This window comes from Oryctolagus cuniculus, chromosome 6 (genome assembly GCF_964237555.1).
Source record: "Oryctolagus cuniculus chromosome 6, mOryCun1.1, whole genome shotgun sequence".
Taxonomy (NCBI): Eukaryota; Metazoa; Chordata; class Mammalia; order Lagomorpha; family Leporidae; genus Oryctolagus; species Oryctolagus cuniculus.
Window position 1 is genome coordinate 91,878,254 of NC_091437.1, and position 60,691 is coordinate 91,938,944.

At 44.6% G+C, this 60,691-nt stretch overlaps 1 long non-coding RNA gene across 1 annotated transcript; it reads left to right on the plus strand.

Annotated features, from left to right (window-relative positions):
* Window positions 1-3,162: 3,162 nt before the first annotated feature.
* LOC103348038 (uncharacterized) lies at window positions 3,163-29,018 on the plus strand. Its single transcript, XR_516492.4, has 5 exons — window positions 3,163-3,292; window positions 4,804-4,862; window positions 12,724-12,829; window positions 27,321-27,375; window positions 28,008-29,018. It is a non-coding gene; the product is annotated as an uncharacterized lncRNA (long non-coding RNA).
* Window positions 29,019-60,691: the final 31,673 nt, after the last annotated feature.

Genomic DNA, 60,691 nt, shown 5'->3' on the forward strand with positions numbered 1-60,691 from the left:
CATGGGAACAGGGGCCCAAGCACTTGGGTCATCTTCTACTGCTTCCCCAGACCCTAGCAGGGAGCTGGATCAGAAGTGGAACAGCCAGGACTTGAACTGGTGCCCATATGGGATGCCAGCACAACAGGTGGTGGCTTTACCCACCACGCCACAACATCGGCCCCAGTACATCTGATCTTATATGAAGGAATAAATTCTTGAAAGGAGTTGCTGAAAACCAATTTAGGGATCAGTTTTGTGGCATGGTGGGTTAAGCTGTTGTCTGCAATGCCAGCACTCTATATGGGCACTGCTTTGAGTCCTGGTTTCTCCATTTCTGATCCAGCTCCTTGTTAATGTGCCCGAGAAAGTAGCAGAAGATGGTCCGAGTACTTGGGCCTTTGTACACACATAGGAGACCTGGAAGAAGTTCCAGACTTCAGCCTGGCTCAGCCTTGGCTATTGTGGCCATTTGGGGAGTGAGTTTGTGGATGGAAGATCTCTCTCTGTCTTTGCTCCTCTCTGTCTTTGTAACTCTGCCTTCAAAATAAATAAAATCCTCTCTTTTAATTTTCTAAAAAATCTTTAAAAAGATTTTTAAAAATATTTTGTTTATTTATTTGAGAGACAGAAAGATCTTCTCTCTGCTGGTTCACTCCCTAAATGGCTGCAATGGCCAGAGCTGAGCCGATCCTAAGCCAGGAGCCTGTAGCTTCTTCCAAATCTCCATGAGGATTCAGGGGCCCAAGCACTTGGGCCATCTTCCACTGCTTTTCCAGGCCATAAGCAGAAAGCTGGATTAGAAGAGGCTCAACTGGGACATGAGTAAGTGCCCATATAGGATGCTGGTACCATAGGTGGAGGCTCAGCCTATTATACCACAGTGCTGGCCCCAATAAATAAAATCTTTTAAAAAATTAATTTAAATGCTTTAGAATCTAGAACACGATCAAAATACAAGGACACAAAAACCAGGAATTACTTCATGCTTTAAATCATACTTTCCAGTAGCACAAAATAAGACAAAAAAAAAAAAAATAAGGTTGGGGCCAGCGCTGTGGCATAGTGGGTAAAACCCCCGCCTGCTGGGTTGGCATCCCATATGGGTGCCAGTTTGAGTCCTGGCTGTTCCTTTTCCAATCCTGCTCTCTGCTATGGCCTGGGAAAACAGTAGAAGATGGCCCAAGTCCTTGGGCCGCTACGTCCACGTGGGAGACCCGGAAGATGCTCCTGGCTCCTGGCTTCGGATTGGCTCAGCTCCAGCCATTGTGGCCAATTGGGGAGTGAACCAGCAGATGGAAGACCTCTCTCTCTGCCTCTCCTTCTCTCTCTGTGTAACTCTGACTTTCAAATAAATAAATAAATCTTTTTTAAAAAAATAAGGTATAGTTAAGTTAGAATAGACATGACACAACAGTCTAACTTACAAAAAATATCAGAAATAATAGGAGGTGCTTGCTACATTTCTGCTACTTGAATCTTTTTGTGCAGGTGAAATGCTTCTATTTAGCAAAGCTCATAGCAAACAAGTGCTCCAATTTTATTAACTGAAAAAATTGTTGAAATGAATCTACCGTCTCCAATAGCAGCCTTCGAAACTGCCCAGATGGACAAGTGCATTGGTAGTTGCTGGTGACTGTGCTGTATACACATGAGTTAGTAACTACCTCTGCTTTCAGAGAAGGGCTGGGGAAAGGCTCTCAAGCCACACATTCGTCTAACTGCTTCCCCAGGAACAATAACTTTCATTAGTCTCCTCTGAATATCAAAACTCTACTCCCCCCACCAATAGAAAACTTGGAAAAACCAAACAAGTATAAGGAAGTATATAATTCCTCAGAATATGAAAATCTAGAGACAATCACATTGTATGCTTTGTTGTTCCTCTTAATTTTCCTGAGCTCATCTATTTTTACATAACTGAGTTAACACTGTGCTCTTAATTGTGAAATTCTGTCTTTAAAAAAAGTCCTCTTATTTTAAAACTTAAAAACAATTGACCTCTCCTAGGTCCTGTAGGTATGCTCCTTCCTCACTGCCTGCATCTTCCGTCATCAGCCTTTTCATCCCTCCCTGGCAGCTTACTGTTCTCCCTCCTCCTGCCCTCCTCCTGCTGCCTGCCTCGCTATGGACCATTTCCTGCTGCTTCCACATCTTGCATCCTCAGACACCATTTCATTTTGTCTGCTCTCCTTGTTTCAGAAGTTTGTTCAACTCTCTCACCTACTCGTGCTCCTTATCCTGTTCTCGTCATCATTTGGGATTTATACGTGGGAATTTCAAACAATTCATGGGGAAACTTAAAATCCTAGAGGTGGGGATTTGGTGCAACAGTTAAGATCCATATTCCATATCCATATTCCATGTCGGAGTGCCTAGGTTCAAGTCCAAGCTCCTCCCTCAATTACAGCTTTCTACTAATGTTTTCCTGGAAAGAAGCAGATAATGGCTCAAGTTCTTGGATCCTTGCCACCCATATGGGAGACCCAGACAATTCCAGGATACTAGCTTAAACTTGACCCATTCCCAGCTGATGGGCATTTAGGAAGTGAGCCAGCCAAGTGAAGAACTTTGTCTCTATCTCTCTGCCTTTCAAATAAAATAAAAATAAACAAACTTTTAAAAAAAGCTTGAAACTAACACGTAGTTATTTTACAATGTTTTTCATGAACTTTTTGAAGACCCCTCAAATGTATTTTGGGAAGATTCCTCTAAACTCGGTGTGGACAGCAGATAGGAGGAGCAAGGAGGTGGAAAAATGAGTATGGTCTTTGGGCTATTAGTGCTGGCCCCTGGTAGAGTGAGCGTCATACGCCCATGAATGACAGGAATGATGGAAGGTAATGACAGCGTCTAAGCACTCACAGTTCTACCTGGGGGCAGCCACACCACTGTCCAGGTTTGGGTGGGGAGAGGGCATCTGTTCAGTCCCCACCAGGCAGCAATCCTCTCAGCACCCGGAAGTTGTCACTCGGTGCTCTATCGCCTTTCTTCAGAAAACGGTAAGAACTTGGTTCCCTGCCCCTCTATTTTTTGCAGAAGTTAAGAAGTAACCAAGCCTGGGGAAATGACTCAGAGCATGGGGAGAGGGACAATGTTTCTGTTTCTCTAACAAGCCTTGGTCTTGACAGACATGACTGACCTTTCTATTTACATCACAATACATCGAATTTTCTGTTTTAGGCTCCAGATAATGGATGGAGAGCAGTGAGAGGATCTCTGTGAACTTTCTGTCATGAAGCGCAATTTGCAGGAACTAATGATCGTACAATGGTTGGTCTGAAGAAAGAAATCCATCAACCAAGCATCCCGAGTAGATATTTATATTCATGACCGTCGCTCAGCTCTGGAGAAGAGCTCTCCAAGAAGGCTGCTAGGCATGCGGCTGGCGTTACAAAGAGGGAAAAGAGGAGAGGGCAAGAAGAGTTAAACACGGATTTTAACTACAGAAGTGTTTTAAATTTTTTATTCTGTAGTGTAGATCCCCAAGGCTTCAGCATTTCTCAGATTTCTTTGACCACAGAACAAATCCAGGGACTAGTTGGGATATATAATCAGCCTGGAGGCATCTCCTGAGGAGTCCAGCAAGACTTTCTCTGCAATCCAGTATTTAAGTCCATGACTGCAGATGCTTGCAATTTTCTACCACTCCTAGGAGAAATTTTAAAAATAACACTCTTGGCCGGCGCCACGGCTCACTAGGCTAATCCTCCACCTTGTGGCACCAGCACACCGGGTTCTAGTCCCGGTCGGGGCGCTGGATTCTGTCCCGGTTGCCCCTCTTCCAGGCCAGCTCTCTGCTGTGGCCAGGGAGTGCAGTGGAGGATGGCCCAAGTCCTTGGGCCCTGCACCCCATGGGAGACCAGGAGAAGTACCTGGCTCCTGCCATCGGATCAGCGTGGTGCGCCGGACATGGCGGCCATTGGAGGGTGAACCAATGGAAAAGGAAGACCTTTCTCTCTGTCTCTCTCTCTCACTGTCCACTCTGCCTGTCAAAAAAATAATAATAATAACACTTTTTTTTGTCTTTAAAGAGAGGGTCTCCAGATATGGAGATCTATCTATTTTAAGCCCTTGGAGGATTACCTGCCCTAGATAGTGTCACTTTACAGCAAGCAGCTGCTGAGCCCTGGATCATCACCCATAGCATGATCAAGTTTGTTTGCACACTTCTAAGTCTGGGCAAGGAGTTGGTCTCCATAGTCTTTTACTGCAGTGGAACTATTTGGGCCTACTTAGCAGAGAAGGACCCTCTTCAAGTACGAAAGTCAGAAGCATCCTAGACAAGAGATTTGCAATGGCCAAATTTGAGCTTTTCGTAGAGGAAATTTGATTATTCAAGAGGCAGTCAGCATAGAGGGCTGCAGGGCAGACAGAGGCTATGGAAGATAATTTTCAGGAGCTGTAGGGTTCCTGGTTATGTATTCAGACCTTTTGTGCAGCCTAGAGCAAGATCTTTTCATCTCTGAGGCTTCTGTCATTCACCTGTGGGAAATGCGATGTTGGCTTCCATCACAGGAGCTGCTGTTACATCTCCCCCCGCCGTGTGTTTGCCTGTCACCCAGCTTGATTGTGAGCTTACCCCCTGGTTCCTTGTGGTCTGTGACTCCTAATAAATAGATCACACATGGTAAGCATAGGTTGTTGGAGAATACCTAAGTGTGATGTGTCCCACTTGGGAAATAGGCTACTTGATTTTGAGGTGGTCTCATAACTGTGAAAGCCAATGACTCCTTGAAGGGTGGCATTGGAAAACTTACATCTGGGAAAGAAAGGATCTATCTGATTTGGAAAATTGACTCTTCTTTTTTGCATAAATTTTAGGAGTGATCTGAGCAACAACGTTCCCAGGATAATAGAAGACTTAATGGCCTCAAGTAGCAGTTAAGTTTAATGTTCCTATTCATAAAGTTAAATATAGATATATATTTTTGAACTTCATTTCATTTTCCAACCTGTTTTCTTTGTGCTTTAATTCTTAGTAGCTGTAAAAATTCTGTCATGTGCTAATGTATTTCTATCTTACCAGAATCAACAACAGTTGCAACAATGGGATTTTAGTTGAATGGGTAATTACAATTATATAACCTGAGAAATTTTTTCTATAAAAAGTGTTTTTTAACTTTTTTGAATAGAACAGTGCTATGGACTGAATGTTGCACCCCCCTAAAATTCCTATGTTGAAGCTGAATTCTCAATCTGATAAGATTTGGAGGTGGGGGGCCTTTGGAAGGTAATTAGATCATTGGAGTGGTGATTCCATGAATGGAATTGGTGCCCTTTCTGTATGAGACAAGAGAGGAGCTTAATCGCTCTTTCATCCCTCTTCCCTCCCACTCCTTGCCATGCGAGGATGCAGTGTGAAGACACCCGTCTTCAAACCAGAAAGAGAATCCTCAGCAGACACTGGATCCACTGGTGCTTTGCTCTTGGAGCTCCAGTCTCCAGAACGGTGAGCAATAAATGTTTGTTGTTTAAGACATCCAGTCTGTGATGTTATAGCTGCCCAAACTGACTAAGATAAACGGCATTTCTGATTTTTCTTGGTTATTGTGACTTGTTCTAATACCTTTACTTGAGGATTTCACTAAGAACAAAACTTCAGAGCAGTTGTGCACACTTTTGGAGGGCACACACTAGACTTCTAAGTATGGCTGTTATTAGACTACTGCAACAGATTTCTGATTCTATGACTTCCTAGCTGGGTGACTTTGGACTAGTTAAATTTTCTACACTTATTTACTTATTTGTCAAACCAACATAAAATGTTTATATTCCTTTTGGGATTATGAGATTAAATGATATAGGGCATTCAGTGCCTAGGATACAATAAGCCTTCAATAAGCATTATTCATTGTTGCTGGGGTAATGATACAGTTGCTTCTAATTGTTCACCATAGCAGTTCTCTCTAATCCCAGGTACTCAAAGGCTGGCAGCCTACGCATGGTAGTTACTTGCCTTAATAAATGTTTATTAGTAAAATAGAAGAATAAAATAAAAGTGATTGATAAGTTTTTTCTCCTAATTCCCAGTCTTTGCAGTCACCCAGTTGATTTTATAAAAAATGTTTTTTAGTGAACAGACTCTACTTGCCAAGAGTAGTTGTAGGGCTGGTGCTGTGGCGTAGCAGGTAAAGCCACTGCAAGCCACCACCTGCAGTGCTGGCTTCCCGTATGGGTGCCAGTTGAGTTCTAGCTGCTCCACTTCTGATCCATTCTCTGCTATGGCCTGGGAAAGCAGTAGAAGATGGCCCAAATACTTGGGCCCCTGCACCTGTGTGTGAAACCCAGAAGAAGCTCCTGGCTCCTGGCTTCGGATCAGCTCAGTTCTGACCATTGCAGCCATCTGGGGAGTGAACAAGTAGACCTTTCTCTCTCTCTCTCTGGATCTACATCTCTCTGTGACTGTCTTTCAAATAAATAAAATAATTCTTAAAAAAAAAAAAAAGAGTAGTTGTAGGTTAGAGAAATTGAGCAGGAGGCACAGAGCTCCCACACCATCTTTTTTTGTCCACTCCACCACCTTGCTCCCCTGAGTTTTCCCCTATGCTTAACATCTCACAATGATGTGATACATGTGTCATAATTGGTGAACCAATATTGATGTATTATTATTAATTACAATCCATAGTTTACATTAGAGTTCACTCATGGTGTTGTGTATTCTGAGTTTTGACACAAACACAATGAAATATATCCATCATTACACTGTCATATAGAATAGTTTTACTGCCCTAAAAATTCCCTGTACTCCACCTATCTAACCTTTCCCCAATCCCCAGCAACCACTAAACCTTTCACCATCTCTATAGTTTCACCTTTTCCCAGGATGACACATAGTCGGAATCATAGAGTGTGTAGCCTTTTCTCTTTGGCTTCTCTCACTTGCACAATATCCATTTCAGGTTCCTTCATGTCCATTCAAACAAAAATTCAGTTTTACTGAGGAATACCTGATATTTTGTCTTGGGAATCGTTCATTTGGCTATGGTATCTCTGCTTGGTAAATATCTGCTCACTTAAGAATTATTTTTTTTCATGTTGAAACTTCCATCCTTAGGCTAGTTGTTTAATTGTTTAACTGAAAGGAGGTACTTTCAAAGGAGAATTTTCCATTGTAAGGAGGAGTTAAAAACAATACTGAAAAATGCTTGGTAGGAGCAGGCAGGTTGCTTAGTGGATAAGATATCTACTCGTTCCACATTGGAGTGCCAGGGTTCAATTCTCAGCTCTGGCTCCTGATTCCAACTTCTTGCTAATGCACACCCTGGGAGTCAGTGATGATGACTCAAGTGATTGGGTTCCTATGTCCCACATGGGAGACCTGGATTGCATTCCCAGCCCTGGCCCACTTCCAGCCCTGTCTTGGCCATTAAAAGCATTTGGGGAGTTAATCAAGCAGATGGGAACTCTGTCAGCTGTCTGAACCACCTTCCCCCTCTCTTCATTTCTGTCTCTCTCAAGTAAATAATTTAAAGGTGTTTTGATGCTTGGTAATTAAGTGCTAATTGGTAATGCATTGCTAATTAAAGATAAAAGAAATACACATACCTTTTCCATGCCAAGATTGAGAAGTCCATCACTTCCTGGTGGGAGCCTCCATTGTCCCCACAGCAGCAAGGGATGAGCCATTCTCCAAACTTGATAGAGATGACCACTCATGCCAAGCTGCCTGGCAATTCTGTTTCTTCATGGACAGCTTCATTGCTGCTGGACAACCTCACTATCATTCTATTCCCAGTCTTTGCTCTAAGACCAAAGTAATAGAAAATAAGCACTCTTCATAAATTTTAAAATTCCCCTTTTACTCATCAAATCTGTCTCCTTGCATCATTCCCCTGGAGAATCTGTTCTGTCTCCAGCCGGAGGCAGGAGGTGGAGATGGAACAGGTACAGCTGCCTTCGTGCCTTCCCAGGAGGCCAGCCCCAGACTCTCAGCTCTCCCAGACTTAATTTCCTTGATAATTTCATGTTCATCCTGTTCCACCAGACACTCTTCTGCAACCTTCAGCCTCCCCTCTACTTCTTAAGCTTTATACCTTTCAAGCATTTATGAATGGTATGTTACTTAACTGGTCTTAACTTAGAAAATGCACAAATATGTTTATTTGGTTTTCAATGCTATCTTAAAAGTCATCTTCCTGGGCCCTTGAACTTTTCATAGGCTTTTCTGTAGCAAGGAGGATGTAAAAGAAGGCTCTTGATCAAACCACCCAATGCCAAGTGACATGGATTTTTCTGAAAGAGCTGTCATCTCCTTCCTGCTCTCATTTCTGGGTCTAATCCTGGGGCAGCTCTTGATCATGGAACATCCATTCCCCCACACAGAGCTTAACTCCTGGTGCAGAGCAAAAGTGATAAGATTGATTGGAATGGAATTGGGAGTACCATGAAGGGCACGGCTCAAAACATCTACCCAAGCCTCACTGACGCCCCTGTGCTGTATCAGAGTTCCTGAAACCATATCAACAGTGAATAACTTCTTTGGGCAAGTACTAAGCTAAAAACCAAGAGTAAAATTAAGAAAAAAACAGAAATGGGCTGAAAATAGGTGTTTTGATGAAATACAAAAATGCCAACTATATTTGTATCTGCTGGGGCTGAATCAGAATGTTCTGGGGGATCTAAACGGGCTGAACAAGTGCTCAGTGCTCCAGAGCTAGCCACTGAGACTTTTCTTCTGGGAAATGTGGGACACTGCGGCTCCCTCCCTTTTGGTCAGAAACAGTACACTGCTGGCCTCCCTTGTTTACGCTCTCCTGGATGCTTATTTTCCTTGTCTCTAATCCTCTACCCTGGAGCCCTGCTAGAAGTAGCCCCATTCCATAGAAGAGGAAGTGGAAGCTCAGAATGCATGAGTGACTTGACTAATGTCTCCCAGCTGGTGTGTGGATGGGTGTTAGGATTCCTAATGAGAATCTTCCCTCCCCATCTACTTTTCATTCAGGTCTCCAGGGAGTTCCAGGGAGGGGTGAGGCAGCCTCCCCTGGTTTAGGAGGAACAGGCCCCCTGTGTATGCCAGGTTTCCAGGTTATCTCTTTCCTCAGCACTAACCACCAGGTGCGATGATGAGGCATACCACCCTGTTTAAGTTCATGTTGTTCTAGAGAGAACTCAAATTCCTGGGCTCTATGAGAGCATCTCTGGAAACATATCCAAGCACCAGCCCTAGTCCTTCCACTCTTCACTATTGGCTTCTCCTCTTTATTTTCAAATCATTAATTAATTAATTAATTTTATTTATTTGAAAGGCAGAGGGGCAGAGAAGAAAGACAGAGGACCATCAATGGTTCACTCTCAAATTGCCTGCAACAGCCAGGACTGGGCCAGGCCAAAAGTGGGATGCCCAAGTGCAATCCAGGTCTTCCACATGGGTAGCAAAGACCCAAGTACTCGAGTCATCATCTGCTGCCTCCCAGCGTGTGCATTAACAGGAAGCTGGGTCAGAAGTAGAGTTGGAACTCAAACCCAGGGACTCCTATAAGGGGTGTGAGTGTACCAAGAGGTTTCTTAACCACTGTGTCAAATGCCCATCCCTGCCCCTGTCCCTGTAATTTTAATTCTCACACCTCTTCATCTAAACCACACTGAACAATCCATTGCATTAATCCTTAGCAGCCATTCCCAATTGTTACTACCCACTAGCCAGCACGCTCAAGCAAATCCTCAGAATATGTCCCCACCTCCACACATCTCTAAGCCTTGAAAAGATTGGCACAGTTTCTTTTTTTTTAAAGATTTATTTATTCGAAAGTCAGAGTTACACAGAGAGAGGAGAGGCAGAGAGAGAGAGAGAGGTCTTCCATATGATGGTTCACTCCCCAATTGGCTGCAACTGCCAGAGCTGTGCCGATCCGAAGTCAGGAGCCAGGAGCTTCTTCCAGGTCTCCCACGTGGGTACAGGGGCCCAAGGACTTGGGCCATCTTCCACTGCTTTCCCAGGCCATAGCAGAGAGCTGGATTGGAAGTGGAGCAGCCGGGCTCGAACCGGCGCCCATATGGGATGTCGGCGCTTTCAGACCAGGATGTTAACCCACTGCGCCACAGCGCCGGCCCCTGCACAGTTTCTGTCTATATAATGGATATTATAAGTTGAGACCTATGCCTCACACCAGTTTGTGAATTAATGTTTGCTGTATGGAGGCCAGTTCAAATGCAATGGGAAGAAGGCAGAAAGTAACTTGCAAATTCTGTGTATAATGAAGTGAGGCAAAAGCTCACATAATGAAGACAAATAATTATACAACATTTGCATGATTTTTTTTAACAACACAAGACAAGACACAGGGAGCTGATTAGCATTCTGCCTTTGCTATGAGTCTTTCTTTTTATCTCCACCATTTGGTGGGATAAATCAAAGCCAAGTGCAGGTCATGTTGTTTTGCCAAAGTTGTCTTATATACCTGCATTTCCACCAGGCAGCCAAGATTGCTCTGACAAATTTAACTTGGCACAGGTGACTTCTGTGTCTATGACTTCTCTGGGGGTATGCCTCTCAGCTGACACCCCCGTGCCCAGAGAAAGACCTCAATTCAGGCTTTAACTACCAAACTCCAACCAGTCAGAGAGTACTAAAAACACGTGTTACTCATCCTGAAAATATTTGCTGAGTATTTCCTATGTCTCAATCCTGTGCTAGATGCTAGAGATAACAAGACAAGTAAAATCCCAGGCGCCTTGCAGGAAGGCATGTGGTGGTGAGCACTCCACGTGTGGATCCAGAGAAAGCAGTCTACCTCTGAAAGGAGGAAGGAGCAAGGGTTTGGCTCAAGAAGAACTCCACAGGGGAAGCCATATCTGAGATGAGATTGGAAGGAGTAGGCCAATAAGCATAGGCAGATGGCCATTTCAGACAGGATGGAAAGATGCAAAGTGTGAGGAAGCTCCAGGTGTTCCAGGAGCAGCGTGTGGCTTCCTACAGTGCAGGAAGGTGTGCAGAGAGGATGACGTTCAGAGATAAAGCTAGAGAGGCCAGTGAAGGTGAGCTCCGGAAGGACCCTGAACTTGAAACGTGATTCCAACAATCAGTGAGAGTGTTAAGCAGGGGAATGACATCAGAGGATGTACATCTGAGAAAACACAACTCAAGAAGAGGCAGGAGGTGGGGCAGAGAGAGACGTCCACAGGAACCTTGCCACTTTGTCTTGGGCAGTGAGGCAGATGGTGGGTGTAGGAGGAGAGCAGTTTGGGATGGGAAGATGATGAGATTTATTTGGGAAATAATGAGACTGAAGAGCCTGGGCGAAGTGGCAGGTAGAAATAGCCAAGCCGCAATTGCACATAGGAATGTGAGCTCTGGAGAGCTGTCCAGGAAGGGTTAGAGAGCTGGAGTTCTCAGCCAGAAATTAAGCCATTGCTCTGAACGACCCAGGACAAGTAAGGGGAGAGCAGAGGAGGACCATGAAGGGAAACTGGGGGAAGGTGGCAGGAGGAAGAAGGGATCAGGGGAAGACTGAGAAGGGGGAGATCAAAAGCAAGAAGGAAAGCCAAGAATGAACAGTATCCCGAGCCAGGGGAGAGTGCTCAGAAAAAGAAAATGCTACATAGAAGCAATGCGATACAAGGGTTGAGAGATGGGATTTATCAAATTTGGCAACATGGAAATTTTGGATAACTGTATCATTCAGGTCCAGTTAGCAAAATAGAAACCACATTAGCTATTTCCACAGAGAAAAAATTAATATTAAAAACTACATAGGGACTGATGCTGTGGCATAGCAGATAAAGCTGCCATCTGCAGTGCTGGCACCCCACACAGGTGCTGGTTCGAGTCCTGACTGCTCCACTGCTGATCTAGCTCTCTGCTATGGCCTGAGAAAGCAATAGAAGATAGCCCAAGTGCTTGGGCCCCTGCACTCACGTGGGAGACCCAGAAGAAACTCCAGGCTACTGGCTTCAGATCGGCTCAGCTGCAGCTGTTGTGGCCATTTGGGAACTGAGCCAGCAGATGGAAGATCCATCTCTCTCTACCTCTACCTCTCTATAACTCTGCCTTTCAAATAAGTACATAAATCCAAAATAACAACAACAAAAACCCTGTGTAAACGGGAGTTGGAGGACTGAAAAAGCAAACAGGAATATTGAGAAAGCACAGAAATTGTAACCACAAGAAGCAACTAGCAGGGGACAAGGGGAAGAGGTTGGAGTCACTCGAACGGGGTCCCGTGGAGAAGCCACCCTGGGGCTTAGCTGCAGCCTCTCAGAGAGAGGATGGTGCGTTCAAGGTTCTGCAACCTCTAAGGCTCAGGAAAGAGGCCTCATGGACCTGGGCCTCCGGGGCAAGGATCCTGTGCAGCTGGAGCCTGGTGCCCTGGAAATTGTATGGTTGGCCCAGTGGAGCAGCTGGAATGTTTGAGGATGGGACCATGGCAGTGGTCTTGGAGGTGCTGGAGTATGGCTGGTACTGGGCGGTGAGCACCCCCTTCTCTCCTTCTGCCTCCCATATCCCTGTAGTGTCACGTTCATCAGCAAAACCCAGTGTGGAAACCTGAAGTCAAAGGGGAAATACAGCCTGTAGAGTCCTGGCCCCAGGTTTCCAAAGCAAAGTCTAGAAAGGTGAGCCACTTGGCTTTCTAATCACACAGTGGCCCTCCCAACTGCAGTTTCCTGGCTTGGAGGAAGGCCACCTAGCAATGAGCTAAGAAGCAGGGGTGGGCACAGTAAACAGGAACTACCTTTTTCAAGATAGAGAATAAGGTAATAGGAGAAGGCATTTAATTGTTTTCCTGTTCGTTTGTTGAGAAGGGGGACCCTAAGGCAATAGCGTGTGAAGGAGATGGTGAACCTGGAATCCCACGCACAGGTAAAGAACTGGCTGAGACAGAAGCAAGAACGCGGATTCCTCTGACAGGTAAAGAAAAAAGTTTTGCAAAAACACCCACTTTGGAGGTGGTGATGTGTCGGTGTACCGAGTTGAATACAAAGTGACCCAAATGGAAAATACTTTTCCTCTCCAGCCCAGGAAATCTTTCAGGCCTTCACACAAATCTTTACTCTGGCTTTGCTGATCCACCTACCTAAAAATTTCAACCACCTTCTCCCACACTTGAAATCTCTCTCTCTATCTATCCTCCTTTTACTTCATTATCTGATTTATTCATCTCTCATCCCAGAATGGAAACCCCTACACAGGCAAGGATTTTTGTCAGTTTTTGCATACTGGTGTAACTCAGAATTAAACAATGCTTGCAGAGGGCTCTATGGTGCAGTGAGTCAAGCCGCCACTTGCCACTCGAGGTGCCTACCTCCCATATCGGAGTGCCGGTTCAAGTCCCAGCACCTCTGCTTCTGACCTGGCTTCCTGTTAATGCATCTGGGAGCGCAGCATACAATGACTCAAGTGCTAGGACCCCGGCCATCCATGTGGGAGAACCAGATGATAGTCTCTCCTCTTGCCTGCCTTCCAAGTAGCTGAAAGTAAACAAGCAAACAAACAAATAAATAAAGCTTGATCCAATGTAGGTCCTGAATAAATAATTGTTGAACACATGATGAACAAAGTTCCCATGTAAGTAGTATAGGAACAAAGACTAGCTACACACATCAGTTGGCTGGCAATCAGAAACTCTGCTGGGTCTCACGAGGGATATCGAAAAGGAAACAGAAAGATCCATCTATCACAGAATCTGTGATAGCTGAAGAAACTAAACGAATTCTCACAGAAGGTGAGAAGAGAATGATGGAACCCCGCCCTCCTTCTCCCCAGACTGTACGCTCTCCTGAATCCCTGGAGACCGCTTCCACAGTACTCTTTCTGCTCCCTAGCCCAGGATTCAGTTCCTTCAACACAGAGTTCTCAGTCCCTTCGGAAAGTGGGATGTGGGAGTCCAGTCCCACCTGTGCAACCCTCACACCAGTCTGACACGCAGGGGTGTGTCCAAAGCCCCCTCAGAGCTGCCTTTGATGGGCAGCAGGCCCCTGCCCCAGGCAGTGGCTACCAGTGCTGTCTGCCCAAATGAGGTGGGAGTGGTTGGGATCAAATACCCTTTTTCAAGAGTAGAAGGGATCTCAGAGTGCTCTGTGGATGCAAAGGATGCAATCAGCAAAATCAAATGAGCATATGCTTTTCTTAGAGGACTCACTAGGTAGACGGTGCAGTCTTTTGAAGAAAACCCAAATTTAGTGCACCCAATACACATGCACATGTATACACATCACAGGGAAAGGCACAGATGTCACACCCACCCATGGTACTCCTATACAGTGCACATACACACACACATATGTTTACAAGGCTCATCCTAAGGCTCATTTCCTTAGAGGAAATGGCTAAAAGAATAAACTGAATGAACAAACAAAATCACTCTTTTACTTGTCATCATTTTTAAAAAAGATTTATTTGAAAGAATCACAGGGACAAACGGAGAGTGAGAGAGAGAGAGAGAGAGAGTGAGTGAACCATCAGCTAGTTCACATCCCAAATGGCCACAATGGTGAGGGCTGGGCCAGGCCAAAGCCAGGAGTCAGGAGCCTCTTCCTGGTCTCCCAGGCAGGTGCAGGGTCCCAAGCACCTGGGCTACTGTCTGCTGCTTTCCCAGGCGCATTAGCAGAGAGCTGAATTGGAAGTGGAGCAGCTGAGACTGGAACAGGTACCCATATGTCAGTTGTCGGCACTGCAGACAGTGGCTTAACCCACTGTAATCAGGTAGTGGAGGATGGTGCATAGTAGCCAACCACTCTCAACCCTCCCAGTATTAAACAGACATTGACTATTGGAGTTGATTTTTTTTATATAAAAATTTTAGGTAAAGGGTTCCCCCTGCCAAAGCTCTTACTTTTTTTTTAAATGATTTACTTATTTATTTAAAAGTCAGAGTTACAGAGAGAGAGAGAGAGAGAGATCTTCCAATCTCTAGTTTATTCCCCAAGTGACCACAATGGCCAGGGCTGGACCTGGCTGAAGCCAGGAGCCTGGAGCTCCATCCAGGCCTTCCATATGGGTTCAGGGGCCCAAGGACTTGAGCCATCTTCCAATACTTTCCCAGGAGCATTTGTAGGGGCTGGATCGGAAGTGGAGCATCCAGGACTCAAATAGCACCCATATGGGATGCCAGCATTGCTGTGAAGTTAACCCACTGCACCACACTGCCTGCCTCCAAATTTTTTACTATTACTAAAGCTTATTATTCTTTAAAAAATTCAATAATGTTTTAGGGGCTTCTTTCTTTTAGTGAGAGGAAGTCTCTGAAAGGAATCACAATGAGCTTATCAATAAATCACGCAAAAGCAGGGGAGTTGAGTCAGCAGAAAGGACAATAGACTGGGAGTCACCTGAACTGGATTCCAACCCCACCTGCTTTTTTTTTTAACTATTAATACAATCAGGCAGATTACTTTTTCTTTCTGAGAGTGAATTTTCTCATAAATTAGGGACTGTGGCAGAAATCTTTGCTTAAATACAGTACACTGACCATCATTATCTATATTCCATCTGAAGGCTCCCTCTAAAATATTTTACACACACACACACACACACACACACACACATTGTAAATCTCTAACCATGAGAATTCCTTTGGGGATCAAGATATCAATAAATTTCAGGGGATAAAAGACATTGATTTGTGTGGTCACAGATCAGATAGGATAGAGGAGCCATAGGCTATAGTAACACAAGAAGAAATACAGCCATACACCTTATTAAACCTTGGAAAGATTTTATATTCTGGGACACCAATTGTTGTAAAGGGTTGGAAAAGGTCATAGGTTGATTCACACAGGGGACAATTTTGCCTCACGTTCAGGGGACATTTGTCTGCAGAGACATCTTTGATTGTCACAACCAGGGAAATGTTCCCAGTACCTACTGGTTAGAAGCCAGGGATGCTGCCCGACATCCTACAATGCACACGACAGCCCCCACAGCAAAGAATCATGCAGCCAAAAATGTCAAGAATACCAGAGAAATCCCACTCTAGACCTAACAGCTGAACGCCCACTTTTACACCCGCTCCCTATTTACAGACTCAAGGCTGTCCATCACCCCTCCATGATGTAATCAAAACTCATATGCTGCATATCTAATACAAGTGCCTCGCAATACAACTGTATTATGAGATAGAGTCCTTCGAGAGGGAATTAACTTAAAATGAGACCCTCAGAATAGGTTCTAATCCAACCTGATGGTATCCTGAGAAGAAAAGGAGATTGAGATTTACAGAGAGATGACTGGTTTGGGAATGTGCTGCAAGAACACAACAACAACAACAAAATGCAGCCATCAAGTCAAGAGGAGAGTCTTCAACGAAAGAAGTAACTGGCGTGAGCAGTTGGCCTAGCCAAGTCCCACATCTAAATGCCTGGGTTCAGTATCTAGCTCAGGTTCCTGCCCTCAGCTTCCAACTAGGCAGACTCTGGGAGGCAGCAGGTGATGGCTCAAGTAGCTGGGTTCCTGCCACCCGTGTGAGAGATCTGGATTGAGTTTCCAGGTCCCAGTTTATGCCCAGCCCATCCCCAGTCATGGTAGACATTTGGGAAGTTAACCAGCAAATGGGAGCTCTCTTCATCTGTCAGTCTCTCTGCCTCTCAAATTAAAAATATAAAACCCTAGTGGGGCCAGCGCTGTGATACAGCAGGTTAAAGCCCCATTCTACAGTACTGGCATCCCATATGGGCACCGGTTCTAGTCCTGGCTGCTCCAGTTCCAATCCAGCTCTCTGCCATGTATGGCCTGGGAAAGCCGTAGAGGATGGCCCAAGTCCTTGGGTCCCTGCAACCACGTAGGAGACCCTGAAGAAGCTCCTGGCTCCTGGCTTTGGATCAGTTCAGATCTGGCCATAACGGTCATTTGGGGAGTGAACCAGTGGATGGAAGACCTCTCTCTCTCTCTCTGTCTGGCTCTACCTCTCTCTGTAACTCTGTCTTCCAAATTAACAAAATAAGTCTGTAAAGAAAAAACCCTAGTGATACTTGAACTTACATTTTCATCCTCTAGAACAGTGAAATACCTATTTTTTAAGCCACACAGTTTGTGATCATTCATTATGATAGCTAACTAATATACCTACAATGTCTAAGTATTGAAAAGATTTGTCTCCAAAGAAATGGAATGACCACAAAGAAAAATTACAATATGGCTGTTATGGGTCCCCATAATTATTGTGTACTTCTCCCCATCACACAATGGGAACTGCCAGTCTGCAGGCAACATTGCCATCCCCGCACACAGAGCTCAAGATTAGCTTAGTTCCTGGTTCTCAAAAGTGATGGAACAGCCAAAAACTACCAGACTCCTGAGGGAACTCTACAACACAAAGAGAGAAGCCAAGACGAATAAGCAGCATATGTTACTCTGGAAGGAACAGAAATAGTTTAAAACACAATTTTAAAACTTGCTAATAACTATTCCTAGAACAGGTCATAACAAGTCATGCCATCAGCCAAGTACAAATAAATAACAAGTAAAAACTGTTGTAAAATAAAAACACTACTCTGACATTTAAATAGATACTAAGTAAAATCTAACAAAACCACCAGGTATCAGAGCAAGGGCAAAGAGATGTGAGAAAATAAGAGGAAAATAAGATTCATAGAAAATCACTCCAAGGGACCCTGTTCCTGATCAATAGGAGTGACAGAAAGAGAAAGCAAAGAGGAAGAACTCATCAAAGAAATGTCACGGTGGATTTTCCTGAAGCCAAAGAACATGAGTCTCCAAATGTTTTGTTTTTAAGATTTATTTTTTTATTTATTTGAAAGGTAGAGTTATGGAGTGAGCAGGAGAGACAGAGAGAGATCCCCATCTGCTGGTTCATTCCCCAAACATCTGCAACATCTAGGACTGGGCTGGGCCAAAGGTACAAGCCAGGAGCTTCTTCCAGGTCTCTCACATGGGCACAGGGGCCCAACCACTTGAGTCATCTTCCACTGCTTTTCCAGAAACATTAGCAGGGAGCTGGATCAGAAGTGGAGCCCCTGAGTCTCAAACCGGCACCCATAAATTATGCTGGCATCACGGGCAGAGGCTTAACCTGCTACTCCACAATGCCAGCCCTGAGCTTCCAAATTAAGAGGTTAACCAATTGCCCAAGGCAGTGAGTTGACACACATACTCAGTAATGCATCCTCATGCACACACATACGCATCTAGGCCCATCATACCATTTCAGTACATTAGCAGTTAAAATTGTCTTGTCAGTGCCAAGCTGGCAGCCCAATATCACGAGATTCTGTGAAAGAAATGTGATGCTGGGCAGCAGGAGCAGTCCACTTGTCAGGAAGGCCTCCTGGAACCAAGGCCTGGCCGAAGACCTCACCATACCCCATAGCATGAAGCGAAGAACGCCTGGGAACATCTGGGTGACCTCACGTGCAAGATAGGTCTTCTTGGACCCATCTTGATGAGAAGTCTAATACTGATTAATATCTTTGCTCTGATACCCCCTGCCTCCTTTGGTGTGTGTTTCCAGATCAGCTGAAGCCATTCCAGATGAGAGACAGGCATTCCTTGCACCAATGAGGCTGCTCTTCTCATTCTTCCTGTGCTTCTCCCCACTGGTGTCAGTGAATAAAAGGCAGGGGTGCCATTGACATTGAGATAATTGATTGCTCTTTACAAATGTGATACAGCATAAAGAGTTTCACAGAAGACAGATTTGGGAGGCACGCTGTTCTATGTTTAGGTTGTAAAATTACAAATAGTAAATTCAGCATAATCAGAAAACAAACAATTGTTCACATTTTCCTGTATACTCTAGATAAGAATTGCATTTTTGGCCGGCGCCACTGCTCAATAGGCTAATCTGCCTGTGGCGCCGCCACTCCGGATTCTAGTCCCGGTTGGGGCGCCAGATTCTGTCCCGGTTGCTCCTCTTCCAGTCCAGCTCTCTGCTGTGGCCCTGGAGGGCAGTGGAGGATTGTCCAGGTCCTTGGGCCCTGCACCTGCATGGGAGACCGGGAGGAAGCACCTGGCTCCTGGCTTTGGATCAGCGCAGCACACCAGCCACAATGCGCCAGCCATAGCAGCCACTTGGGGAGTGAACCAATGGAAAAAGAAAGACCTTTCTCTCTCTCTCTCTCTCTCACTGTCTAACTCTGCCTGTCAAAAATTAAATAACTAAAAATTAAAATTAAAAAAAGACTTGCATTTTTAATCATTCTCAAATGTATCCCAGCAACGACGTTTGAGGTCACCGGCAGCCAGTCTCAATGAGTGACATGATAGAGATTACACAGCTTAGGTAATAATATACCACAATTCAATAGGTGTATTGAAAGGAAAATATAGTTCTAGGTTATTTCAATGAAAGCAAGCTCACAAGAGCTCGGCATTGCAATAACTGTATTACTATACGTTTCTCAGTGGTGGCAAATATGAAAATAGCCAGGAATGGTGCATTTGATAAACACACACACACACACACACACACACACACAGATGGTACCTGGACAGTATGAAGAATCTTCACCTTCACTGACTGAATAATAAATATGCAAGTACCTCATCTCTATTCATTATTTTAAAATTTTCAAGAAAACACTATACCATCTTCGGGCCCATGAATTTTGCACCAATTTTTAGATCAAATTATTGGGGCTGGTGCTATGGTATAGTAGGTTAAGCTTCTGCCTGCTGTGTCAGCATCCCATAGGAACACCGGTTCAAGTCTTGGCTGCTCCATTTCTGTTCCAGCTCTCTGCTGATGGCCTGGGAGAGCAGTGGAAGATGGCCCAAGTGCTTGGGCCCCTATAACTGTGCAGGAGACCTGGAAGAAGCTCCTAGCTCCTGGCTTCAGACTGGCCCAGCTCTGGCTGTTGCAGCCATTTGGGGAGTAAACCAGTGGATGGAAGACCTCTCTCTCTCTCTCTCTCTCTCTCTCTCTCTTTCTCTCTCTTTCTCTCTCTCTGTGTAATTCTGCCTCTCAAGTAAATAAATAAATCTTTAAAAAAATAAGTAAATACAATTATTTATGTAGAAAGAGATCACAAAACAATAATTGTCTGAGGTCCCATACACCTAGGTGTAGCCCTGTTTTAGGAAAACTATTTGAGGATGTGATGCAGCCCATTAAGTAAATCAAGAAGACAGAAGTCTTAGGGTACAAGGAACATGAAATGCAACCTATAAAAGCAAAAAATATAATTCCCAGTGTGACAAATATGAACATACATCTGGAAACCAACCAGTATAGATCAAAAGAGGAGAATGTAGGCTTTCTGGGGGAAAAAGATTTTTTTAAAAAATATTTATTTATTTATTTATTTGAAAGGCAGAGTTGTTGAGAAAGAGGGAGAGAGAGAGGGGGACGAAGAGAGCAAGATCTTCCATTTGCTGGTTCACTCTCCAAATGTCTGTAACAGCCAGAATTGAGCCAATCTGAAGCTGGGAGCTAGGAGCCAGGAGCTTCTTCTGGGTCTCCCACATGGGTGCAGCGGCCCAAGAAATTGGGCCATCTTCCACCGCTTCCCCAGGTACAGTAGCTGGGAGCTATATCAGAAGCAGAGTATTCGGGACTGGAATTGGCACCCATGTGAAATGCAGGCACTGCAGGTTGCAGCTTTACCCACTGTGTCACATTGCTGGCCCCACAAAACAGAGATCTTGAAGAATAGCTAATATAATTTCAAAATTTTGATATGAGAAGCTTAAAGGAGGGAAGTTGCAATGAGAGGGGAAATAAGGCAATCAGAAACACTTGGGAAAACAAAATGCTGTACAAGAGAGGCAACATAATCATTATCTTCTATTTGACTCTATAGGAAATCACTCTTGGATGAACACTATTTATTGATTTTTAAGATTTATAAGCAATACATAAACAAGGCATTACAGAATTATCAAAAACATAATGTAAATATCAATTTTAACAACACAGAGTAAATATTCAAACTCTAAAACTTTGAAGCAGAAGTAGTGAGGAGAGATGAAAGAAAGAGATGGGGTATGCATGGCCTTGTCTTTTAAGGTGTGGAACCAAGAGTTACAATCCAATGATAACTTTAACAATGAAATTGTATATTTTTAAAGTTACAACATTATTACATGATGAATCTACAAATGGTGTTAAAACTATATTGGAAGGATGGGGAGGGAGATGTGACTATGATAAGCTAAATACTCAAATGCCAGAGTAGTAGATATTAGATAACAGAAAACCTCATCTAGGGAGTAAGATTTGAGATACAATGAGTAGGCAATTATTCTTTTCATTATAAAAACCTGATTCTAAAAACTATATAGTGACATTTGACAGGAATTAAATTCTAAAAACAAAATTACAGAATTAAAATGTGAGGATTGGACAAGATAATTTCTAAGGTCATTTTTATGTCTAAAATCTATGGGAAGTCCTCCCAAAGCTTAGTCCTCTCAGAGGAGAGCCTGGGATTTTCCCCTTAAAAAAGACTGAAACATGAGCTCATTTATCCAAGCTGACTATTGGATCAGAAGCAGCTCCTGCCACTGGGAATCTCATGAACAGTATTTTAATAAATGTCAGATTTTCACTCCTGACCTTATTTTGTCTTCTCAACATTTCTATGAAGCAATTACTGCAATCATCTGTATTTCAGAGACAAGATGCAATTAGACTAAATTAATTTTACTGAATGGCATGAGTTTTAAATTGCTAGAATGCCACTGAACACATGGCCTCATCACTCTCAGTCCTCTTCTATCTCGCCAATTATGCCTCTTGTGCAGGAGGAGGAAAGCAAGAAAAATTCTCTGCCTAGAATCCGCACCCCTAGCAAGATGTCTATGTGAATGCACTGCCCAGAGGTTAGAGGTTAACTCATTTGAGAATATGATGGAGGAAGATGGCAAATTATAGCCTCCTTCTCCACTTGGGCTCATGAACATCACCCATGTGACAGCACACTTTCCAGGGATCCTCAAAGCACCTGGAAGATTCACCCTAAGTAACCGGCACCAAAACAGTGGCCTTGGGTGTGATCATGTGGATCCCTAGGTGCAGCACTTTTATTTGCATTCAGATCACCTATTTCTTGGCATTGTTTGCAAGTCCCAAATCATAAGGAGTTACTCGTGCCTTTCTCTCTGGTGCCACAATGAGAATGCTTCAGGCACAAGTGGCAGTCAAGAGTATGGAACTCAGAGAACACTAAGCATGCCTGCCAGAGACAACTTACCAATAACCTGCATGGAGCTCTGTCCCATGCAAACTACCTACGTCAAGCTTACACTTAGTGCCATGAGGCTTCATAGTTCCTAAACAAATTGTTCCCTGCTACTTAAAGACAAGCCCTTTACTTGAAGAAATTCCATGAGAGACTAGAGAGAGTTTATATCAATTTCCACTAAAGATATGAAAATTGTAGCCTCATAGCAACCATGGTCAGGTCCACTGGTACCCACCTGATTCTTCTTGGTTCCATTTCTTTATTTTTTTAAGATTTATTTATTTATTTGAAAAATAGAAAGACAGAGGGAGGGATAGGATAGACAGAGAGAAAGGTCTTCCAACTGCAGGGCTGATCTGGAGCCAGGAACCAGAAGCCAGGAGCCAGGAGCTTCTTCCAGGTCTCCCTCGTGGGTGCAGGGGCCCAAGCACTTGGAACACCTTCCACTGCTTTCCCAGACCATTAGCAGAGAGCTGGATCAGAAGTGGAGCTGCCGGACTTGAACGGGCACCCATATGGGATGGGCACAGAGGCTTAGCCCAGTACATTACAGCTCTATCCCCTTGGTTCCACTTCCAAGTGTCCTCTTTCCTCTCCTCAAAAGCAGGCTTCCCAGAAACAGGATTCATGGCTGTTCCCCAAGTTTGACCAGAACAATGTTGCCTCTGCACATCTCCTATTCCTTCCTCTCCGAGACACACTTAGGAGATAACTTGATAAGTAACTGCGCTGATGTATTCCCTCCCAATGAGACAATCCCCACATCCAAGAACTTGACAGGTTGAAGAACATGGGGTCCCTGTGGCAGGTAGACTGATGTGGTGGCCATTTGGAAGCAAATCACTGAGAAATCCTCACATCTCCCCAGGAATACAATACCTGAGGCCACTCATCCATGGTGCCAAACCTGCCTGGCATGCCAGGAGTGACATAGGCTGCTGCTTGGAAGACTTTCAATTATCTGTGCTTTGTTGTAGAAATATGGACACCTGTCTTTAAGCACCTGCCTGTTTCTCATATTAACATTTTAATATTATTTCAGTTTCATAGTCAGCTCTCATTGGTTACAATAAAGTGCATTTTTTAAAATTCAGTAAAATCCAATCATAGTATTGATAGAAATCAATGAAATAAGCATACAAAATTTTCAGTATGTGTGAGCTTAACGTTTTTAATTGATTTTTTTTAAAATGTTCAAAAGAAGGGTATGTAGTTGTTTGGCCTATGGTTAAGATACTTCTTGGGATGCCTGCATCCCATATTGGAGTGCCTGAATTCAAGTTCCAAGTTCCACTTCTGATCCAGCTTCCTGATAATGTAGCAGGTCACTGACACACATAGGGGAGACCTGGCTTGAGTTCCCAGTTCCTGGCTTTGGCTAAGCCCAGCCCCAAATATTGAGACATTTGAGGAGTGAACCAACAAATGGAAGAGCTCTCTCTGTCTCTATCTGTCTCTTCTCTGTCTGCCTTTCAAGTAAATAAAATTTTAAAAATTCAAAAGAGACAAAAGGTGAATATTTTAATGGCTCAAATTAAGATTTAAGAAAAATAAAGTTTGCAAAATAAGCATGAAGAAAAGAGCAACTTATATAAGTCTTAAAGAATCGATTTTTTTTTTGACAGGCAGAGTGGACAGTGAGAGAGAGAGACAGAGAGAAAGGTCTTCCTTTGCCATTGGTTCACCCTCCAATGGCTGCCACGGCCGGCGCACTGCGGCCGGCGCACTGTGCCGATCCGAAAGCAGGAGCCAGGTGCTTCTCCTGGTCCCCCATGGGGTGCAGGGCCCAAGCACTTGGGCCATCCTCCACTGTACTCCCGGGCCACAGCAGAGAGCTGGCCTGGAAGAGGGGCAACCAGGACAGAATCCGGCACCCCGACCGGGACTAGAACCCGGTATGCCGGCGCTGCAAGGCGGAGGATTAGCCTATTGAGCCACAGCGCCGGCCACAGAATTGATTTTCATATTAAACTCACATATTCTAAATAAGAAAGGAACTACAGTGTTTTAAATAAACACATTGGCTTCCTCTTTTTAGTGAGGAGCGTACATAAACTTAGGCTAACTTTCTTGAATGGGTATGCAATAGACTATTTATACATCGTCCCTGTCCTGCTTACATTATGACTAATCCTAAACAACTTAGAGAGTCAGATGGCTGAGTACTTAAAGCAGCAAACATCTGATAAACAGAGGGTCATGTCTGCCTGAAATCCAGATACCCAAGCCCCACATTACTATGGGACCACTTGGCAATAACTGCAAATGGAAGCTGGCAAAGCAGCCTACCGAGTCCCACAGCCTACAGGTGAGGAAAGATGAGGATCCCTTAGGATCTGCAGGGTGCAGTCAGCTGGATGAGGTGGCAAGGAGGGCTCCTCAGGCACCTCCAGGAGCTTCTAAAGCAACTTTCCATTTTCCACCTATCTCGTGCAAGTCTTCCATGTGGAGCTTTCTTTTGAAAATCTGAGGACCAAAAACATGCATCCACTTGCTGCTGATTCTTCATGATGCCCACATCACTAAAATCTCTCAGCCTCCCAAGATAAAACTTCTATAAAGCAAGGCTGGGTCTGCCCCCAAAGCCTCTCATTTCACTAACACTTAAAAATATTTTCTCAACATTCTCAGGCAGTGCTCAAAATTGGCCTGCTATATAGAGAGCCTCCTTTGTGGAATAACAAGATTATTTTTATCGTTTTCCGACTCTCAAAAATCTGACCTGTCACCAAAGAACTTCTAAAAATATCAGGATGATAATGAATCCTTCACGTCACTCCCCTCCTGGCTGATGGCTGCACCGGCAGAGTTGGGTTTTTATTTTCTGAGGGAACTCTCTGATCACAACACTAATTATTTCATTGTTTTAAAATGTGAGACAAAATAGCTAGCTGGGGAAGGTGGTTGATTGTGTTTCTACCCTTAAGGAAAAGGCATTTTTGCAAAATATTCAGTTCAATCCATGTTCTACCTTTAAAATAAACATTTGAAAGAAAGAGAGGAAAAGAGGTGGAGAGAAACTGAGACAGACAGTTCCCATCTGCTGGGTCACATCCTAAATGCCCACACTGACCAGGTCTAGGCCAAACTGAAGCCAGGAGCAAGGCATTCAATCCAGGTCTCTCCTAGAGATAGCACCGACCCAGCTACTTGAGCCATCAGCCACTCCCTCCCAGCATGTGCTTTAGCAGGAAGCTGGAGTTGGAGCGGGGACTCAAACCCAGGTACTCTGCTCTGAGATGCCAGTGTCTTACCTGCTAAGACAAATGCCTGTCCCTCTGCCTATCTTTTAAATCACAATTTTGAGTTGGACGTATATTGGAATGGATCCTAGAAGACGGATCATGACTGAGGAGAAAACATTTTATTTTTGCTTTTTTTTTTGTTTCTTTTTTTGTTTGTTTTTTACCACAACTGAATGAGTTCAGCAGCAGCATTACTGAGCACATTTTTTTTTAATTTTTGTTTGTTTTTTACCACAGCTGAATGAATTCAGCCGCACCATAACTGAGCACCTACTATGTGCCAGGAATGCAGAAGATACTGTTTGCCCTCACATGGTTCACAGCCTACCAGAATAGACAACCTCATTATGAAATACCAGTTTGATATCATCAATGTTTGTACAAATATACAAGAATGAGAACACCAATAAGGAAGCAATAAATACTGTCTAGGAAAGCCAGAAAGGAACTGAAATGGGAATCCAAGTGATATTTTAGAGATGGATCCCAACAATTTCTTGTTGCTCAGAGACTGTATCTGATTCTTGATATATCTAGAGATGACAAAAAAAAAAAACAGCTTATTTTAGAGATCTGTTAGAAGCATCTGCTCCTTGGGTAGAATTTAGAATATATCCTTGGAAATGGGTCCTCCACAATTTATTCTTGGCAGTTGGTTTCAGTGAGTCTTTTCTCAGCCGTGCGTAAATAGAAATCCCTACTCATTGCCTTGCAGATGCACTGAATAGAAGGAGCATTCCAACTGGAGACGCTTCACATGGAGAGTGTCCATTACTCTAACACTGACAGATTGGGCAAGGTGCATCAATTACACTGCCCACTGCTATATTGTCCATTATGTTGGCAATAGGTTTTTCCTTATTTTCCTATAGGTTTGGGAAGAACGAGATGAAGGAGACTTCCTTGCATAGAGTGGAGCAGACCTTTGTTCTAGTGGCAGGAGGCTGGAGCCAATGTAGAAAGAGAACCTGCAAAGGACAACCTTTAAAAGGGACATGATAACAGAACCTAGGAATAGCCATGCACAGTAGTGTGGCTTAGCTTTTCCTTTTCTCCGTGGTAGAATTTGTTAAATTTCATCACTTCTTGTTGCTATATTAGCAAGCACTGGAGAAAAAAGAGAAGGTACTGTCACCATGCTCTGGGGTAACGTGACAAAGCCCATGAGCACACCAGACCATTCTTCATCAGATGGCCTGCAGAGACCAGAAAGAAACTGGGAGCAGCAGGCCAGAGCAAGAAGGCGCACATGATAACTAGAGAGTAGCTAGGGGCCTGTGAACACTCTCTGAATTCTTGGGAAAATATGTAAGTGAGTAGTTATTCTATAATAAAGGTTGGGGAATGGGGCTCAGACAGCTCAATATCTCTTTTTCAAATTTAGTTACTTATTAAAATTTAATCTAGAAAATGGTATGTTTTTATCATGCACAGCATGATATTTTGAAGTAGACACACATTGTGGAATAGTTAAATCTAGAGGATTAGCAAATGCATTGCCTCTTACAGCTGTAACTCTTATGAATCTGTCAAATATCATTAAGGGAAAGAGGCACTGTTCCTACAACTCCCCCGTCCCCAACACACACATTCACACACTGCAGAGGCTAAAAAACACTTCAGTATTTCAGCTTTTCAAGGAACAACAATAGTTCTGGGTTTTGAAGATCAAATAGAAGTTCATTGGGCAGAAGAAATCAAATGAATGAGTAGAGCCTTTTAAGGGAAAAGCAGTATACCTTGGAACGGCTAAAGCAGAAATCTCCATGACAGTGTCCTGACCCAGGTATCTGTTTCCCAGGCTGAGCTGGCTCTCCAGCGTTCCACCTCAAAACTGGCTTGCTTTTCTTTCATGCCTCCTTAATGGCTTTTCCCTTCTGCAGGCACAGACTTGCAGCTTCCACTGGGAACCATGGCCCTGGTCTGCTAAGCACACTGCCACTCTTCCGTTTGCTTTCCAGCTCCCAACATTTTATGCATCTCTCACAGCACCTCTCCCTTTCTTGTGTCTTCTAGATCCATGTGTTTTAAATTCCTTTACTCTGAAGTTTGGACAGGAGTGCAGATGAATGTATGTGTTCCATTTATGGTCTTCTTTCTCAGTTACGTTTCACTTATCTACTCATTAATGCCATCTAGTTGAGAATAACATGACACCATGATGTTGCTTAGAATTAGCACTAACCTCTAAAAGGTCTTATAAAATCACAGACCCTCAGGGTTGGAATGAACTGGAAAGTTCAAGCCATCTAAGCTCTCATTAGATGTTTGACCCAGGAAATTTCTTAGCTTGCCTGAAATACATTTAATTTATTGAGTGATAGTGTTATAAAGCTGTGTTATTGTATTTCTTAGCAGCATATATCATATTTAGTAACTACAACAGGTGCCCCCTGGTGTTGGAGGGCATTTATGCCTCCCTACACTCCCACGAGGAAGGGATCAGTATACTTACCACACACACACACACACACACACACACACCCAGAGAAGGAAATTGAAGTTTAGTCCAGGTCTAACTCACTCCCCAAATGATTATAATTTGTACATGAAAAGCAGTCTAGTCTTGAACCAACATTCTGAGACTCCAAAGATTGTCCTCTTAGCTGTGATGGGTCCTAGATTTAGGACCGCTGGAGTCCTGAGGAACCTAATTGTTCTGCTGGGTGGCTGATGTGTGTTTCTTGCCTTTTCCACTTACAGTTTCAGTCACTGCTGCGATGCTTGGTTGCCATCACCTACACCGAGATCCTCACGGTTATGACTCACACCCATCCCAGGTGACTTCTGCCTACCGGCCAGATTCTCCTTTAAAATGTTAGCCGCCCAGCGGAAAAAAAATTTCTAAATTAGCTTGGCCCAAACCAAGAAGATAAATCTGTTGTCAAGATGATGTGTAATGCCTTTCTAGGTAGACAATCAATCAATGGCACTGATTCGATCATGCATTATATCAAATCACCATTGTTTACTTATTAAATTAGAATGTGGACCAAACCAAAGATTTTGGGTTTGGTGGTCTCTTTTTGGCAAAATGATAAGCAAATGTTTTTTTCTTATTCAGTTCTTTCAGTGGTTGAAGTTGTTCTACCAGTGTAGGCAGATTGAATGCAAACTACACAGAACTCTAATTGAGATGACTTAGGGCCGGGTCACAGCTCTGTAACTGCTGTCTATTTTGAGCAATTCACCTAATTTCTCTGAGCTACACTTTCAGAATCCGTAAAAAAAGAAACCTAACACACAGCAGTATTTTGAGTGAAACTGAGACAATATACATGTAACTGCTTGGCACAGAAGGGGAGCTTGATAAAAGCTCATTTACCAGTTGTTTTACCCAAGAGTCTCCAGGAAATGTTGAAAAGGCAATTATTCAATAGAGAATGGGAGACAGACACTAAGAACCTGTATAAGCAAATAGAAAAGCTTGTACGGGGGCTGGCGCTGTGGCATAGCAGGTAAAGCCTGTGGTGCGGGCTGTTCCACTCTGATCTGGCTCCCGCGTAATGGCCTGGGAAAGCAGCAGAAGATGGCCCAAGTGCTTGGACCCCTGCACCCATGTGGGAGACCCAGAAGAAGCTCCTGGCTTCCAACCGGCCCAACTATGGCCACTGCAGTCATTTGGGGAATGAACCAGCAAATGGAACATCATGCTCTCTCTCTTTCTAACTCTGCCTTTCAAATAAATCAATAATAAATCTTAAAAAAAGAAAAGCTTGTATGTCTGAGATCTCATATCACGCTACAGCATCCACAGGATTCCCAGGATTGGCCTCTCTTCTGACAGCTGCACTGGTCACAAGAGTGGGCTTGGAAGCCCAGAACTGCCAGTTCACTGAAGTGTGCCAGGACCTGCAAGGTGTCTGTTGCCTGCGACCCCCACCACTGTTACCTATAACCCTGCCCAGCAAAACTACGAATTTCTACAGTTCAGTTGATCCAAGAAACTTCTCTTAGACTCACTGTAGATGTTTTCTGAGGATAAACAGTGCCACGGGAAAAGAATTTAACCCAGGTAGATACTATAGTCCCCTAATGTCTGCTAGCCATAAACTCCAGCTGAAAGTCTGAAAAGTTTGCCTCCTCCCTGGGTCTTCTAGTGTCAGAAGAACTCCAGGGAGAAAGGTGGATGTTTTGACTCTCTATTGGGAATCATGATGCCAACTTGGGGGAGGCTTGGGGAATCCCATGAAGAACTGAATGCCTGGACTTAAGTCAGAGCAGCCTCCGTGGACAGAGGCTCCCTGATGCCCCGGGGCCCTTTACACCAAGAAGGGATGGGCACAGCCGACTTGTGATTGAAACAGGCTCTGGAGAAGCCCTCGGCATTCACATCTCCGTCCCGCAGTGGGTGCTGGAAATAGTTCACCGTCCTGCATTCATGAAGACAGGAGGGCATGGGACAAAAAGTTTCAGGCTCACTGTATTTCATTCCCCCAAATTGTCCTTGTCCTAGAGACATGTACCCTTCAGGCAAGAAGTCATTGCAACTCTCAAAGATTTTATAGGAATTGGGTCATCAGACTGGTACAGTGAATAGGGTCCCTAGTGGGCTGAGAGCTGAAGACTGAGTGCCAGCTCTACCAGTGATGGAACGCTGTAGGCAAATTGCTTAGTCTCTGTGTGCCCCAAATTGTTTGTTGTTATTGTTGTTGCTGTTGTTTAATTTAAAAATATTATTTAATGAGGGCATGGACCTCAATTATCTTTGCCTGGACCAGGACTGTCTCTCTGGACTTTTCTAATTCTAAGTATTTCTTATGTTTCTACAAATCTAACAAGAGTGAGTCTAGCTTATAGGATCATATGACTACCAGGGAATATTGCATAGTTAACACTACAGCCAAACCCTTCTTATTTCTTCTGCTAAGTGTTTGATGGAATTATTTATACACTGGGGTTTCTAGATTCTGACTGAGTAGCCAATGCCAGAAGAAAAGATGAGAGTTGTGGCCTTTAAGCTGTTGAAAAGCTGTATTTCTCATAATCTAAGTGGCTCTGACACTATGCACCAGAGCCTGACAATTAAATTTCCCTCTAAATTTCTACCAGGGGACATGTCATATTGTGAGCTGAACCACTCTGATGTGAAGGCATCTCTTCTCTCCCATCAGCACCTAAGAAGCTGTCAGTGCCAGTTTCCTTGTTAGTAACCAGTCTGCTTGCTGTGACAGTACCCCACAGTTTATATCAAATGAAAAGGCTGCCCTCTGGAAACACAGGAGCGACAGCTGAGGAACGGAGTAGGGCTGGGGAGGTTTGCAGAAGGCCCCAGGGCCGGAATTAACTGTGCTGCTCACTTCACCAGAACAAGAGAAGCGAGCACTGCTCAGACCAAAAGGCAACACTCTGCTCCGTGATGTATGCATGGTGCTGAGAGCGCATTTCCAGGGCTGCCCCAAGAAAGCCTGGGTTTACGACTGCAGTTTCCCTGCTTTGCATCAGTACAAGCAAGGCAGTGTCCTCCAAAGTAGATGCTGTGATGTTAGCAAACTAACCAACGAACCCCACTCCTCTGCCCCATGCCCGCCATGGCACGGGAAACACATCATACTCCGTATGCATCCTCACCTGCACCTCTGTTGCAGGGCCTGCGAGGTTTGGTCCTCACCCCCAAGCACTCCAAGGTCCTTGAGCAAAAGGGTCTCAAGGACGCTTGCTAAGCATGATTTGTCACAGAAAGACCAGGGATCACAAGACAGATGGCTGTTAGCCTCCTTGGAAGAAATAAAACAAGGGCATCAACATGAGAAAATTTTCCACAGAATTCCATGTGATTATCCTGGGGGATAGGGAGATGAGAAATGGAAGGTGGAACAAAACCTCTGGAACCCTAGAAGATCACAGCCATAAAGAGCTGGATCTGAAGGGGAGATGAGGGGGTGGAGGAGTCCATCAGAATCCACCCTTCTTGTAGGCATCAACATGCTGTCCTCCTCGTCCTCCTTCTGCCCCAGCTGATGTAGCCAATGGCTCTCCCGATCTGCAGTCTCAGGTCCTGAGCTGAATTCTGCTTCCAAAGGCCCCTTTATTCCTTTATCTTCCTTTAAGCAAGGACCAGAGTTGAATGACTTTTGGAGATTTAGGTGATGGTACCCATTCGGGTAGGAGCACTGTTAAGTCTCAACAAGAAGTCTTAATGTGTGTTCTCTAAATATACACTCTTGGCCGGCGCCGCGGCTCACTAGGCTAATCCTGCACCTGTGGCACCGGCACCCCGGGGTTCTAGTCCTGGTTGGGGCGCCGGATTCTGTCCCGGTTGCCCCTCTTCCAGGCCAGCTCTCTGCTGTGGCCCGGGAAGGCAGTGGAGGATGGCCCAAGTGCTTGGGCCCTGCACCCCATGGGAGACCAGGATAAGTACCTGGCTCCTGGCTTCGGATTGGCGCAGTGCGCCGGCCGTGGCAGCCACTTCGGGGTGAATCAAAGGAAAAATGAAGACCTTTATCTCTGTCTCTGTCTCTCTCTCTCACTGTCTAACTCTGCCTGTCAAAAAATAAATATACACTCTTTCGTCATAGTCTTGTGGTTATTGAGGATAAATCCTTTATTTTGGGGCCTGCCTTGTGGCATAGTGGGTCAAGCTAACACGTGCGATGTCAGCATCCCACATGAGCACGAGTTCCTGTCCACTTCTGATTCAGCTTCCTGATGCTAATGGCCTGGGAAAAGCAGAAGGAGATGGCCCAAGTGTTTGGGCCCCTGCAGCCATGTGGGAGATCCAGATGAAGCTCCAGGCTTTACCCTGTCTCAGCGCTGGTCTTTGAATCCATCTGGGGAATGAACCAGCAGATAGAAGATCTCTCTCACACACACTCTGTGTGTAGCTCTGACTTTCAAATAAATAAATCTTTTTTTTTAAACAGTAAATCCCTTGTTTTAAAAATTTTCACCGAAGCAGAACAGACATAAAGAAAAGTGCACATGGTGTAAGATGGCACGTTCAACCTGCACCCCCCACGCAGGCAGCACCTGGACCCAGAAACAGGAAGTCACCAGCAACCCCTTCCGCTTATCTCTTCCAGTCACCCTTCCCTGAAGAGTGACTGTTATCTGGCCTTTGTGCTTTAAATAACAAATTACACAGTATGTTCTCTAGTGTGTATATTCTTTCCCTCCAGGTTGTTTCTGAGATTCATCCGAAGCATTGCATGGAGTTCCAGGCCTCGCTCTGCACTCTCCAGTGCCCACCACCAACACCACAGATGTCCATGCTGCTGGGGCTGGGCACCTCGGCAGCTTGCAGCTGCAGGCTGTTTCAGAAGGTGCTACTCTAAACATCCTGACATCCGCACATTTTTGGTAAAGATACGAAGTAAATCATATTTTTTGGTAGTATCTGTCCTGAATGTACATATTCATGGGTTCTTTTTAAATATTGAAGAGGCAGAGTTACAGGGGCCGGTGCTGTGGCATAGCAGGTAAAGCCGCAGCCTGCAGTGCCGGCATCTCAAATGGGCACTGGTTTGAGTCCTGGTTTCTTCACTTCCAATCCAGATCTCTGCTATGACCTGGGAAAGCAGTGGAAGATGGCCCAAGTCCATGGACTCCTGCACTCACATGGGAGACCTGGAAGAAGCTCCTGGCTCCTGGCTTAGGATAGGCACAACTCCAGCCATTGTGGCCATTTGGGGAATGAACCAGCAGATAGAAGATCTCTCTCTTTCTCCCTCCCATTCTCTCTCTCTCTCTCTCTCTCTCTCTCTCTCTCTCTCTCTCTTCTCTCTGTCAAACTAAAGGGAAGGGAAGGGAAGGGAAATCTTAAAGCAGAGTAAAAAGCACTTCAGGATGTTCAGTGAGGGAAGGAGTGAACCGGCACTGTTCACTATTTCCCAGCCCCTGCATCCCATTCAGAGCTACACAGGACTCATCTGTGAGGAATGGAGACACCAAACCCCCTAAAAGCCAACTGGCTTTCATTGCTTCTGTTCAGCAGGCAGTAATTCATGACCCACTGTTATATAGTTATAGTGTGGGGGAGACATATGAGAAGTCTTCAAAAGGTTAATGGAACAAGAATATAATTTATGGAATAACTAACATATCTTTAAGTACTTGCATACATTTTAGCAAGTGCTTATATAGCCACTATTTGTTATTGTACTTTTATTATCTTTCCAAAGAAAATAAACGCAAATTTTTGTAAAATTACTGTAAAACAGTTCAGCACATGCTCACTTGGACTTACCCTTAATGGTAAAACTAGAAACATGCCATGGGATTCCAAATCAATCCCACCAAGGTGGCATGCACCAATGCCATCCTACTAGTTAGAGTGATCAGTTTCAGTTCATAATTGATCATAAATATAGGATTAAGTGTCAAAGGGATCACATAAATAAGACCAGTGTCCGCTAATAATAATTGATAGAATTAAAAAGGAGAGAACAATCCAACATGGGCAGCAGGATACATAGTAGACTCATAGAATGGCAAATGCCTTAAACAGTAATCTGGCCTCAGAATCAACCCTTAAGGCATTTGGATCTGGCTAAAAAAGCCCATGAGAGTTTCTCAGGCATGGAAAACCAAGACACTGTGGCAAAAAATGACCTAAATGAAAGTTCTCTGTGAGTGAGACCCCAGCAGAAAGAATGGGCCATCAAAGAAGGAGGTACCTTTCTCCGAAGGGAGGAGAGAACTCCACTTTGACTATGGCCTTGTCTAAATAAAGTCGGAGTTTGTGAACTCAAGAGGCTTCCATAGCCTTGGCAGCTCATGACAAGAGCCTCGGGCGATTACTGACATCATAAATAAGAGTGTCAATTGTTAAATCAACAACAGGAGTCACTGTGCACTTCTCATGTAGGATCTCTGTCCTTAATGTGTTGCACTATGCAAATTAACAGCAAAACTATTACTCAAACAGTACTTTATACTTTGTGTTTCTGTGTGGGTGCAATCTGTTGAAATCTTTACTTAGTATATACTAAGTTGATCTCCTGTATATAAAGATAATTTTTTTTGACAGGCAGAGTGGATAGTGAGAGAGAGAGACAGAGAGAAAGGTCTTCCTTTTGCCATTGGTTCACCCTCCAATGGCCGCCGCGGCCGGCGCACTGCGGCCAGCACACCGAGCTGATCCGAAGGCAGGAGCCAGGTGCTTCTCCTGGTCTCCCATGGGGTGCAGGGCCCAAGGACTTGGGCCATCCTCCACTGCCTACCCGGGCTACAGCAGAGAACTGGCCTGGAAGAGGGGCAACCGGGACAGAATCCGGCGCCCCGACCGGGACTAGAACCCGGTGTGCCGGCGCCATAAGGTGGAGGATTAGCCTATTTAGCCATGGCGCCGGCCTATAAAGATAATTAAAAATGAATCTTAATGATGAACAGGTTGGGAGAGGGAGTAGGAGATGGGATGGTTTGAGGATGGGAGGGTGGTTGGGGGGGGAGGGACTGCTATAATCCAAAAGTTGTACTTTCAAAATTTATATTTATCAAATAAAAGTTTTCTTGGCCGTGCCACGGCTCACTTGGCTAATCCTCCACCTGCGGCGCCGGCACCCTAAGTTCTAGTCCAGGTCAGGGGTGCCGGATTCTGTCCCAGTTGCTCCTCTTCCAGGCCAGCTCTCTGCTGTGGCCCAGGAGGGCAGCAGAGGATGGCCCAAGTGCTTGGGCCCTGCACCCGCATGGGAGACCAGGAGGAAGCACCTGGCTCCTGGCTTCAAATCAGTGCAGCGCGCTGGCCGTGGCAGACATTTGGGGGTGAACCAACAGAAAAAGGAAGACCTTTCTCTCTGTCTCTCTCTCTCTCACTGTCTAACTCTGCCTGTCAAAAAATAAAAATAAAATAAAAGTTTTCTTAAAAAATTACTGTAAAACGCATATTGTGAAAAAACTACACACGGACTTAAAAACTTCTTTGCACCAAATAAACGTCTCCTTTAATTCACTTTCCATGAACTTTTTCAAGTACCCTCACATTTCTAACAAAACTTTTAAGTGTCTTCTTTTGAGGACCTTTTATTACCCATATTATCTTTATGGCATCTAATGGACATGGAGCCAGGATCACAATCAGAGTCTACTTGGAAAGAGTTTTCAGAATTCTCCTGGATCCCAGTGAGATGTGCTCTAAAGCACTTGATGATATTTGCCCCTTCTCCCTATGTGTCAATCAAATGAGATGGAGATGGACAGCCAATAGAAGAGTCTCTTTTCATGTGCAACATTGAGTGAGAATTTGAGAAAGGAGGAACATTGCCAGGGTAGTTTGTGATTGACGCAGACTTAGGCTCCAGATCTTGTGGTTTGAATTCAGGCTCTGCAGTTTGCTAGCTTTGTGATTTTGAGAACAAATATTTTCAGCATTGACATATTAACTTTATTTATTTTTATTTGAAGGCTAGAGAGACAGGAGAAGTGAGAAAGAGAGATAGAGAGATGTGTCCTTCTCCAAATGTTTGCAACAATCCAGGGTTGGTCTCAGCTAAAGCCAGGAGCCCAGAACTCACTCTGGGTTTCCACATGCATGGCAGAGACCTAAGTACCTGAGCCAATACCTATTGCTTCCCAGGGAGTACAATAGTTGGAAGCTAGAATTGAGAGCAGTCAGGACTCAAACCCAGACACTACTATACGAAATGCAGGTGTCCTGAGGGGCATTCATAACTGCTGAGCCCAATGTTCACCCCCTAATTTTGAACACCCTTTGGGCCCCTTTTACTCATCTGAAAAATGAGGCTAATAAGAGCATGCACCTCCTAAGTCAGCTGTAAGCAAAAAAATGCATGAACATAAGAAAAAGCCCTAAGAGTTGTGCCATAATGTGTTTGCTACTTGCTCTTAGCATGGGAAAAGGAACTAATGAGTAGACTAAGGTGAGGAGATGGGTTTGTAATGAGGCCATGGAAGACAGAAATCTAGGCCCACTTTCAGGATCTGCCTTCTGAAATCAGCCACCAGCACTCAGGATATGCTCTAATCTATGTGGAAAACACATTCAGCAACAAGAAAGTGCCTTGGTACTTGGTCTCCAGCCACAAAAAACTCATAGGAAAGCACAGAAAACCAAGGTGAGAGCTAATGCTTTCATTTCTGTATAATCTCTATACCTGTTGACAAGCTGCTTTGTGTGTGTAATTTGTAGGGCCAGTTCATTGAGGATCACTTGAAAAACATTTGTGAAAAAAAAAAATCAAGGGATAACTAAGGTTGATTGGATTTGCCTATCAGTCATGTTACTTAGTGGGAGAAAGCAGAGTGAGTGGAAAGTAGATAAGAAGAGGTAAACAGCAAGAATTGGGTTGATCCCATTTCTGTACCAGGTCTGTCCTTATCCCATAGTAAGTGTTCTTCTGTGATGATAAGGGTTAAGCCTGCTCCGTTACTAATCTGTATCCTAAGGTCTGTATCTCTCTTCCCAGCACAATGCCTGATACATAGGACTCTTGGATTTTTTTTGAAAGAATGGATGTATGGATACATGATAGATACATATGTTCAACTATGATATTTGCTCTTTCTCCCTATGTGTCAATCAAACGAGATGGAGATAAATAACAGATGGTTGATAGAAATATAGACAATTACATAGATAATAAGTACATAGATACATTGATACATAAATGACAGATACATATATATACATGTATACCTAGAAGATAGATGATAGATGATGATGGATAGATGAAAAAGAGAAACAGAGAGACATATAAATTTCTTCTGGTAGCTGATACATTTGAAATATAAGTATCTCATTTTTCACAAATAATCAAGTTCTTAGTTATGGAAATTTCTAAATTTCACCCAAAGTAGTTTTTTCCTGTATAGGCATAGAGTTCTTGTGCATATCATTATGCCACAAATTGTCTTCAATTTCCACTAACATTTTATCACTCACTTGATGAGCAATTTTCATAATAGTTGAGACACCAGCTAAAACTGTTTCACAAGTGTATTTTTTTTCTCTTTATGGGGAGAGTATATGGTGAATTGCTTATATTCATAGAATCAGATCACTGCTGAATTTTACATTCCACTGCTTGATTTACCCCAGACTCCTATTTTCTGGTTAAGAGCTGTAATTGTCTCTGGCTTTTATTTGAAAGGTCAGAGGGAGGGGGGCAGGAGAGAGAGAGAGAGAGAGAGACTGATCTTCCATCTGCTGATTCACTCTCCAATTGGCCGATCTGAAACCAGGAGCCAGGAGCTTTTCCAGGTCTCCCACGTGGGTGCAGAGGTTCAAGCAATTGAGCCGTCTTCTGCTGCTTTCCCAGGCACATCAACAGGGATCTGGATTCGAAGTGGAGCAGCTGGAACTTGAACCGGTGCCCATATGAGATGCTGGCACTATAGGCAGTGGCTTAACCTGCTACACTACAGTGCCGGCCCCTTTTTCTCTACTTCTATCATAACACTTTTCAAGTCTTTTTTTCTTACATCACAGAAAAATCTATTTTTATTACATGAATGGTGCCGTAAAACGCGGCGATCTGGACAGTCAGCTAAGTGTTCTCACGAAGTCTCCCTGTCATATCAGCCTGGAAGCCACAGGTCACAGAAATCGCTCCCAGCTTGAGGCCCCGTGACGTCATGCCTCAGCCTGCAGACTACCTCCACTCACGGATGATTTTTCCCAGCACAAGTAAGGCCTTCCAGGAATAACAAAATCTCGTGTGGACAACCACCTGAAGAATGCCACCAATATTTCTTTTCTTTTTTTTTTTTTAAGATTTTATTTAGTTATTTGAGAGGTAGAGTCATAGACAGTGAGAGGGAGAGACAGAGAGAAAGGTCTTCCATCCATTGGTTCACTCCCCAGATGGCTGCAACGGCTGGAGTTGTGCCGATCTGAAGCCAGGAGCCAGGTGTTTCTTCCTAGTCTCCCATGTGGGTGCAGGGACCCAAGGACTTGAACCATCTTCTACTGCTTTCCCAGGCTATAGCAGAGAGCTGGATTGGAAGAGGAGCAGCCGGGACTAGAACCGGTGCCCATATGGAATGCCAGCGCCACAGGTGGAGGATTAACCTACTGCGCCACAGCGCCAGCCCCGCCACCAATATTTCAAAAACAGTTTCTATAAAGTAAGACCTAAGTAGATTTGGGTTTTTCTGTTCAACGTTTGTTCAGTGATATGGGAAGGGTCTTCATTATGTTTGCAAGTAATGCAGTGGTATCTATTGGAGATAACACCATGTACTTTCAGACTTAGAGAAGAAGCAATAGTTTTAATAAGGAGTGACATCAGATGGCATATTCCACGAGGTAGTATGCACACTCAGATACACATAGTCTTGGTCTAAGGGCTTGTCTTTCAGTTCCTACTCCAACAGAATAAAAACCAGTCTTAGATTTCTGAACTTGATTTTGAGGCCCCAGTCAATGAAGTACCACTTACTTTTTTTTTTTAAGATTTTATTTATGTGAAAGGCAGAGTTACAGAGGGAGAGAGAGAGAAAGAGAGAGAGAGAGAGAGGTCTTCCCCAAATGGCCACAATGGCTAGAGCTAGGCCAATCCAAACCCAGGAGCCTGGAGTTTCTTCCAGGTCTCCCAGGTGGGTGCAGGAGCTCAAGGACTTGGGCCATCTTCGGTTGCTTTCCTAGGCCAGAGCAGAGAGCTGGATCAGAAGTGGAGCAGTCGGGACTCAAACTGGCTCCCATATGGGATGCCAGCACTGCAGGTTGAGGCTTTAACTGCTATGCCACAGCCCTGGCCCAGTACCACTTGCTTGTCTGGGATTACTTTGCTTATGTTACATCCTGTAAAATAGTGTATTTTTGGTCCATTTATTTTGAATCTATGTGAATATTAAGATATATTGGATATCTCTAAAAATAAAGTATTTCATTTGCTGTTCCAAAAGAGAGGGCTTCAGGGGCTGGTGCTGTGGCATAGCGGGTTAAACCCATGGCCTGCAGTGCCAGCATCCCATACAGGCAGCAGTTTAAGTCCCAGCTACTCCACTTCTGATCCAGCTCCCTGCTAATGCATCTGGAAAAGCAACGGAAGATGACCCAAGTAATTAGGCTCCAGCACCCATGTGGAAGATCTCAAAGAAGCTCCTGGCTCCTGGCTTCAGCCTAGCCAAGTCCTGGCTGTTACAGCCATTTGAGGAGTGAACCAGTGGGTGGAAGACCTCTCTCTTTCTCTCCTTCTCTCTCTCTGTAACTCTGCCTTCCAAACCAATGAATACATGTTTTGTTTTCTTTCGTTTTTTTTTTTTTTCAAGAACATTGGACTTTAGTTTTAAACTGTTGTTAAAACTGCAAATGCTTCCCCTTGGAAATCTCCTTGTCCTTGCAGAATGGAAGCGGCTCCTGGGATGAGCACTCCCTTTCCTCCCGCGGTGGCCTGTGATCTCCTTCGAGCTTGGCCTCAGCCCAGCTGTGCCTCATTAAAAGCATTTCACTGTCGACTGGTGAATGAGAAGGAACCCAATGCCAGCACAAGAGCCTCCTTTCATTCAACCCCAAAGTCCTAAAAAGGCAAAACCTTGTGAGCCAAAATAAAGCTTTTTTCTTTAGTATTATTTTTGTTCTGTAAAAAGGAGAGAGAGAAAATCTCTTTCCTGATAACAATACCTGACAGTGCTTTAGCTTTTCCGAGCCCTCATCCCATATTCTCTCCTTAGAGCGCTCTCAGATTAGCAATTGTCAAAGCCAAGTGGTTGTAATGATGTGCTTAGGCCGCTGCCTGTTGTGAGAAAACCCTGGATCTCCATCGAGGGCATTAGGTGTAACTATGCTTCTAATTACAACATTGCAGGACTTTGAAATAAACTGAAACTTTGGAGTTGTGCTCAATTAATAAGAGGTGTCTGGAGTCCACTTAGAGACACAGTACTCAGGACAGCTGCTTGACCCAACTCTAGCTAGATGTGGCATGACTATCCACTGCACCCAGTGATTGCCCATATCAATTGGGCAGCAAAGTGTCAATCATTGAGAGGCCAGTATAAGATCATCTTTTCATGAAGTAGATACTCTTGCATGAACATGGAGGGTTTTAAGCATCATTCAAGTTTACAACAGTCTTCCCAAGTGGTGTGACTATCAGACGCATATTAAACGCCCTACTTCAGACCTACCAAACTACATTTTCCAAAGAATGCTTCTGCCAAGGGAAGGATGGGAAATTTCAGTTTCATAACCACCTTCCAAAACCATCTGAGAATTGGTTGCAAAAACACAGCTCAATTCTGTCTCAAGTATTTGCAAAGTGAATACTGTGCCCTTCCTACTGTGCTCTCTGCCAGGTCGGAAGAAAAACAAAACAATAAATTACAACAAAACCAGGTTCTTCCCACGCACCAGGCTCTTCGTATATTCCTCTCTAGATCCTCATGACTAACAAATGCATGAGGCAAATAGCTTCCCATTTTACACATAAGGAAACTGAGGCTTAGAAAAACGAAATCACTTGCTCACATCACCAGTAAATAATGGAATCCCAATTGTTCTGGCTTTCACCACTACCTCCACTACCTACCCTTCTATGCAAGTGAGATGAGACCTGTGCCTGGAAGAGCATTTGAGGCAAAATGTTGTCTGTAGGTAAGCAGGACAAAAAGGAAGGTAACATAGAAGGAGGAAGGGAGACATGAAAAAGGTGCTGCTGCTCTTCCTGTATGTGTTTAGTACCTGCATGCCAATCAATGCGTCTTGAAGTGTGTTCTCACTTTTAGTTAAATTCTCCATATCAGCCCAGTGAGAATGGGGACTCAAAGCCCCTTTCTGACGTAGAACTGAAGCTCTTTCCACGTTCTCCCTATTTCACTCAATCCCTTTCTCTGCCCCCAACCACAGCCCATCGAACAATCCTCAATGCGTGCACTTCTGCAGAGGGGCCTAGGTGGTGCCGGTTATGGCCCCAGCACAAGTGGGCGCCAGTCATTGCATATGCCATAGGAAACGTCAGCACATGTTCCCAAGCAGGCTCTGATGCACACGGAGCTTATGAAAACTTCATTTGAAGTGGACTAAATTGTTCGCAATGATTAAATCCCATGGCTATTAGTCACAGCCATTCATGCTCCTCAGAGCATGAATCAGATGCACAGCCCCTTTGTGTGAGGCACTGAAGGGCCCTGACACGAAGGTGGCCACTGCGAAGGGGCAGTGCGGGTCATACACAGCCGGCGCTGCCCAGACAGCGCTACTCCGCTTCCTGTTTGCCTTAAGTTCCTGTAAAAACTTTACTAAGGCCGGTGCCGCGGCTCACTAGGTTAATCCTCCGCCTTGCGGTGCCAGCACACCGGGTTCTAGTCCCGGTCGGGGCGCCGGATTCTGTCCCGGTTGCCCCTCTTCCAGGCCAGCTCTCTGCTGTGGCCAGGGAGTGCAGTGGAGGTGGCCCAAGTGCTTGGGCCCTGCACCCCATGGGAGACCAGGATAAGTACCTGGCTCCTGCCATCGGATCAGCGCGGTGCACCAGCCGCAGCGCGCCGGCCGTGGCGGCCATTGGAGGGTGAACCAACGGCAAAGGAAGACCTTTCTCTCTGTCTCTCTCTCTCACTGTCCACTCTGCCTGTAAAAAAAAAAAAAAAAAAAAAAAAAAAAAACAAACTTTACTAAGAATTACATAGAAGCAGGGACTGACCTTAAACTAAAATGGCCAAGGTTGGTCTCGCTTCTGTGTCCCATCCTTCCCTTCCTGGGCACCCAGCATCTTTACACCCTGGCACCAAAGCACCCAAGGGAGCCTCACCCAGTGAGCCAAGGCACTCCCTGTTCAGGTACAGCCTTGGTGTGTGGCCCAGATCTAGGAAGTCTCACGGAGTCCAAGTCACCTACTGGAGGAGCCTGCATCTCTCAGAAGGGGCTTCTGCCTCTCTCACTTCCTTGCACTGTTTTATCACTCACTCTTTTACTCCCTCACTGCTGTGCTAGAGGACAGTGATGGCAAAGGAACTAATTATGTACCTGCTGTAGGAGTCACCTCAGAAGTGCTCCTCATTGTGAGCCCATTGATTAGTCATCGCGACTTGGTGAGTGAGAAATCTTTGTATGTAGGAGGGAAAAAAATAAGTGGAATGATGGAAAGTTGTATGGCTACCAGGTGGCCGAGTTGAGCTTTGAATCCAGAACAGAGTTCAAAGTCGTCACTTTTGACTGTCTATTGTGTTCATTTGGGTCCTCTGAGAAGCAGATGTAAAGACAGGATTGGAAACAGAGATTTACTGGGGACCCATCCTGAGGACAACGGAGTGGGGGAGGAGGCCTGCAGATGGAGACGTAGGTCTGGCTCCTATGGAGAACAAGGCAGAGGGAGGTACTCGCGGGTCAGGGACAGCCTTGGTGTGTGGCCCAGTTCTAGGAAGGCTCACCCAGAGTCCAAGTCACCGACTGGAGGAGCCCACATCTCTCAGAAGGAGCACACCGTGCTCAGCCATAGGCTGGGAACAGCCCAGAGGAAGTTGGCTTCAACCTGGTTGTGGTGGAGGATCTGGAAGGGGAGCGGCTTGGGGCTGTCAGTGGACATTCCCCACACAGGAGACCTGAGGTCTGAGCTGGGCGTTTTCATGGTCACCGCAGTCTACCCAGATTCAGAAAGTGGCTCTTCCATGGATGGCATAGGTGTCACTCTCAGGGGACAGTTGGATGAGAGAGGTTACGAACTATAGCTTACAAGGCCGCAGTTAGTCTTGGGACCAGATCTGGTTTCTCTCTCCTCCACTCTGTTCAAAGGTACCCTCATCTTCAGCCACAGTCTGGGCTTAGCTCCTCCTCACACAATTTCATGTACTCCTTCATCCCTGAAGGGTCTGAGACACTGATCACTATATTCCCCTCAGAGTGGGTTTGTGGCATGTGTCTGTTCACACTCACAAAGCAGTGAGAAGGTGCACCTTTGGCCTGGTGGTTAAGATGCCAGTTAGGACATCAGGGTGCCGGAGTTCAATACTCAGCTCCAGCTCCTGACTCTCGCTTCCCACTAATGCAGAACCTGGGAGGCAGTCGTGATGGCTCCAATAGTTGAATTCCAGCAACCAACATAGGGGGCCTGGACTGAGTTCCCAGCCCAGCTCTGGCCGTTGCAGGATTTGAGGAGTGAACAGCAAATGGGCAAATGGGAATGAGACCTCTCTCTCCCTTTCTCTTTCTCTCTCTCTCTCTCTCTCTCTCTCTCTCTGTGTGTGTGTTCCTATAAAAATTTCTTTTTAAAGAAGAAAGTTGTTTTGAGGTGAAGAGAGCATCAAGAGGCCTCCAAGTGGATTCCTGGGCCGGCTTCTGCACCCATTCCTTCTGCCACCACAGTATAAAAGCAGCTCTACCTCCCCCTGCTGACCAGGATGATGACCCTTTTTCCTGACGCTTGAGCCCCAGTCACAAGGAGTCCAAAGGGCCCCGGTGACAGCCTTAGCTTATCACTCATGGGGAGGGACCCTTGTTGCGCCCTCTTACAAAGGAACACTCCTGCTGTGGACCAACTCTTCCAGTTGTGAGAACTAGAATCAGGAGACCCCTCCTGTATCACTAGGAGTAACAATCACAGAGCCATTCCTACCATCACTCCTTGATCCCCAGGCCCGTGCATTATTCCTCTCAGGGACACAGGAGAGCTTCCCTTGGTCTCCGACTTGTTGTACGTGCTACCACAGCATGAAGGATGACAGCCTCCATGGTGGTGCGGCCACTGTGCCCCTCGGAGGCCATCCTAGTGCTCTGTGAAGCTGACCGCTTCTGTATTTGGCATGTGACCCATCATCATGAGACCTGACTGCTGCGACTATAAGTGGGTCCCAGCTCAGGTGTGACTGTGTGGATTCCACACTGGTGACAGTGCTGGCTGAGGGTCTGGATGGAGGAACAGCAAATGTACGTTCTTGACAATAAAATGCTGGCCCCTCAGGATGGAAGAGGCCCAGTGTGGCTGGCTTATCACAAGAATAACTCCATCCTGGGCACTCCGTGCTGCTCTCTGTTGTTGACAGGCAGCAGTAACTCCCATAGTAAGGTGAGTCCCTGCCATTGTGCCCAAACCAAACCTCCATCTCTGCTGCTCCCTCCACGCCTGCTCCCTTCCTGTCAGTTCTAGTGGCTGCTAACATCAAGCAGCCCACTGGCCAACCGCAGCTGGTACACTTGGTTATTCGGTGCCTCTTCCACAGTGAGTGCTTTCTGGTGGGTGCTAATAGAGGAGCCCTATGTCTTCCCACCAGAGTACATCCTTCACAACCCCCTGCACAGATCTCCTCAGCCTCCCAGACCTTCTCCTCCATGCTGCTGACGAGACGCCCAGGCCATCAGCCACTGCCCAGAAATCTACCTCTATGATGACCTCTGCTATCATCATTCCAGACCTGCAAGGAAGTAGCACCAATGCACATCCTGGTGATGCTGCCACCCCTGGCCCAGAGCTTCCCACCTGACCCTAGTGGATGCTGCGTCCTCTGAGTCCCCTTGTGGAACAGAAGCCTCTGGTCAATCTCTGGCTCACAGAATACATCCACTCCAGGGTGCCCACTTGACTGTGCCTTTTTATTCCTTCTATTGTCTGCTATGAAAACACACATTTTCACTTTATTCAGCAAACACCTTTGCTTGTTTTCCAGTTTTGAGGGGCCACCCTAACCATGACCATGCCTCATCTCCTTGGGTCCTTGCCACAAGGTTCAAGTGCATGTCTCAAGAAAGTGTTCCCAGGAAAATGAATTCTTGTTCATCACAGTACTTTTTTTTTGTTTTGTTTTTTGACAGGCAGAGTGGACAGTGAGAGAGAGAGAGACAGAGAGAAAGGTTTTCCTTTTTCCGTTGGTTCACCCCCCAATGGCCGCTGCGGTCGGTGCACCACTCTGATCCGAAGCCAGGAGCCAAGTGCTTCTCCTGGTCTCCAATGCGGGTGCAGGGCCCAAGGACTTGGGCCATCCTCCACTGCACTCCTGGGCCACAGCAGAGAGCATCACAGCACTCTTAAAATCTAATTCCTAGAGTGTTCCTCAGCCAGCAGGCATATTCTAGAAAATTCTGAGGTTCCTTCAATATATTGTATATAATCTCCCTCCTCTATTTTCAGGCCCAGCAGTTTCCCCAGGCACGTTATGCTGTTATCCGCCTGGCAGCCAGGTGAGGAAGAGGGAGCAGCCCCTGGTGATGCATGGAGGAAAAGCCTTTGCAGAACTCCCGCATAGGGAAAGTCCAGCTAGAACCAGGGGAAGAAAGAGTGGCCCACCCCTGCAACTCAGAAGGTTCAGAGCAGCCTCCGGAGATATCCGTCCAGATGGTTCCTCCCATGTTGCAGGGTCCCAGATTATCTTAACATGATAGACCTGCTCTGCAATCTCTCTGACAGCTGGCCGCTGCTCTGGCTGTCCAGCTTCCACTGCAGCAGGGGTTCTCTTTCTGCACTACCAGAGATGGCCTGTGGCTCTCAGGTGTGGCTCCGCGCTGATCCGATGGCAGGAGCCAGGTACTTATCCTGGTCTCCCATGGGATGCAGGGCCCAACTGCACTCCCGGGCCACAGCAGAGAGCTGGCCTGGAAGAGGGGCAACCGGGACAGAATCCGGCGCCCCGACCGGGACTAGAACCCGGTGTGCCGGCGCCACAAGGCGGAGGATTAGCCTAGTGAGCCACGGTGCCGGCCGAGCAATGCATTTTTCATAGCACCACAATGACACACTAAAGCCCAGACCAAGTCTGGCTAGCATATTAGTGACTGGAAATGTCCTGATGTTTTAATCTCCTATGAGAGCATTCACATGCTGATAGCTAGACACAAAGGAATGACAATAATAGAGGAATTTGAAGACGTGTAGCTGAACTTCTGAGAAAAAAATAACTCGGTGCAATTGAGTCTTCTCTTGCTCTCTACAAATCATAAAACATAGAAAGCTCCTCCACATGGTGCCAGTTTTGAAGAAAGATATGCCCTTGATAGCCTCATAAAATGGAAATGATGCCATTTTAGAATTCAAAGGAAAATGTTCCATTTGAGGGTTGAGAATGAAATGCTCAAAATAAAAGTCCATTTCTGCCTACCTCTCTTGGGTTGAAAGGTGAATACTTTTAGCATGGAAAGAAGCAATTTTTCCACCTGCATTTTTAATGGGCAGGGAGAGAGGGTGGTGATGCCAGTGGGCCCAGACACGTAAACTGGAACAGACTCCAAAAATCACGGTCACTGTACCTCAACCTCCTGACTGGCAATAAGCCCTTGTGCAAGGATCTCATCTCCAGTTCTTAACAGGTTAACCACATTTGACTTGCATGCCTCCAGTGACAGGGAACTCACTGCTTCCTCAGGTAGCTCATTCTGTGGTTAGGCTGCTCTATTTTTTGATGTTTTAAAAAGTGGTTGAATCAGCCCTCTATGCCACACTTGGCAAAGGTTTATCACAAATTATCTCATTGACTCTTTATAATGACCAGGGAGACAGGAACATTTTCCCATTTTACAGAATAAGAACCTGACACAGAATGGTTAAGCAATTTGCTCAACATAGCTGAAGTTCAACTCCAAACCCAGCTGTCTTCTTGGGTCTCTCCACGAATGCCTTAGACTATACTGGAATCTGTCTCTAGATTCTGTCTGTACTGATTCTGGTTCACACTCAGGGGCGTCATAGAACAAGCCTAACTGTATCACATCCATGATATCACTGCGTGTGTCTGGGTCAGCCATGGTACTATTCCTGATGCCACTTTAATCTCCAGGGTAAACACCCAGTTTCTCCAACTCTTCCCCAAATGCATCATCCTCAGATGTCTCACCCAGATGCACTTCAGCTCTCTAATGTGATAGACCCTGAACTGGGCACATCCTGCAGATATGTTATGACTTGTGCAATGTGGAAGAAAATTATTTCTTCCCTTCCACAACAGACTGGTTCTCTTGATACAACCACATCTTGCTATTGACTCAGTGAACATATGAACAGCTAATGCTTCTAGGTCTTTTCACACAAATGACTGTTAAATTGTGTCTTCTCCATTCTGTACTGATACAATGAGTATTTTTGGATCATACTCATTCTGCTCAATTTTCAAGAAATTATAAATTTTAAATTATAAATTTTAAAGAAACTATCAATTTCTTGCCTTTACACACCACTTGTTCCAGTCTGTTGAAATTCTCAGCCCCTCCATGACATGATTTCAATGTCATTTTTAATTTTAAGTGATGACCTGATTTCAAATGGTACCAAATCATGTCATCCTCAATAAATTAGTGTTTTTGAGAGAGCATCTGAGAGTTGACAAACACAGCCCCGCTTGGCCTGTCCTATTTCCTCCCATCCGGGACCTACTGAGAACTGGCCAGCTCCTTCCCTTCTACTCTCCCACCTGCCCCAGTGCTGCGCTCTCCCTGATACTCACAGCATCCTCAGAGCACGCACTTCACCTGCTGGAAAGGCAAACTTCCCCGCCCCCTCGCAGCCCTGCAGAATCGGACTCTGCACGTTAATGAGATTCCAAGCGCACACTAGATTTTAGATGCTCCAGTCTAAGGTCTTGGGTCAATGACTTAAGGCCCGGCCTCAGTTTCCTCATCATGCAGCTGTCTTGAGGACCTAAGCTCCCAGAGTTCTCTAGTCCTTGGCTTCTCTCCCGACTCCTTCAGTCGCCTGGGATTTTCCCTGGAGCTGTTCTGCAGCTCCTGCTGAAGCCAGGGAAAATTGATGGCTGATATCATGATACATTTCCTCCCTTTCAATATTAATAGACATAAATGAGAATCTTGACCTCAGGAAGGGCCAGGCATGGGTTCTGAAGCCCAGAATTATCTGGTCTCGTCCTAATTGAATACTGGACTTTTAGCTGGGTTCCAGAAATATGACTCCAGCACAGAGATCCAGGCCACGAAAGGGCTCCAAGTTGTGTCTCATCTATCTGGAGGGGAAGGGAAAGGGGGAGGAATGAAAAGGACATCTCCCCAGGGGAGACAAGAGCACAGACTCCCTTGAAATCAGAGTCGAGTTCCAGCCCGTTTGCTGATTGGATGCATTCCTCAGGGCGCGCACCTATAGGCGGGGAGAACTAGGATCCGCAGGCCTGGGCTTACATAAGGATAACCTCTGTGACATGTTTAGCCCAGAACAAAGCCCTTGGTGGTGGTATTTCTTATTTACTTTTTCATTTCTAAAAATAGAGATATTTTGATTATCCCAGAGGGGTTATGTAAGCATTAAAGAGTATAAATGAACAAATGAGCGGTCTTCAAAAAGTTTGTGGAAATGTGTATGATGAAAAAGATTATGTATGGATTTCAACTTTTTGCACTAAAATAAGCTTATATTTTAATTCCATTTTCTACAAACTTTCTGAGGTGCCCATGTATTTTATAAATGACTACAAATTACCCAGTGTTTGTTATCTTTTTGGTTTGATTTGATCACCCCGTGTTGTGGAAGGGTCAGGTGTCTACCCCCAAAACAACCTGAAAATCAAAATGAGGGGAAAAAAGAAGAGAAATAAGCCAAAGAGAAGCAGGACTCCAACTAAATTTCTTGCTTTTACATAAACTTGGAGGTCCATCACAAATCAAGATTTATTTCTATCATTACTATTTATTAATATGTGCCACTGGTATCAGCCATAGTTCTCTGCAAAAAAAAAAAAAAAAAAAAAAAACAATTGGGTGGAAAGAAATGTAAGGAACTGGTTCATGCAATTGTGAGGGCCTGAATCTGCAGGGTAGGCCAGGATGCTGGAGCCCCAGGCAGAGATATTACTACTCAAGCCTGCTGGTGGAATTCCCTCCCCCTCAGGGGCCTCTGCACTCAGTCTTCTTCAGTTTATCTGATTCAGTGAGGCCCACTCAACATTATGCAGGATAATCTGCTTCACTCACACTCATTTAAATGCTAATCTCATCTTTAAAAAAAACACCTTGGCAGCAGCACCCAGACTGGGTTTAACCAAATATCTACATCCTGTGGTCTAGCCAAGCTGATCCCATAAAATTAACCAATATACTATGTTATGTATAAGCACCTGCTCCTTGCAGCCCCGTGTCTCTTGTTTTACCAGATAATTTGGCACATTGCATTGTTCTGTTCGTGCATTGCAGCTACAGTAAGGCACTTGCAAATAGCTTTAATTTCTTGTGATTTTTTGGTTGTTGTCTTTATTTTTTAGTTTTTAACAAGGAAGAAGCCCTCCAACTTAGGGTGAATGACAGCCTAGCTAATGTGGTTACATGAGTACCATGTTCCGGATAGCACACCAGGCACTTTCCCCGGGGGTTTCCGTGGTAATAGCAACACCTCACAAGCTTGTAGTTATTCCTACTTCACTGATGAGAAAAGTAAGGCTTCTAACAGTTGTACTACCTTGCCCCACGTCATGCAATGAGTTACAATAGGACTAGAATTTGAATACAAATCCAAAATCTTTGAGTTCCAAAGATTTTGCTCATTCCACTATGCTACACTGCCAAGAGCAAAGATGTCTTAATGTAATGATTTTTTCTTAATGGTAGAAAAAGTTTTAAACCCAGAGCAAATGACCCTGCAGAACTTTTCTATTCTCTCTCTTTATTCCATTAGTGTTTCATATCATATTAGCTAACAGATATCTACCATTCCTTGGAGATGCTTTATTCTAAAAATGGTTATTCCTAACTTCAAATTAATTTTCCTTCACCAGTTATTTACGGTAGGTCTATCAAGAAGATGTTGCTGTATTACTTTTCTTTAATTAATTTATTTATTTGAAAGGCAGAGTTACAGAGAGACAGAGGCAAAGAGAGAAGTCTTCCATCTGCTGGTTCACTTCCTAAATGGCTACAACGGCCGGAACTGGGCTGATCTGAAGCCAGGAGCCGGGAGCCTCTTCCACGTCGCCCTCATGGGTGCAGGGTCCCAAGCACTTGGACCATCTTCTACTGCTTTCCAAGGCCATAGCAGAGAGCTGGATCGGAAGTGGAGCAGCCGGGTCTTGAACCAGTATCCATATAGGATGCTGGCACTGCGGGTGACGATTTTACCTGCTAGGTCAAAATGCCAACTCCATTGCTGCTGTATTACTTGTAAATGGTAGCGGCACCGTGGTCAGTAGCAAAGGCTCCTTCTTATCTTCAGTGGTCACTTAACAGAATGGATCTTTGAGAGATGTGATCAGTCTCTCAGTGCGCCTGGAGGGGGGCCAAGAGAATCAGCCCGAGAGTTGTCCTGTGAGGATTTTATTCAGCACTTTAAAGTCTAGGTGATGTAGGCAGGCATTCAGGTTAAAATTGATTTGGTCTGTGAGCCGGAAGACCACACCTTCACCATGCGCCTGTATGACCTCATGCCCCTACCTGGCCACACCTGTGTGCCCAGGTTAATTAACCACTCCCCTTTGGAAGTGAATTAAAAGCCTGGGACACGGTGTGCCTGCCCCTTCCTTTCCTTGGCCTTTTGCCAGTACAAGACTTTCTGCGGCTCTGCACTCCAGGGTGCGTGGCCTTCAGGCCACCTGCCCCATGCTTCTTGGCTTAGATGCTCCTCCATGTGGCTGGTTCCTGGTACTCGGTATGAACCCTCTCCTATAGATAGGGCCCTCCCTCTCCTATGCATCTTTCGCACTGAATAAAAGCTTAAAATGTACCACGCTGCTTTGTTCATTTATGCTGGTGTTCAGAATTCTCTGAATATTAGGCAAGAACCCACACGGGCTTATTAATACTGGGAATTTATTACTAAGCATATGATGATATCATATGGCACCCCAAATTCCGATTTCATATGGCACCCCAGATGGGACTTTTGGGGAACTCTAAGGGGGCCACATTCCGGTATCATATTTCAGGGAGCCAATCCCGATATCATAGGCAGAGAAGGACAGGTGTTTGGCCTCATGGTTAAGATGCCTATATCCGTATCAGAGTACTTGGGTTCAGGTCCCAGCTCCAACTCCCAATTCCGGATTCCCATCAGTCCAGATCCCTGGAGGCAGTGGCAATGAAGCAATAATGGGTCCTACCACCCAAGTGGGAGACCTGGATAGAGTTTCCAGCTCCTGACTTCAGCCCCAACCCAGCTCTGACTGGTGCAGACATTAGGGGAGTAGACTAGCAGATGGGAGCACTTGCTCGCTCTTGCTCTCTCTCACCAAAAAAAGTGTCTAGACAGAAAAATAATTTGTCAAAGTAGCTGGCTAAACTCAAAGAGAAGGTGTTCCAAAAAGAAAGGGAATATTTTTAAAAGATACTTGCTTTAATCAGTTATATAATGATCCTATAATTATTGCTACTGCCCCTTAATAATGATTGCTGTACAAATGCTGATAAGACAGTTTGCCCTTCAGCCTGGAGCCCACAATCTACATGCACAGTCACTTCAGCTAAGATTCTCTTGTCCTTTTGAACCTTAAAGTTCGCATCTCACAATATTGAAGGAATTAAAGAAGGTAATCCCTTCAATAAAATGAAATCAATGACAGGTGGCTTAAAACTATAAGTTGAACTATTCAAAAATTGGAAGTTTATTTGACTATTTTAAAAACTGGCTTGAACTACTTGGGAGTCTAATTATTGCCTGATACAGATAAATAACCAAGAGTTAAGAACACCCAGGAAATGGCATTGCAGAGTTCAATGTCATTCAGCACCCATGCCCAGGCTCTGAAAGTTTCCCCTTTCTTATGCAAATCCAACTTCCCTTAAACAATACATGAAACCCCTGTGTGGATAGCACAGGGCACAAAGCTTTTCTGTAAGGAGTGAACTCAACCGTGACAACACAGAGAAAATTTCTGATAGGACAATGATGACTTGAAGTCTAAAGAAACTTTTCAAAACTGTCACACATTTTGATCAATCATGATAAAGAAAAGACTGAATTGTCATTCTACTCATGTATGGAAAATACTATAAAACTGCCACGGAGACTTAGACACACAGATAGCAAAGAATTTATAGTCAAAAATCTAAAGGGGGAGGGAAGATGGCTGCGAAGTGTCAGGTATTCAATTTTGTGATTTGTGTTATTTTTATCAGCATTAAAAAACATTGCTTCTTTACATAAACAACTTTATATCCAGTCTTATGCTTTTGATTTTAGATTCTTAGCCTTAACAAGAAATATCAAAGTCATACAAACCTTTAGTCCCTCAAAATTGAGTTCTACTCTGATTATAGATTCTGAGGTGGGAGAGAAAATGGTGAAAGTGATGTAGGGATGCAAGCGAGGAATTCTGGTTTAAATCCTATGCCAGGTTCCATTTCATAGTGATTATTCCTTTTATTCCCATGAGAACACATAAATACTATTCCCATAAGAATATTAATTTGAGAAATATGAGGCAATCTTCACACAAAAACTGTCATAAAAAAGGAGTGCCAGTCACACAGTAATTTCAACAAAACAGACACTAAACATTAATTAGGGAAATGCTTCTAATATATGCTGTGGCAGATTCCAGCTCCTCATTTTCTATAAATAATAATGAGAACATATACTTCATTTGCGCTAATGTGAGCGCATCATGAATACTTCAGTGAAAGACAATGGAATAGAAAAATTAGCAAAATGAAAACTGCAAGTTTGAAAATATAGCACCCAAGTCAATGATAATTAATACGATTTGTTGAACTAAATAAAATTATCATGTTATTAGGTAAACTCCCTTTATAAAGAAAAAGAAAACAAGAAAGGAAGGAAGGGAGGGAGACAGAGAGGAAAGGAAGGAGGGATGGAGGGAGAAGACAATCACCTTTCACCTGCTCTTTCAAGATTGGCTGTAAGAGAGAATAAAGAGAAAAACTAAGAGTATTTTTTAGCACAGTGCTCTAGGTCTTTGGACCTAAATAATTTTTTTAATTAAAATGTTGGTTTCCAGATGAATATGCAATCTAGGTAGAGGTGAAAAGATAAAAAATCACAAATTATCACAATCACAAAGTGGAATGCCTAGATAGATACAGTTATAATGTAATATTGTTATGATTCTGTTAAACCTAAAGAATCAACATGTTTAGTAGAAATCACTTCTAGGTTAAAGAGCGATACTTGTGGAGTTATTTTTTAAATTTCCTCACCAAATAGAGGTTTTAATAACATTTCACTAATAGATCTACCGCAACTTCTGCCAACTTTTCATTAAAAGATCTCAAGAAATATTTGAGAAAACAAAAATATCGCAAAATTATAATCATAGTTGAGGGACTGAATCTACCTCTCTTAGATCTTGACAAACTATGCAGACAAAAGTAAGACAGGGCAGGAACCCAGCACAGCAATTATGTCAGCGCTTGGGACACCCACACGCCATACTGGAGTGCCTGGGTGCCTGGGTTCAAGCCCCAGCCCCGTCCCCAGCTGCAGCTTCCTGAAAATGCACATCCCGGGAGGCAGCAGGCGATGGCGCAAGTGGTTGGGTCCCTGCCACACGCAAGGATTGAGCTCCTGGTTCCTGGCTGCAGCCCAACCTAGCTCTCACTGTGACGGACATTTGAGACGTGAACCAGTAGATAGGAGATCTCTCTCTGGGTGTCTGTCTCTGTCTTTCTCTGTCTCTCTGCCTTTAAGATAAAATAAGCAAGCAAGCAAATAGCATTTCAAAAATAAATAAATAGTGAGACTGGAGAGCATTTGAATAATACAATTAACAGGCTTAGTCAAGCAGATTTTTAAAATTGCCTTCTGCATCACAAAAAGGAATACATATTCTTTCAAAATTCCTATACATCAGAAAATAAATCAACTAAGCACAAAACTCACAAACTAAAAATAAAACAAAAAAGTCAGATGTAGAAAGAAGAAATAAAGACATATAATGTAGAAAATTTAATGGAATAAGCAACAGGGTAGACATGATCAAAAAAATCAAAAGCTAGTTCTCTCACAAAGCAAATGAAACAGATAAATCTTTGTCAATCTGATGACATAAAAGAGGAAAGAGGTAAATAAAAATATTAAAAAGTAGAAACAGAGCATAATAACACATAGAGATACATAGGAAGATGTTATAAGAAAATGCTATGTACATTTTTTAGAAATAAATTTGAACGTCTAAATGAGATGGATAAATTTTAACAAAAAGAAAATTATCAACATTGATTCAAGAAGGATAGAAAGTTGCACATATAAATAACTATGAAGAACAATGAAAAAGCAGCCACATATCTATCCCTGAGAAAAAGAAACTTAAGCCACAAGATTTGGAATGAGTTCTTTTGCTTGAGACACAGATCATTTCAGAGCATAAATAGGAAGCATCTTAACTCAGTTTGCTAATTTGTCCTAACTCTGACAGCAGATACACACATACACACACATCTGCATAACTACATTCTAAATAATGAGCCCAACTATAAACATCCCTGAATGAAATGGCAGAAGATAGAATCAGCAATATACTATTGAACCATGAATAAATAAATTTTATCTCAGAATTTCAAGGCTACCCAATTTACATGCAAAAAATGGGACATCTCAAACTGCTGCAAAAACTTTGATGAAATTTGAAACTTTTTTTGAACTAAAAAAATGATGCACTATGAATAGGGGTAAAACTTTTTTAAGGTAAGATATATCTGCCAGAAACATAGAACAAATATTGTTCTTAAAGCCTTGTTTAAATAATTCTTATTTTTTTAAGGATTCATTTATTTATTTGAAAGTCAGAGTTACACAGAAAGAGAAGGAGAGGCAGAGAGAGGTCTTGCATCTACTGGTTCACTCCCCAATTGGCTGCCCCAGCTGGAGCTGCACCTATCCGAAGCCAGGAGCCAGGAGCTTCTACCGGGTCTCTCACATGGGTGCAGGGCCCCAGGGATGTGGGCCATCCTCTACTGTTTTTCCAGGCCATAGCAGAGAGCTGGATTGGAAATGGAGCAGCTGGGACCAGAATCGGCGCCCATATGGGATGCTGGCACTTCAGGTGGTGGCCTTAACTGCTATGCCAGTGCCGGCCCCTAAATAATTCTTATTAAAGTAAGAAGATAGGGTGGCAAGTGGTTGGATAATCTTGACTGGAACTCTTGTCCAGTGCATCAAGACAACAAAAAGAAATATGATAGAGAATTGTCATTATTTGTACAATATATTTTGTATAGTCCAACAGAATCACTGACAACTATTAGAATTAATAAAAGACCAGTAAACTTGTAGGACATAAACAAACCAAAAATATCATATTATGTTAACAATAACCAATTTTCAAGTCATTAAAAAGGATTCTATATAAAATAACAGCCAATACATAACAACATAACAGCAAAAATCATGTGATCATCTTAATAGACACCGAAAACGCATTCAACAAAACTCCAACATCTTTTCATAACTTAAAAAAAAAAAAGTTAACTCTCCAGGGGCCGGCATTGTGGTGTTTTGGGTAAAGCTGCCACCTGTGATGCTGGCATCCCATATTGGCACCAGTTCAAGTCCCAGCTGCTCCACTTTTGATCCTGTTAACTGATAATGGCTTGGCAAAAGCAGTGGGAGATGGCAAGGTAGCAAAGTTTAATGAAAAGAAACAAAGAAAAGAAATGCACCTGATAGACCAGGCGGGGCTCTCAGTAAAGGCCTGAGATCAGGGGCAGTCTGCATTCAGACTGGAGTTGTTCTTTTTCGTTTGTTTTCTTTTTCTTTCTCAGACTGGAGTTCTTATGGACAGATTGTGGGTCTCCCAATTCATCTCCCCTCCTCCCTCTTCTGGGCAACTGTGGGCTGCAGATTTCCGGATGTAGAGTTCCTGAAAGTCCTCCCAGGAACTTATCATCATGGTGCCATTGCACCTAATGGCCCCGTGGTGCAGGACAAGGAGGAATTCCCCCGAGCTGCCCCCTCGGTGAAGGCTGCAGTCCACCTCACATGGTCATGGGACAAGAGCAATTACTTCCCATGGAACTGCTGCTCTGCTTCCAGGGCTCATTTCTTCATTCCATTGCACAAACGTTCATTCTCTTCCCATTTTCTTAGGTCCCTCGTACACACAGAAGCTGATATCTACCTACCTAGCCACCTTAACAGCAAGAAATATGGATGCTCTAACCCATGTAGTTGATCTCTAGTTGCATTGCTTTAAGGAAACACTTGGTATTTACTTAACATGATGCTTATTAAATCAAAATAGAATGTGAATGAATTAATTAATTTGCAAGTGTTATCTCATTTCCTCGTTGGTACTAATGCTGGTGCCCCATCACACATGCTCTGGAGTGACAAACACTTGGCCTGTGTTCATTCCCCCAGTGTTTCCTCACTGCATACAGCTTTCATTTGTGTGACAAGTTTCACTTCACAAAGGGCTTCCTCCTTCCTGATTCTTTCTAAACACACATAAAGCTCTGTTTATACATTCATTTCTGCTGCCATCACAGACATCTCCTCCCTTCATATCTCCTCCCCAAAGGACCAAAAAGGCCCCTGAGTGGCTGTAAATGTCTCATTACAAGCACTTAATTAAAAACTGCGTCACAGTTAGAATCAATCTGGCCGGCACCCTCGTGCCAAAAAGCGAAGGCGTTCAAGCTGTGCATTTTTACTATGAACCTTCCAGTGTGGCTTTAGAATCTCAATCAATTCTTTAAGAAATGCAAATGTTCTTTTCCCTTTGGCTTAGCAGTAGCCCTGGGAAATACATATGTATAGTTCCTTTCCGGCTCGGCATGCACTGAAAAAATAATCAAAGCCAGAAGACCAAAGATACTTCAGAGTGTGCTCAACATTTTCCAACTGATTGTCAGAGGCCATTTACCTTTCAGCCTTCTGCTTGGCCCAGTCAGGTAACTGGGGAAATTACCTCTACCCAGATTCAGCTCGGCCACCAGGTTCATCTTAATCTATTCCTCCCAGTCTATTTCCACTCTGATGCTAGACCCTTGCCTACAGTTCCCTCTCCCCTCAACACACTTTCCCCTGCTTAGCGCTCTCACGTTCCTCATGCCCCGCCCAGACAGCCCTTCCAAGCTCATCATCTGCACTCCCTCTGAACCCAACCCTAGCAACACCCATGGCATCACTAGCAACCCCCACGCCCACTGTGGTGTTGACTGCCTCCCTGTCTTTAACTGTGTTCCTTCTGCCTGCACTGTCCTTGTGCTCCTGGCCACCTCCCACCCATCCTGTCAAACTCAGTCCAAAAGACCCCTTCCCTAGGAAGTCTTCACTGATTGCTCTCCTCCGGCTCTTTGCCCGTTGAGAAGTCTTTCTTCCGGTTCCCACAGCACCATGGACCCTTCTCTACCTAATAGTTATCACACATATTTAATTATATCTCCCCAGTAGGTTGTGAGCTGTTCAAAAGTGTATGCCCAGCTGCTGGTGCCAGCGAGTCATCAGCAATCTTTATAGAATAAACAGAAGGTGAGATCAGTTGTCTAGCTCTCCCATGCATGTAGAAGCATATGAATCCCACATTTGTGGGGATGGAAGACCCCCATGTAGAGTGGGCCTAAATCTCTGGCCAAGAAAACAAGTCTGGAAATGACACCATCACTTGCAGGTTCCCTGCCACCAATTATGTCTCATGGGATGTGTGTATGGATCACGAAAGCCCCAAGATGTGTGTGTATGTGTGCATGTGAGTGAGAGAGACTACAAAAGCATGGTCACATGGACAACTGTTCATGCCTTCAGGGCAAGGGAGAAATAACTTTTTTCTCCTATCAACTTTGTAGTTTTCCAGTGGCTACCTCTCAGTATAAATGGACTAAAAGCTAAAATCACTAAAAGAAAAAAGAAAAAAAATGCTCTCCATCTTGCAACAGTTCCTGGCACTCTGTGGCTATTGGATCAGCAGAACTCGGGTAAACTGAATCAATGGAAAATCCCCAGCCCCATGCCTTCTTTCCGTTTCCTGGCTGTTAATTCAGAACACTGAGCTTAGCCTTCAGTTTTTGTGTAAAGATGCCAGTGAATAATAATAATATTAAAGAGGGTAAAATGAAAAAAAAAGAGAATAAAAAGAACAGCATCTTAGGGGCTGTTTGGCATAGCTGAGGATGCTTGCATGCCATATCAGAGTGCCTGAGTTCGAGCTCCAGCTATGTTCTGATTCCAGCTTCACGCTACTGTGCACCCCGGGAGGCAGAAAGTGATGGCTCAAGTGGTTGGTCCCACATGGGAAACCTGGATTGAGTTCCCAGCTCCAGTCTTCAGCCTGGCTCAGCTGGAAACACTGGGGGTGTTTGGGAAGTGGACCAGCAGAAGCGAGCGCTCTCTATCACTCCATTTCTCTATCTCTCTTTCAAATACATGAATTTTGTAAAGGAAGAAAATCTTTCCACAACTAGGCCATTTCCTGGAAGGAAGATGTGTGGCATGTGCACTCTGTTCCCAAGCCTAGGGTTCCATGATGATGACCTCAGCCAGTAGTTCCCAAGTGTATTCTTCTGAATCCGGGGAGATGCCTCTTAGTGGCACAGGGATGAGAGGAGACACCCATTTTTCACCTTCAACCAGAAAGCTCTAGATTTTTTTCTGGATCAAAGTTGGGCTTATATGAAAGATTGTGTAGCTAAAACAAACAAAAACAAAAATACAAGTCAAGAAAAAGGAGGCCATATGCTCTAATGAAATTTCATCTGGTTTTTACAGAAATGAGGGTGTCATATGTGGCCCAACAAGCCAGTATAGCTCCTCGTCAGTGTAGAATAAGAGAAGGATAGCCGGCGCTCTGGCTCACTAGGCTAATCCTCCACCTGCGGCGCCAGCACCCCGGGGTTCTAGTCCCAGTCGGGGTGCTGGTTCTGTCCTGGTTGCTCCTCTTCCAGGCCAGCTCTCTGCTGTGGCCCGGAGTGCAGTGGAGGATGGCTCAAGTCCTTGGGCCCCGCACCCACATGGGAGACCAGGGGGAAGCACCTGGCTCCAGGCTTCGGATCGGTGCAGCATGCCAGCAGCAGTGTGCCAGCCACAGTAGCCACGTGGGGGGTGAACCAATGGAAAAAGGAAGACCTTTCTCTCTGTCTCTCTATCTCTCACTGTCTAACTCTGCCTGTCAAAAAAAAAAAAAAAGAGAAAGAGAAGGAACCCCAGAATCAGAGACTCCAAATCAGAGATGACACCCAGGTCGACAGGAGCAGCACTCCTGTCTGTTGTGTACATCACAGGACCCTCCAGACCTGGTGCAGTGGCCAGCCCTGTGGCACAGCGGGTTAAGCCACTGCCTGTGACACAGCCTCCTATGTGAGCACCAGTTTGAGTCCCTGCTGCTCCACTTCCAATTCAGGTCCCTGCTAATGCTCCTGGGAAATCAGCAAAAGATGGCCCAACTGATTGTGCCCCTCACACCCATGTGGAAGACCTGGATGGAGTTCCAGTCTCCTGCCTTGGGCTTGGTCCAGTCCTGGCCATTGAGGCCATATGAGGAGTGAACCAGTGGATAAAAGATCTCTTCTCTCTCTCTCTCTTTCTCTCTCTCTCTCTAATTCCGCCTTTCAAACAAATGAATAACTCTTTTAAAAAGACCTTGTGTAGTGCCCAGGGAGGAGGTAGTTATTCAGTTACTAATTATTGGAAACATTCATAAGCAAAGTTTCCTATGCTTGTCTCTGAAATTCTGATTCTGAACTTGCTAAGGAAACCTCTCTATAAAGTAATCCTCATGAAGTACATTCTATAAGGCTATGTAAATCATCCCATCCTCACAAAGAAAGCATTAGTAACCCTGTGTCAACAAAAATCTTAACATCTCAACAAAGGCTCAGAAAGATGAAGAAACTGCACATCATCCAGCTAATGGGCAGAGTCGAGAGATTAAAATGAAGGCTGCACCTTACCTCAAGGTGATCTCTGCTCTGCTTCAACCCTGCTACTTCTGGAAGCCCTGGTCCATGAACACCTGACCAGCCCCATCTATACTGTCCCCAGGAGGGACATGTGTTTGAACAGGAACCTTACCCAGCCCCAAAGGCTTGGACCCATAGACCATGTGGCCCTCATAAATCTGACCACCTTGAAAATTGACATGGACTCCAAGGAGGCAGCTGACCGCCTTGAAGATTGACATGGACTCCAAGGAGGCAGCTGTGGGGTAGGGGGTGCTCTTTGAGCCGCTTTGCAAGACAGACTTGTCACCCACCAGTATACAAGTAGGAGATCTCATGATCTGTATTTTAAATTGGCCTCACCTGGTCTCCACTCTGCCTTCTCAACTTTCTCCAGTCTGTAGTGTGTGCATGTTTGTCAGATCTTAAATCATATTAGGAACAAGGTGGGGATAGAATAACAAGCTGGCAAGCACACTCCACAGGGGCTTCACTTGGGTGCACTGGGAAAATCCAAACAGGTTTGGGAGAAGCCATCCTCCCTTCCCACAGCAGGGAGCACCCGAGCCACCCCATCTCAGTCCTGGGTGAGTCACACAAGGGAGCTGCGCACCCAAGCTGCCTGGCGCAGCCCAAGAAACCATCAATGTGTGAATGCCCTGCAGGCTAGCCTGGACCCAGGTCTCCTGCAAACGGGAAACAAGTGAACAAACAGGTGTAGAGCTTGACCTTGTCAAACAGCACAGCCCCAGGCAGGAGGCCAGAATGAATGATGCAGGGTTGAGTGGAGGCTGACAAGATGGTCCTGGGTGGG